Below are 53,794 nucleotides of genomic sequence, written 5' to 3'. Positions count from 1 at the left end.
AAGTTTGGTTTTACACTGCTTTTAACAATATTCCAGCAATATCACGGCAGGGGACACCAGATATGGGCTTCACACATTATACCCATCTGGGAAATCGAACCCGGGACTTTGGCGTGACGAGCAAACGCTTCAACCACTAGGCTACCCCACCATCCCTGTATACAGTTTACTCTGTACGTTTCTCCGGATACGGGTTTGAGCAGAAATCAGGTACGCATGTGCATACGCATCAAAGTATATATGAATATAAAATGCACACTAAATTTTCAAAGGCTTTGTCACACCCTGCTGACCAGAGTGTAACATATCTAGGTTCATATAACAACGACCTGTAGGAGAGGTACGGTAGCCCAGTTGTAAATTCATTGGTTCTTCATGCTGAAGATCCGGTTTCGATTCCTGAATAGTACAGGTTAAGACAAAAACGTTTCATGTACAAACTATATACAAATTTTGATGCAAATTATCATGGATAAGTTCATAGTGTGTGCACTTGTTCAGATCACTTCTTTTGATCTGTCGCATTCATTGGACATGTATCTGTAGCATGTCCTTGAAGATGGCACTTACAGCATACCTGTTCGTCTTCACTGTGAGCATGGGTACATCTATCTCGATTATGGCACCATTTACCCATTTTACACATGCGGGTCTTGTATGTACGCACATTGTACTCGCGCATATGTTCAACACATCTAATCCGCTTTATAAAGAATAATTGTTGATCTTCTGTGTGATTATATGTACAGTTTTTACCTTTGACACACCGATATTGATATTGACAAAGGTCAGAGGTCCGCTGGTGTCTTTTGGACTTTTTGGACTTAACTAGCTTAAATGGTTCTTCTCTACTGCTCCTGCAGTGGCGCATCGCGTTGTGTGGCCTCGCTAGATCATATATGAGGTACCAGCATGATTACTGTCCTCATCATGATCAGTATGTCCAGAGATATGGGCAATGTTAAGAGGGAATGTCGGATATTGTGTCAAAAATATCATGCTATGTTAATTAGAACACCTGAGAACTATAGAACTGTCTCATAACCACTTACTAAGGAAACCTAAGTTTCGACCTGACCGAAACGGTCAGCAAGGCGGTCTAGCGATTCCTGGAGGTGAAGACGCATTATTTCGCCAAGAGCTTATACGAGACACGCAGACCTCAGAGAAAGGAGGGGGGATGTACTGTAGGATGGCGAACTAAACAAAATGTGTTTTCAAACACAGGGAAAACCCAAATGGTAAACTAACTACTAAACCAATATTGAAGATGTAGATGCCAAAATATAGCGCTGAAGATACGCTATCCAACAGTACCACTAACAATTTACAACCGATATGTACAATTATTGATGTGGCAAATATGACCATAAATACACGAGAAATATCTACAAGTACTAGATAATCGCGCTCCTGTGCGAAAATCAAAGTTACTGAAAACATTTTCTATACATGAGAATAAGGTACCAAACATATATGAGATAACATATATCAAATCAATACGTTAAAAAAGTATGCGATTATACAGAAAGAAAATAAAATTTACGAGTCACCAATTCTCTAACAAAGAACGAACAAACACCGGAGTATGACGACCGCCAGACTTAGCCGAACGGTGACGATCCCGGGCAGTTAGGGGAGAAGGAAGCGGTACGGCCACGAGAACGTGATGAGACTTGTTTTACGACCCGGTGACAGATAACCCTGTGGGGAATCGAACCCGCGTCGTCAGCGTGACGTGCGAACGCATTAACCACAATTGAGTGAATGATCGAGTAAGTTTGGTTTTACACCGCTTTTAGCAATATAGCATTATCACGGCAGGGGACACCAGATAAAGGCTTCACACATTATACCCATCTGGGAAATCGAACCCGGGACTTTGGCGTGACGAGCAAACGCTTAAACCACTAGGCTACCCGACCATCCCTGTATACAGTTTACTCTGTACGTTTCTCCGGATACGGGTTTGAGCAGAAATCAGTTATGCATGTGCATACGCATCAAAGTATATATGAATATAAAATGCACACTAAATTTTCAAAGGCTTTGTCACACCCTGCTGACAAGAGTGTAACATATCTAGGTTCATATAACAACGACCTGTAGGAGAGGTACGGTAGCCCAGTTGTAAATTCATTGGTTCTTCATGCTGAAGATCCGGTTTCGATTCCTGAGTAGTACAGGTTGAGACAAATACATTTCATGTACAAACTATATACAAATTTTGATGCAAATTATCTTGGATAAGTTCACAGTGTATGCACTTGTTCAGATCACTTCTTTTGATCTGTCGCATTCTTTGGACATGTATCTAGAAGATGGCACTCACAGCATACCTGTTCGTCTTCACTGTGAGCATAGGTACATCTCTCTCGAGATTGGCACGATTTACCCCTTTTACATATGCGGGTCTTGTATGTACGCACATCGTACGCGGGCTTATCATCAACACATCTATTCCGCTCTTCAAAGAATAATTTTTGATCTTCTGTGTGATTATGTGTACAGTTTTTACCCTTGACACACCGATATTGATATTCACAAGGGTCAGTGTACAACTGGCTTCCTTTGGACTCTGTTGACATTTTGTACGTAACTGTCTGAAATGGTTCATCAGGTTCATTGCCACTGTTTCCTGGAAGGGTAATGTCCAGTGGCGCATCGTGTTGTGTGGCCTCGCTAGGTGATATTCGGCCAGAGGTACCAGCATGATTACTGTCTTCGTCATGGTCAGTATGTCCAGAGCCTTGGGCAAAGTTAGAGTCAATGTCGGATATTTGGTCAGTGGCAGCGGAGGGGGTTGTCACGTCATCGGCATCTTGAACACCCGAAAGTGGGTCAAACCTGTTATGTGTTTCAATAGAACTAGGAGTTGTGTACTGATTATCGCTTTTGTCGTATTGAAAGTATGTCAGAACGTCTTTGCATAATTTAGGTACGCACTGCTTTTCTAATTCTGTCTTAAAGCGATTTAAAGGAATTTCCTTATCTTTATATTCCCCTTGTCCGCGACAGAACACAATCAGTAGGTTCACAGCTGCCTCTGACTTTAATCGCGTATATTGCCAAGGCCATTTGAAACTATCAAGAATTTTCTTGATGCGATCCATGAAATCTATAATTTCCTCGCCTTGAAGCTTGCATTGTTGTAGCACTACCCCATGGCTCAACATCTCATCTTTCCTTTCTGGGTAGATAGTAAACTTGTCATTGATATATGTAAATTTTTCTAAATCTTCTCTTGTAAAGAACTGAACTTTCCCTAATTCTTTTTTATTCAGACTCTTAAGGCCTTCACACATACTATTTTCCATTGCCCAAACTTACACATTCCATTGTTTTGCGATTGCTTTCTCAATGCACGGATACATGTCTATGTCACCGCTAACTATAACAACGGTAGACCTACGTCCCCATTTTTTGGGGCCACAAACTAATTCTCAACACTCAATATACTGACACTGTATACCCGCACTCCATATACTGACACTGTATACCCACACTCCATATACTGACACTGTATACCCACCCTCCATATACTGATGCTGTATACCCACACTCCATATACTGACACAGTATACTCATCCTCCATATACTGACACTGTATACCCACCCTCCATATACTGATACTGTATACCCGCACTCCATATACTGACACTGTATACCCACACTCCATATACTGACACTGTATACCCACACTCCATATACTGACGCTGTATACCCACTCTCCATATACTGACACCATATAGCCACCCTCCATATACTGACGCTGTATACCCACCCTCCATATACTGACACCGTACACCCGCCCTCCATATACTGACACTGTATACCCGCACTCCATATACTGACACTGTATACCCACACTCCATATACCTACACTGTATACCCACCCTCCATATACTGATGCTGTATACCCACCCTCCATATACTGACACTGTATACCCACCCTCCATATACTGACGCTGTATACCCGCACTCCATATACTGACGCTGTATACCCACTCTCCATATACTGACGCTGTATACCCACCCTCCATATACCTACACTGTATACCCACACTCCATATACTGACGCTGTATACCCACACTCCATATACTGACGCTGTATACCCACCCTCCATATACCTACACTGTATACCCACCCTCCATATACTGACACTGTATACCCACCCTCCATATACTGACGCTGTATACCCGCACTCCATATACTGACGCTGTATACCCACTCTCCATATACTGACACTGTATACCCACCCTCCATATACCTACACTGTATACCCACCCTCCATATACTGACACTGTATACCCACACTCCATATACTGACGCTGTATACCCACCCTCCATATACCTACACTGTATACCCACACTCCATATACTGACACTGTATACCCACACTCCATATACTGACGCTGTATACCCACCCTCCATATACCTACACTGTATACCCGCACTCCATATACTGACACTGTATACCCACACTCCATATACCTACACTGTATACCCACACTCCATATACCTACACTGTATACCCACGCTCCATATACTGACGCTGTATACCCACCCTCCATATACCTACACTGTATACCCACGCTCCATATACTGACACTGTATACCCACGCTCCATATACCTACACTGTATACCCACGCTCCATATACTGACACTGTATACCCACCCTCCATATACCTACACTGTATACCCACGCTCCATATACTGACACTGTATACCCACCCTCCATATACCTACACTGTATACCCACACTCCATATACCTACACTGTATACCCACGCTCCATATACTGACACTGTATACTCACACTCCATATACTGACACTGTATACCCACACTCCATATACTGACACTGTATACCCGCACTCCATATACTGACACTGTATACCCACACTCCATATACCTACACTGTATACCCACCCTCCATATACTGACACTGTATACCCACACTCCATATACTGACACTGTATACCCACACTCCATATACTGACACTGTATACCCACACTCCATATACTGACACTGTATACCCACCCTCCATATACTGACACTGTATACCCACACTCCATATACTGACACTGTATACCCGCACTCCATATACTGACACTGTATACCCGCACTCCATATACTGACACTGTATACCCACACTCCATATACCTACACTGTATACCCACCCTCCATATACTGACACTGTATACCCACACTCCATATACCTACACTGTATACCCACCCTCCATATACTGACGCTGTATATCCACCTCCATATACTGATGCTGTATACCCACACTCAATATACTGACACTGTATACCCACCCTCCATATACTGACACTGTATACCCACCCTCCATATACTGACACTGTATACCCACCCTCCATATACCTACACTGTATACCCACACTCCATATACTGACACTGTATACCCACACTCCATATACCTACACTGTATACCCACACTCCATATACTGACACTGTATACCCACCCTCCATATACCTACACTGTATACCCACCCTCCATATACTGATGCTGTATACCCACACTCCATATACTGACGCTGTATACCCACCCTCCATATACTGACGCTGTATACCCACACTTCATTTACTGACACTGTATACCCACCCTCCATATACTGATGCTGTATACCCACACTCCATATACTGACGCTGTATACCCACACTCCATATACTGACACTGTATACCCACCCTCCATATACTGATGCTGTATACCCACACTCCATATACTGACACCATATAGCCACCCTCCATATACTGACACTGTATACCCGCACTCCATATACTGACACCATATAGCCACCCTCCATATACTGATGCTGTATACCCACACTCCATATACTGACACTGTATACCCACACTCCATATACTGACACCATATAGCCACCCTCCATATACTGATGCTGTATACCCACACTCCATATACTGACACTGTATACCCACCCTCCATATACTGATGCTGTATACCCACCCTCCATATACCTACACTGTATACCCGCGCTCCATATACTGACACTGTATACCCACACTCCATATACTGACACTGTATACCCACCCTCCATATACTTACACTGTATACCCGCGCTCCATATACTGACACTGTATACCCACACTCCATATACTGACACTGTATACCCACCCTCCATATACCTACACTGTATACCCACACTCCATATACTGACACTGTATACCCACCCTCCATATACTGACACTGTATACCCACACTCCATATACTGACACTGTATACCCGCACTCCATATACTGACGCTGTATACCCGCACTCCATATACTGACGCTGTATACCCGCACTCCATATACTGACACTGTATACCCACCCTCCATATACCTACACTGTATACCCACCCTCCATATACTGACACTGTATACCCACACTCCATATACTGACGCTGTATACCCGCCCTCCATATACTGACACTGTATACCCGCACTCCATATACTGACGCTGTATACCCGCACTCCATATACTGACGCTGTATACCCACACTCCATATACTGACACCATATAGCCACCCTCCATATACTGACGCTGTATACCCACCCTCTATATACTGACACTGTATACCCACACTCCATATACTGACACTGTATACCCACCCTCCATATACTGACACTGTATACACACCCTCCATATACTGACACTGTATACCCACACTCCATATACTGACACTTTATACCCACACTCCATATACCTACACTGTATACCCACACTCCATATACTGACACTGTATACTCATCCTCCATATAATGACACTGTATACCCACACTCCATATACTGACACTGTATACCCACCCTCCATATACTGACGCTGTATACCCACACTCCATATACTGACACTGTATACCCACCCTCCATATACTGACGCTGTATACCCCCTCATATACTGACGTTGTATACCCGCCCTCCCTGTACTGACGCTGTATACTCACACTCCCAATATTGACGCTGTATGCCCCAACCGATACTACCCCCCCCCCCCCCCCCCCCCTCTCTCTCTCTCTCTCTCTCTCACACACACACACACACACACACACACACACACACACACACACACACCATTCAGTGTGCTATATCATAAGACTGGGCGCACACTGTATGTGAACACACCTGACGCAGATTGGTTTGTCACGGTTAGCCGTTCATTCAACACTGCAGAACGGAGACGGGGGATCACAATGTGTACGAGTTATTTATAGATGATAGATACGTACACCCGGCGTTCACATTCTTCTTCCTCTCTTCCCATATAAGGACGTCACAGGACTATTCCTAGAAATGATGTAGCTTATCCTTATGTACCTTAGGAATCATTATGTATCTTCATGATTTGGCGTATTGATAAATGGTCCCCTTCAATAAAATATATCGTCAGTCCAGCCGTAGAGGTTTAAGATTCATTCTAACACCTGACAGACAAGAATTATAGTTGAACACTCATCAACTTAATTCAGGCTTTCACTTCCGCAATATTACTCCTACGGTACTGCCCTGCCCGTTCCACAAAGCGATCTTAGGGCTAAGTTGATTGTAACTCACTAAGTATGCGATCTTAAATTTTTGTTACGATCAGCCGACCGTTCCACCCGTATCCTCCCATGTAAACGGTTAACGGCATACTTACAAGATCGGGAAATTCCAGGTAATCAAGAAGAAGAGTTGTGAGAGTCTGTTTCCTTGTTCATCTGCTGCATGTAATATACTGACACCATGTACCAATGAGTCTGAATGAGCTACTGACATAACGCACAGTCAGTTTAGACTGCTACCGGTAAAATACTTCATGCATCCAATGAGCTTTCTGATAAATGACGTGACCTGAAAAACCTAGAATGATGCAGTGTTGCAGTTGTATTCTTATCACATGTTCCATACACACTAAAATGTATGACGTTTACTGTTTGTTAAAGGACAATAAACTGTTACAAAATTGTGAAATGCTTATATTGTATTTTATTTGTATTATATTATTTACGGCAAGTACCGAGTCCTTCCTGGTCACGCGTTATCGATCAGACCCTGTGTGGAGTTCGAAACCGAAAGTAACTTCCTTGATGACGTCACAACGGATCCCGAGTTGAGTTGCGTCTGCCACTGTGCAGTCTGAAATCGGGGATGGGACAATAAGGTTAAGGTAGGTAATTTGAATATATCATTGTTATTATTTTATTATTCATAAACAAACTTGCGTAGGCTACCTTTATTGTGCGGTCAGTTAAAGTAACATGTTCAAGCCTAGTTCCACCGATCACGAACACTGCAAAGATATCTAACATTAAATCAGCGATCAAGGACAGTGAGTGTATACGTGACAATATTTTTAACATGTATGTAGTCATCATCGCTTTCAATTTAGACAGATAACATTCTTAGAACGGAGATAGTTAGGCAGAATTCATGCCATTTCCAAGTAATCCATGCATGCTTTCCTGGTACCCACTGCGAGGACACACACTGTGACAGCCCCTCAGTTGAACAGGCAGTAGAATTAGCAGGCATTCAGGAACGTCGCATATTCATCGATACAATTGAAGGCATGTCATTCATTCTAACATGGATATCTTTTGTGCATATCGTAATGCATACTGAGTATTGACATAAGCTTTGAAATGGATTTGTTATTTCACTCGTCGCAGTATAGTGAGGTAGACTTCTCGATATAACGCAAGCTTTGGTCGACAACCGTCTGGCATTTTGAGAAGGTGGGATATAATGATTCCTCGAAAATATACCCAATTACACTGTGGTAACAATGATGTGATGGCTTCACGGTGTGTTTTTTTAAGTGAAAAGTGCCTTTTGTGACGACTATTCACATAATTGATTGGCCTGGCCGATAACTGCACATGCACCTTTATATTCCGGTATAACACTAAAATGTTGATCGCTCGTGCCACATATAATGTTAATAACCATTGTGATGCCCGTATTTATTTGTATGTGTGTTTATCAAAAACCTGGACACTTGAGTTGATGTAACCCAAGTTTCCTTCGGGATATTAAAATGTCATCTTATCTAATTCCCTGTCTGCGGAGAAGTGCAAAGGTTACATCAAATTGATAGCTTGCAATTGTATGTCGCCATTTTGGTTAATTGAAGAATAACAACACCACGTGGTTGCAGAAACGAAACATACAAATCATGGGCGTGAAATGTTGAAGCTAATTTATTGAAGCATTAAGATTTACTTCAAACTGATCCTTATGTATGTAGCCGGGGTGGTGTTTATGATCCGGCTTGGGCCGTTGAAGAACACAGACACAGGCAGATGATGATAATGTGTTTATTACAATGGGGGTGGCTACTGTTGAACTAATTGAAGAAAAGAAAATGTCCTTCCTCTTCAACAGCAGCACATGAAGTCATATATTTTCAAGTTTACAGGTATTATTTATCTTAAATATATAAGTACAAAAGCCATTTTATAACTATGATAAAACTAACTTTAATGTTAAATTACTGTTATAAGTTCACTATAGGACACTTGAAAAAAATAATTATTTTATAAACAAGTTTTTTTATATTAATATTCCATTTACTAATTTAATATTACTCTAAATGATATTATATATATTATTCAATTTAATTCAGCACCCTAATATAGATGTTAATTTCTGACAGAAGCAAATGAAAACAGATTGAAAAGTGGCCCTTCAATACCTGAGGAAAAGAAAATATCCTTCCTCCTCAACAGCAGCACATGATGTTAGGAAGAAGTCAGGTATATAAGGAAGCTACCTGTAGAGGACCAGGGTGGCCAATTAAAAATTGCATTAAGCATCAAAGGAATTGCTTCTGTAAGATATAAATAGACTGAGGGAAACCCTACAGGTGTGAAAAAATGTCGAAAGATGGTGAGTGAGTGAGTGAGTTTGGTTTAACGCCACTTTTAACAGTATTCCAGTTATATGGCGGCGTGTCAGCTGAATGTGGGAGGAAAGCCCGAAGTGATGCAGGTCTCAGACGTTTACCACTTCGGTGAAACCCACGAGCACGGGTATGGTGCTGACAAACCTAGAAACATAATCGGGGCGAACCGGGATTCGAACCCACAATCATAGGTTTCTGGCGTGCCCAAGGGACGCAACTCTGCACCATGAATCGCGGTGCCTTAGACGACTGGGCCACCCGTGCCCCCGTCTAAAGATGGACAGAAGGTTGAAGGGGAAGATCTGGTGAGAGATTCCCAGGGACTGAAAATAAGGGTGTTGAGTTGTTTAAAGAGTTATTTACTGATTTTCAACTGTAGACCAGACAAACATTGAACCTATGGATGATTATGATGATGGTGTATTAATAATGATGTAACTAGGAAGAATATGATAAATGTACCCTGATACATGTAGGTAATTGCTGCTTCTGACTGTTTCTGGTAATTAACTGTCCTTATAAACCCTTTATCATATAATCCAATATATGTACATGTAGGTCAGTTTCATGGCCCAGTCACACATGCACCAAATATGGACTGATTCGAATGACATACTTCTGACATCTACTGAGTACTATGCATGAATTTCTGTGATTCATCAAGGTCACCCGTGAAGATCCGAGGTAGAACTGTTCTTCATCAATCCATACTTGTCGTAAGAGGCGACTAACGGGATCGGGTGGTCAGGTTCGCTGACTTGGTTGCAGTCGTGAGCGACTCAAGGACTTGCAACTCTCTGTCATCGCGGTATGATTATCAAGTGGTATGATACGTGTGGTTCACATCACATCCTGTTTTGGATTGTGCATAATCATTATGCATACGACCTTGGTTGGGTCAAGGGACTTCGTCAAAACAAATGGGTTCTTTTCTTCCCGATTCCGAATGGGTTCAGGGTTATTCCACTTCAAAAACATTCCAGATACTATCATTAAAAAGTTAGCGACCGTCGTGTATACATGCGAGTACCCATGACATACTGCAACGAGTCTTGCCTTCGATCACGCGATGAATGCCCTGCTTAGATGTTCCCGAGTAAACAGTCGACAGGGGGAAGAAGATAACACGATTGACCCCATACCGCGATAATATAGAGCACTCGATAACATTGAGTCATTCCATATATTATTTCTTTATATGCATCTCCCTTTATTTATATGCATCTCCCTTTACTGTAGGCTGTTTATAATCATCTTGTTGCATTCTCCACGTATATTTTTGTGCCAGACCGATCTGCCATTTCATACAATTTAATTTACACTACAGCTCCCATACGAAAATTAAGCTAATAAAAAATACTGTTTTTGGCATACCAGCCTTGTCTTATTTGTGGTAAATATCATTATGCAGATTCATATATACCTTTCTCTTCTGCTATCCAGAAGCTCCGTGTAGTATATTCAAGCTATATTTACTCCCTTAGATTTTTATTCCTTGCTCTGCGTCAATGTTATGTTCTTTTTGTCTTATCTCAGCTTATTTAATAGACGTACACGTATGATTCGGCTTCCTCGTTGCGTCGCGGCATTCCCGGGTTGCCAAAAGAGGGCTTTTAGCCGTGAAGATCCGGGTCAGAATAGGTCTTCAGCAACCCTTGCTTGCCGTAACAGGCGACTAGGCTGGTTCTAAGAGGCGACTAACGATGGTTGGTTTGTTGTTAAACGCCGCACTCAAACAATCCAGTGATTGATATCATGAGCATCGATCCACGCAATTGGGATCAATGACATGCATCAACCAAGTCAGCAAGCCTGACCACAAGATCCCGTTAGTCGCTTCTTACGACAATAGTCGCCTTTTATGACCAGCATGGGTTGCTGAAGACCTATTCTACCCCGGATCTTCACGGGTCAGACGACAAACGGGATCGGGTGGTCATGCTCGCTGGCTTGGTTGTTACATGTCATCGTATACCACTTGCGTGGATCGATTTTCACGAATTCAATCACTAGGTTGACTGGTGCAGACTCGACGTTTTACAGACCGACGTCATATAGCTGGAATATTGCTGAGTGCGGCGTTAAACAACAAACAAAAACAAACCAAAAACATCCACATCCAACACCTCACACACACCCACACACACACACTCTCTCTTACACTTACAACACTGCTTATTACTAACCGAAAAAGTTGGAAGAATGATATTGGGTGATAAATAAAATCTCACCCTCGTGTCTTTTGATAGATATATGAACACTCGTTGATATATTTGATATCGAAAGCCACTCGGATGAGATTCTCTATCTGTTAAGAAGTGTTTCTCCTTTTTGTATTACAAGCATAGCAAAGTTTAGCGACCTATTTTGCGAGTATCTTTTCTTGTGTCTGGACATGTGCAATGTTCATATTTCTCTTCCATTCTGTCTTGCTTGAAAGTTCTGTACGTTCTGATCATGAGCTTATTGCCATGTGTTCAATTCCTATCGTTCCATAATTCTTGAACCCACAACATATTTCTTTTTTATGAGAAATATTTCTTGAATATGATGCGTCCATAAAATCCACATTCCAATCGTGTTTGGATGCAAGGGAGATAACTTTGGAAATCCAAGATACTTGGCTTCGTTTAGACCCTTCGAAAACAGTGTCAAGTTGACTTCTATTCTGTTTAGATAATTTGGAGTAAAATCTAAATATATCAATCCTTTGTTTTGTCAAGCAACCCTTCCAACCCATTTCACCTCTCACATCGCAATTTGAAGTCGATTTGGATACTGCTAGGAAGAATATACAGGCTCTTTTTTGTATGGCATTGATGAAACTATATTCCCTCAGATCTCAGATAGCTGATTCATTGAGCAGAATACGTTGGTTGTACAGGTGCTTCATTAAGTCTTCTGAAAGTTTCATAAGTCACTCGACCCATGAAGATCCAGGGTTGAGTAATAGGTCTTCAGCAACCCATGCTTGCTATAAACAGCGACTATGTTTGTCGTAAGAGGCGACTAACGGGATCGGGTGGTTAGGCTCGCTGACTTGGTTGATGCATGTCATCGTATCCCAATTGCTTGGTTAGATGCGCATGTTTTTCAATCACTGGATTGTCTGGTCCAGACGCGATTATTTACAAACCGCCGTCGTATAGCTGGAATATTGCTGAGTGCGGCGGTAAACAACAAACAAACAAACAAATCATAAGTCACTCTCCCTGCCTCAATATACTTTGCCTGAACTTTTGACAAGGCTCTAATGGCTGCTTTCGCAATTTCTTTACGGGAAAACAGTCGGTCCAAGTTTTCATTTAACCAACAACCAAGGTTTTTATACTTATCGTCGAAGTCTATTTCCTGTGCTCCACAGTTAAATTTTGTAGTGGTACGAGATGAGGTTTTATTCCTAAATGCACAATCTTTTTCACATTTACCATGCTTGCCGTAAAAGGCCACTATGCATGTTGTGAGAGGCGGCTAACGGGATCGGGTGCTCAGGCTCGCCGACTTGGTTGATGCATGTCATCCTACCCCAACTGCGTGGATCGATGCTCGTGATGTCAATTGCTGGACATCTGGTCCAAATTATTTGCAGACCTCCGTCATATAGCTGGAATATTGCTGAGCGCGGCATCTGTGTCTTACATGTAATTGAAAACATTGTCATTGTTTTAAATGTGCTTCACAACAATTCATTACAAAATCGTGACCTGTAATGTGACAATGTAATATGACCTGTCATGATATCCATCAATGTAATGTTTTTATGAATATATTATCCCTGTTGTGATCTGAATACAAAATGAAAAACAAGACTTGTTTTGTTAAATACGGTAACCTGTTAGAATCACAAAGCATGTTTTGACAGAATAGCCACATTCCACAATCATGCCACATCGATTTTGGCTATCTATTTTCGAAATGAGGCTTAGGCGGCCTGTAACCGTTTTACTTAGTTACCATACGGAAATTCAAGGCTTATTGAATGTTGCCACTCACGGGTACGTCTCAACGTGCCCTTGGAAGTCTTTTTAATCAATAGTTAGTTATTTAACCTCGTTATCATATGTCACAAGGGGCGGAAACATAGGTCTTCTCGGTGCGTGTAATAGTAGTATTATTTGATTCTACATTATCGCGGCACGTAAACTCTCGTAATCCTCACCCTATGTCGGCTATTGACTTATGCAAACCAAAGCACGATATTTCATCGCTTGATAATGTCACGGTGACTCCTAAGTCATATTCCCGAGGCAGGGGAGTTAACTGACTATAAAAGTCCAGTTTCCACCCTTGCCGAACTAGGCTGGAATTCCGCAGTTATTATTTTTTCCCGACTAACGTGTCTATGCATAGTTCAAAATTGCGTTACGAAAGCGACATCCGTTTCGTAAACTTCCGTGCCGATTTATGTTGATTGCAGGATTTGCAAAACACGTGGACCGTCAACTTGGCGTCGACAGATATTTCCCAAATCTTTTCATGTTTTTAATCAAGTTGTTCAAGTAATTTGATGCACTTCGTAAGGTCAGACCGAATTTAATACAATATAGACCTTGATTATCGATCAGATCGTTCTGACTGGGCGCTGCCATTTTGTTTGAAGCCAATGTAAGTAATATGAAAAGTGGAATCTGATCAAGAGGAGTTGCATAGAAGGGACACAACTATTACTAGCCACAGGTGGCGCCACGATCCAGCCATGAAATTCCAGTGTAGTTCGGCAAGGGTGGAAACTAGACTTTTACAGTCAGTTAACTCCTTTTCCTCGGGAGGACATCTTCTCAAGGCAAGGGCGTTAACTTACTATAAAAGTCAAGTGGATGTCCCTCCTATTGACCAATCAGATTCCATCACTCTTATCACTTGCGTATATTTCAAACACATTGGCGGCGCCCACTCAAAACAATCTGATCGCTACTGAAGATCTATATTGTGATAAAACGGGTCTTACCCCACGAAGTGCATCAAATTACTTGATTTAAAACATGAAAAGATCTGCAATATCTGTCGACGCATAGTTGGCGGCAACTTCAGCTTGCCGTAAAAGGCGACTATGCTTGTCCCTAATTTTCCCATTAGGCCAGTACTAGTTCTTGCAGGACTTTGAGGTATCGCATTACCTGTTTTATTGCAGATATCATGGGTGCCACAGCCACTTCTCTGTTCAAGGTGGCTTAGAGTTCAATCAATTCGCCGTCAAGAAAATTCTGCAAAAAGCTGTGAAGGTATATATGACTATTAATCGCCTGTATATATGTTTCTATCTGGGTTGATTAACCTCCACGACCCGTTCGATCCGGGTCAGAATAGGTCTTCAGCAACCCTTACATGCCATAACAGGCGACTGTGCTTGTCGTAAGAGGATCGTGTGGTCAGACTCACCGACTTGGTTGATGCATGTCATCGTATCCCAATTGTGTAGATGGATGCTTATGATGTAAATCACTTGATTGTCTGTCACAGACTCGATTATTTGCAGAGCGCCGTCACATAGCGCATTGCGGCGTTAGACAACAATCAAACAAACAAACGTTCATCTCCACGTCTGTGCATATTGCATGTTTTGCCTTTGTTTCCCCTTAGTGTCTGGAATATGTACATTTATATGTTGTATCTGTCTTTCGTTTAATTATGAGGGGACACGGGTGGCCCAGACGTTCAAGACGCCGCAATTCGCTGTGCAGAGTTGCGTCCCTTGCGCACACAAGAAACATATGATTGTGGGTTCGAACCCCGGTCCGCCCCGATTATGTTTCTATGTTTGTCAGCACCATACCCGTGCTCGTGGGTTTCACCGAAGTGGTAAACGTCTAAGACCTGCATCGCTTTCCTCCCACATTAAGCTGACACGCCGTGATATAACTAGAATACTGTTCAAAGTGGTGCTAAACCCAACTCACTAACTCACTTTTGATTATTATGAGTTATTTGGTGCTGTCGCATGCATTATTCCTTTCTTTCTTTGACTTGCCTTTGCATGTGTTTGTGATAAGTGCCACTAATTGGGCAGGATACGACGCCTTTTCGCAAACGCTTGGCGTCGTCACTGTTTGATAGTGATGTTCATAGACCTCCAGTGACGTCATCCTATCGTTCTCCGGTCGTGTTAACTCCCATAAACAGGGATGTTATAACATCCTAGGGATTGTATTGATACAACTTCCTAACATATGAATGTTTCTCACTAGAAATTTATTTTGCATTTGAACACTATGTAATGAAATGTCAAATCACATGACAAATGTTTTCTTTATATTCTTCCGCGTATCGAACATGCAACCTTCCTATCTCTAGCCCAGTGAATGGACCAGGAGGCTGCAGACGCGCTGATAAATAATCACAATTTTTTTAAGAATATCTCCCATCAAGTTCACTAACGCCAGAGACAGATATTTTACGCCTGTTGCCTGAGATTCATGGAAAGTATGTTTGAAACAAAAATGTTTATATTGTTGTTTTAAGTTTCTTTTTTCGGTTAGATAAAACACTCCTCAGGATTTTATGAGATTTAAAACCCGAATGCAAGGGATAAAATCGAGGGGCGACTGACGTGTTTTATCCTATACATTAATGCATGCTGATGAGTCTGAACGGTACAACCCACTCTGCTATTGGTAGAGGTTGCTGTTGAAAATGGAATGGAATTTGTCTCTTTATTTATGAATGTACTTATATTATCGCTCAATGCACTTTTTGCATAGGCCTTTGTCTACCTACTATTTCATAATCAGGCAGAGAGCGGTGACCTGGGAGTTTGTATACATACAAGATATATTTTCAGCTTCATCTGCAAAACCAGATATATGTTTTTCATTTAGACTTTGAGCTGCAACACTTTGCAACAAAATATTTTTTGTGGCAGCCAATGTTATTTTTTTAACAGTCTGAAGCATAGTAATAGCTTTCACACATTTTCTTTGACAGTATATTTTTTCGATAACATCCAAGGCAACCAGGCATCCCCCTTCACCCCTAGAATATCAAATGGTCGGTCTCTTACAGTGCTATTTCACTACTTGAGACACTCGGAGACTTGAATCTACTGGTGTGTGGTGAGTTATTGCCTTCATGCAAAAAGAGACCTGTGAAGATTCGGGGTAGAATAGGTCTTCAGCAACCCATGCTTGCCGTAAAAGGCCACTATGCTTGTCATGAGAGGCGACTAGCGGGATCGGGTGGTCAGGCTTGCTGACTTTGTTGAAGCATGTCATCGATCCAAATGCTCAAGATATCCCAGGATTGTCTGGTCCAAAGTTGATTATTTACAGACAGCCGTGATATAGCTGGAATATTGCTAAGTGTGGCGTAAAACAACAAACCACCAAACCAAATCATGCCAAAAGCATATTGCACTGAAAACCCGCAGAAAGCAAAATAATGTCTGTGTGCCTCTTCAGCTTGTCTCTATTTTCAGCTGCAGCATGGCTGAAGGTAATTTCCCTGTCCGTATTGTGAGACTTCCTGGAACAGGTCTTGAGCAGACCAATGGTGACAGGCGAAACAGTTTATCCGATCTGCCAGCCCATGCTTATGAATCACCTGACCAAAGAGGACGAGGACGAGGACGAGGTAGAGGATGGAGAGGACGAAACAGGGGCCGCGGTAGAGGTCAGTCAGAAGGACACAATAATGACCAGAGTACTGACAATGGGCGTGGTAGGTACCAAGGCGGATCTCGTGGAAGAAATAATAGAGGTGGAAAAGGAGGGGACAGTGGTATGAGACGTTGGCAAAGCAGTGAGGTGATAGGTACTGCTAGATCGCCCGAGGATGGATCCCAAGGAGCCCCAGGGCGTGGACCCAGGAAGGAATATGTTGAGAGACCAATGGGCTACAGGAAACTGAGTGACCTGGCGTCTAGAGACAGTTGTGAAGATGTGACACTGGAATTGACCAGTGCAAATAATGGTTTTGAAATGTTGCTAAAGTTCGATAGAATAAAACCTGACTGGATGGATCTGTTGCTACAGATTTTGGAAAAGGCATGTAAATCTACACATAGAGAAAGTGTTCTGCTGGTTTTAACAAAACTTTGTTCGTCAACATTTATTGAAAAGCATGTAATGAATTTTCTAACAGGTGAGCTACAGCCTCCATATTCAGTTAACATGGTTGACAAGGTCAAACGATTACTATGTATCTTTGACACAATCTGTCATAGGCTTCCCTCATCAGCAGAAAAATGTGTAGGGAGCTTAGTGGTCATGAAGCCAGTGTTTGATGCACACCAGCTAACAGCTATCCATACAGACCTCGAACAGAATAGAATGGAACTGTTGGAAATGTGCCAGAGAGCTGCTCTAGTTGAAAAGGAAGAAGAAAGGGTGAAACAGTCGCAGGGCAGAAAAAGAAGGCCAATGACTAATGCCGATGATGATACTCCTCCAGATGATTTCAGAAAGTTGCAGATGTATCCCGACCCAGAGGATCTGCAACTTAATCAGGATGTTTTCCTTCGAAAGAACAAGGACCAGGGAAGCTATCCAGACCTCAACACCTACTTGGATGTACAGTTTCGGCTGCTGAGAGAAGACTACATCCAACCTCTGAGAAGGGGTATACAAGACTACAGAAATGCTTTGAAGAAAGGAGAAACACCTAAGAAATTGACAGATTTGCGGCTGTATTATGATGTCCATGTCATTGGATCAGTCTGTAATGAAGACGTTGAAACCAGACTGAAGTTTGATACCTCCAGTACCAGCAAGATCAGATGGCAGTCATCGAAGAGATTGATCTATGGGTCGTTGGTTTGTTTGTCTCAAGATGATTTTGAAACGATCATATTTGCTACTGTGACAAACAGAAATGTCAAGGATCTGGAAAAAGGTATCATCCAAGTTAGATTTGAAAGTGGCCATGATGTCATCCTAAATGCCAAGGCAAATGATTCCTTCATCATGGCAGAAACAACTGCCTATTTTGAGGCATATAAGCATGTACTTTGCCGATTGCAACAGATCACAGACAACATGCCTTTCCAGAAGTATATTGTTGAATGCAAGACAACAGTTGGTCCTCCAAAATATTTTTTGGACGGTGGAGGCATCACTAGCTACACATTGGCAGTACTTGGTGACCAGTCACCAGCTTTACTGTCAGTGCCTGTTCTGAACGTTTTAGGATGGCCGCATCTGTCTTCTTTTAACTTAGACAATACACAGCTGCTAGCAGTGAAGACAGCACTGACTAAAGAGGTAGCTATCATTCAAGGCCCTCCTGGAACTGGAAAAACATATGTTGGGCTAAAAATTGCCGAGGTGCTTTTCGCAAACAGAACCGCTTGGTCAAAGGATCCAACAAACAATGCAGTGTTGGTAGTTTGTTACACAAACCATGCTCTTGACCAATTCCTGGAAGGGATTGCTCGTTTTCTTCAAGACGATATTGTTCGAGTTGGAGGGAGAAGTAGCAGTGAGGAATTAAAGAAATTCAACTTGAAAGAACTCAGAATGGAAAAACGTAAGGAGAAGAGTGTCAGAAGAAGTGTCATAAATAACTCTTATCAATGTAGGAAGTTTATGACAGCTTTAAGACGGGATATAGAGGAGGTTAGCGGAAGGATTGAGGTGAGTTCAATTGGGATTCTCCATGAGAAGGTTCTGATGCGATTTATGGATGGCCACCATTACCAATCACTTACGGAAAGATATGCAAGAGACTCCAACATAGCTACTGTTCAAATCTGGCTAGGATTGGAGGATTTGACATGTAAGAGCGAAGGTGATCAGGCCAAAATCGCTTTGCTAGAACACTGGGTTCACCTTATATTAAAGGTCTGTTCTCGTTACATCCAAGAGGAGAAAAACAAACCCATGGATGTTGAGAAGGTCATGTCTTTTGGACTTGTTCATCGAGTTGACCTGTATCACGCCTGGATAGAACAGTTCAGGTCCCATATTAGGAAGAAAATACATGAATTGGAAGAAGGATGCGACGAGGAGGATGATGATGACAAGGAGGAGGAGGAGGATAAATTTGAAAGCCCGGAACTACATGGACTCCGACTGCAACTTGAGTCATCACAGAAGTATGTTCTCATGGATGCACCTCTTCGTCCATTTGTCCCAAATGACATCTTCAGAGCTATCACAACTGGGAAGTATTCTCGTTTTGAAGAAGGGTGCGCAATTCAGGCTTGGCTTGGGGCCTCCCGTTACCTACTGGAAGAGGGTCTTCCCTCAGCAATACAACAACTAGAACTTGAAACTGAAGATGATGAATATGATGATGAGGGGCTCAATGCAGATGAAGAGGCAGATATCATTACAGCTCAGAGACTGGTGGATGATCAAGACAACATATTTCAGACAAAATCGGGAAATTCAGCGTTTCGTATTAAGAAGGCTATGGAATCCGTTGCCTTGAGTATGGAGAGTTTGGAGAAGAAAGACGGGAAAAAGAAGGAAGGGAAGGATGGAGAGTGGGAGCTTCAGCCTCAGCAGAAGAAGAAACTCAAAAAGCAGCTGGAAAGTATATTGAAAAGTAAAGAGTGCATGGAAGAGAAACAGGTTGTTTGTATAGATGATGTTTGGGCTGTGCCCATTCAGCAACGAGCCTCTCTGTACAGATACTGGCTGCTGAAGTACCAGAACTATCTAAAGGAATCCATCCAAGGGAAAGAAGAGGAATATCGAAAAACAGCAAGTCGTTTGAAAGAGGTTCTCCAAGAAGAGGACAGAGATATTCTAGCTGAAGCAAAAGTGATTGGTATGACAACAACTGGAGCTGCCAAACATGCAGCTCTGTTGCAAGCTGTTGCTCCGAGAATCATCATTGTTGAAGAGGCTGCTGAGGTCCTTGAGTCTCATATCATCACAACACTCAATCCTAGATGTCAGCATCTCATCCTTATTGGCGATCATCAACAGCTCCGACCAAATCCAACGGTCTATGAACTAGCAAAGACTTACAATTTAGACATATCTCTTTTTGAGAGACTGATAAAGAATGACATGCACCACGTCACTCTCGGGCACCAGCATAGGATGAGACCTGACATTTCTGTCCTCATCAAACACATTTATCCTGAGCTTCAAGATCATCAGTCTGTTACCACATTTCCGGATGTCCTCGGGGTTGAAAAGAATGTCTTCTTTGTTCACCATGAACATGACGAAGAGCATCAAAGTGAAACCATGAGTAAAACCAACGAGCATGAAGCGTCATTCATTGTTGCTCTTACTCGATATTTTCTTCTTCAAGGTTACAAACCGTCTGAGATCACGATCCTTGCTACTTACACAGGTCAAATCCTACTCATCAAAAAACACATGTCTAAAATGACAGACATGTTTAAAGGTGTTCGGCTTACCTCTGTTGACAATTATCAAGGTGAAGAGTGTAAAATCGTCTTACTTTCCTTTGTCCGAAGTAATGAAGTAGGGTCGATAGGATTCCTTGGTATTGAGAACCGGGTATGTGTGGCTTTGTCAAGGGCAAAAGAAGGACTCTATGCTGTTGGAAATTTTCATCTTCTCTCCCAAAAGAGTTCTCTGTGGAAAAAGATTACTGAGACATTGAAAGAAAAGAAATTCCTTGGTCTCTCCCTTCGGTTGAAATGCCAAAATCACCCGGAAGTGACAATAGATGCTTCCGAAGCTAGTGACTTTGAAAAAGCTCCAGAAGGAGGGTGTACAAGACCATGTGATATCAGACTGCCATGTGGCCATGTCTGTGAACGAATTTGTCACAACGTAGACCGGGAGCACAATGGTTTCAGATGCAGGAAACCCTGTACCAGAGGATTTCCAGAGTGCAGCCATGATTGTCCAAAGAAATGTTTTGAGAAATGTGACAATTGTCGTATTCCTGTACCAAAGACCATTCCAATGTGTCGTCATGTGGACATGGTTCCCTGTTCCAGAGATCCATATTCCTGGGCCTGCACCAAGACATGTAACACCAAACTGCCATGTAGTCACCAATGCAAGGGAAAGTGTTGCAACTGCCGGAAAGGAGGACACAGAGAACTCTGTACAGAGATGGTAGAGAAAGTCTGGCCATGTGAACACATCCTCCAGACAAAGTGTCATGAAGCCAACCTTGCAACAATATGTGACCGTCCATGTCAGACTACACTTGACTGTGGACACAAGTGTAAGGGAACATGTGGAGCGTGCTTCTTTGGGCGTATTCACAAGGCATGCAAAGAAAAGTGTAAAAAGAAGCTCCCATGTTCCCATAAATGTCAGCAACCCTGTGGAGCTGCCTGTACTCCCTGCAGTGACGTTTGCACCACCGCCTGCTCTCATAGTGTATGCAGCAAGCCCTGCGGTCAAGCCTGTCTCCCATGTACGGAAGTTTGTCCTGGTGGATGCAAACATTCTCCTTGCACTAAGCTTTGTTTTGATGAATGTACCAATACGCCATGCGAGTTGCCATGTGACAAGGTGTTACCATGCAGACATAAGTGTATTGGGCTTTGTGGAGAAAGGTGCCTGTGCAGTGAATGTTATAAGGGGACACTTCCAACTACCTCTACCACATCAGAGGAGTCAGAAACGTTCATCAGATTTAAATCTTGTGATCATGTGTTCACCAAGACGTACATGGACATATGGATGAAAGCTGCATCGGCAAAGTATGCCACTTTGCCAGTCTGCCCCAAATGTCAGAAGACAATAAAGGAAAGTGCCAGATATGCCAATATCATCAAGAAAAGCTTCTCAGAAATACAAGATATGAAGAGAGAACTTGAGGCCGCATCTTCAACTAAGAGCAAACTCACCACGCTTAAAGCATCTATCTCAAGATCCCCTCTTCCAATGGATGTAATCAGGAAGCTTCAGGACTTTCTCATGAACCCACACAGTACCATCAATACCATCAATGCTGTTGAGAATCAGTTCTCAATGTCCGTTGATCTCTATGAGATTCAGCAGCTGCTCACCAGCTCCCACCTGAAAGCCAAAGATGCTGACGTCCTTCTGAACCATGTCCTACAGAAGAAAGACTTCATGAGCCCTCAGATGATCAAAGAGTACAGGGCTGAGATCAGGAGACTCTTGACCAAGATAACACAATCTGGTCCAAAGGCTCCTACTAAACATAACCCTGCTGCGGAGGGTACACCTGTTTAGTCTCTGCTATGGAAAATGCAAGTGATTCATTATGTAATTTCAGTGAAGTAATTAGCCAAGTAACAGGTGTTAAAACTGCCAGTTTAGATATTTTGTATTAGTGGACAATGGTATTTCAAGATACTTTAATTATGTTCCATACGCCGATCGGTCAGAAAACCGACGTCTAGTGGTTTGTAGAATGCAGTCCATTCTACTGTCAGCTGGTGTCATCAAATATATACTGCATACCTGTTCGCCGTGTGTTGTAAAGAGAATGCATACTTGATGAAAGATTTACTTGTGTGTTTATCTCTGATAATGTTTTTCTTTGTGCTCATTGTATTTTATTTATGGCGGTAATCTTGTTTATCTATTCACCTCCAAATAAGTATGTGAACACCTTGTATGTATGTATATAGATATGTTTTAGTTTCAGACATTTCAACAGAGTAGAAAGGAAAGTAGCAAATCACACAAATGCGTCCTCAGATACCACGGCTTTTATGCAATGACCACATCTTGGACTGATGATGTGATTTAGTGAATGGAAAGCGGTCATTCCCGTCGTGCAAAACTCCAAATTCATGGAAGAACTAGAAGGAACAGCTGGTGCACGGATGCTACACCACTTTGGTCTGTGCATCACGTCGAACAACTAACCTTGTGCGGAGCTCATCTGATGTGGAATAAACAAAAGTGGTCGCAAGTACTCACCGACAAGTCCCGATTCTGCCTACAGTTTAGTTATGGTACTGAGACGCCTTAGTACATTTTACCACCGTGCGTGAGAGGGGATGGTTTGGCATTGGATCTCTAATGACCCCAAGAGGCTATAGTTGCCATCACACGACTTCCCTTCCCATGCCCAAGGCTACATCGCTGCAGGAAGTGCATACTGCAAAGTGGTCGTTATTGACACTATCCGACCATGTGTCACGTACCTTATGGACCCAATTGCGTCGATCGGTGCTCATAATGTCAGTCACTGGATTGTCTTGTCGAGACTCGTTTTTTTTTACCGACCGCCGTCATATAGCTGGAATACTGAGTGCGGCGTTAAACAACAAACAAACAAACATTACCTGCTTCCATTACCAGGTTTTCCCATACTATTTTGAATATATGATAGTGTTTGTGGACAGTTTGGTTCAGTTGTGTGAATGGTCATCACAGGCCACAACCGTGCTGACTCTGGTACAATATGTTATAGCAATCAGCTATACCTTTTGATGATACCGTAAAAGGCGACTGTGCTTGTTGTAAGAGGCGACTAACGGGATCGGGTGGTCAGGCTCCCTGACTTGGTTGATGCATATCATCGATCCCAATTGGGTGTATCGATGCTCATGATATCAATCACTGGATTGTCTGGTCCAGACTCGATTATTTACAGACCGCCGTCATATCTGGAATATTGCTGAGTGCCGGGTTAAACAACAAACCAATCAATCAATCAATCAATCAATGATACACATTACATGAAACCACAAATAAGCATGACAAACACATGGACATCTATGAACCAAATTAATTTGGATTTACAGACATGAGAAAGGGCAGTATCCATCCCCATGAAGAGAATTAGGGTCAAACATTTAAAATTATAACTACTCATTTTCTAGACTTGGAGAAATGACACTCCCCAATTTGGATGATTGATAAAAATATCATTGTGACGTTTTCGTCAATTAACTAAATTATGGTTTTTACTTGATAGTTTGATAGTATCCTAGCTGTGGTTGTAGATGTATGTTTGATTTAGTTTGTTGTTCATTTTAAATCATTTATACTTGTTTATAAATAACAAATACTTGTTTGTTCGTGTTTAGGAACCATCTAGTTGTTCTGATTATGCAGTTAGCATTTCATGTTCAGTTCAAAATCGTATTATAACAACGTCAATTCAAATTCATATGATTTCAAAATCAATTGTTTAGCATTAAGACTGTTGTTTTTCATTATTTGAATGTCAATAGTATTATGTATTATACTGTGAAGGTAGTATTTACATAGTTTGCAACCAAGTGTGTATGAAAACCTCTGCTTTATGAGTGGCATTTTAAAAAACATTGTATATTTTTTCTTGTGCTTGTTTAATGCTATTTGGTGCATTATTTCAGCGTTCGAAATACCTGCCTGCCCGACCGTCCGAGACGGGTTGATTTCAACTCGGGCTGCCAGATTTTCAAATCCCCCTGCCCGACGGTCAGGTCATATTTCATATGTGAAAATATTCTAAATATTCCCCGATGATAAGCATTAATTCACATGTAAAGATGAATGATAAAATGTAACCAAAAAGAAACCCCGTTATCGAACCTAAATTTTAGGCCCTATTTAGGAATAAGGATATTTACATGATGTAGTCCAGGATATTAAATACAAATCTGACCTAAAAAGTGTTTGCTATTTCTTTTCTTGCATTACTTCATGTTCAATGAATTCGATTTAAAGTTTTAATTAAATTATCCGAAGAAACATATGATTTTAGTGGGCAGGCAGGTTTTGGTCAGGGCTGGCAGGTATTTCAGCTAGCGAGTCCTGTGGTCTGGCTGAAATTTTTGGGAGTTTCATACCCTGATTATTTACATATAATTATAGGAACATAACTGTACCTTACTATACCCGGAAACAAGAGAGTTAAGAGAATACCTGTATCTGTGCAGTATGGACATGACGTACTCTGTGACCCGTGAAGATCTGGGGGAGGATAGGTCTTCAGCAACCCATGCTAGTCGTAAAAGGCGATTATGCTTGTCGTCAGAGGCGACTGACGGGATCGGGTGGTCAGGCTCGCTGACTTGGTTGAAGCATGTCATCGTATCCCAACTGCGTGGACCAATGCTCATGGTATCCATCAGTGGATTGTCTGGTCCAGACTCGATTATTTACAGACCGCCGTCGTATAGCTGAAATATTGCTGAGTGCGGTGTTAAACACCAAACAAACAAACAAACAAATAACGTACTCTGTAGATGGCGAACAACTGCGGACAAGGCATTTGTGGTAAACTGTAGACATGACGTACTCTGTAGATATGATGTCCATGGTACAATGTGAACATGGTATATGGTACACATGACGTACACGATACACTGTAGACTTGACGTACTGTCGATATGGCGTACATGGTACATTGTTGACATGACGTACATGATATAAATGTAGACTTGATGTACTATCGACATGACGTATTTGGTACACTGTAAATATGGCCTGCACTGTAATTCCTTATAAGACATTCCCTGTAGACGTGATGAACACAAGACATGACGTGCATGGTACACTGTAAATGGCCTGCACTGTAATTCTATATGGGACATTCCCTGTAGACGTGATGATCACAAGACATGACGTGCATGGTACACTGTAAATATGGCCTGCACTGTAATTCTATATGGGACATTCCCTGTAGACGTGATGATCACAAGACATGACGTGCATGGTACACTGTAAATATGGCCTGCACTGTAATTCTATATGGGACATTCCCTGTAGACGTGATGATCACAAGACATGACGTACATGGTACACAGAAGATATGAGTCACTGTTGACATGACGTATTCGGGTCAATTAAAATCAAAGTAACCTCTGTCTTGCCAAAGTTAAGTTTACAATATCAAAACTACCAAACAACTACTCTTCTTTGCTGAATATATTGAGGATATTTCATGTGTCGAGTGAAATATAATGTTTCTCTCACCGAGTGACGTGGGGAAAGGAGATATTTCACTCGACACATGAAATATCCTATTTATTATATACTTTTGGTGTAGTCGTCTGCAGGAATTTTAACTGCTTTTTTTTAAAATGCAGATCAATCTCATTAAAATCATTAAAATAGAAAGCCACATCAAATAAACTTTCAAATCAGCCAATCAGCATAGCTTATACATTAACGGTACGCGCGAGGGAAGCATTCGGAATAACCTCCTCGTTTCTGTATCCCGACAACGATCAGAAAAAGGACGGTTCCGAATGGAAATGATAAAAGTCGCGCTGTATATGTTGCTGATTGTGCTCGTTTCTGAGCGCTAAAGCGTCTACTCCCAAAAAGGTTTACAATCGAGGGAACATTCGGTTCGTGTAATATACATCGACACCAGTCGATAAAAGTTTAGACCTCCGAGGCTGACCGAGCGTTGATGCATCTGATATCAAAAGTCACAAGGGAGAAATTCTATTTGTTACCCAAAATCATACTTTGAACTTTTTTGAGTTTGTAAACACCAATAATCAGTGCCTTGATTTCACACTGTATAGCTAACCAGCTGTTGAGATGTTATTTGATCTGCAAAACATTGTGATGATTTGTTTATTGTAGGCGATATCTCATGTGAAAGCCAGTTTCGGCTATCATGCTATAGAATTAATAAAAAGATTCTGTGTCGCATGGTCTCCTCATCTGGAACCATTACAAACTAAATGTCTCCACGACTTTGATGGGTCATTCTCACAAAGACTCCAAACTCAGCTCTCCGGTTATTATTTTATCTATCCAAAATGTTCCCCATCGCCTGATTTTATATGAATATATTGCCGCCCCTTCCAAAGATTCCTTTGGCACGCCAGAAACCTATGATTGTGGGTTCGAATCCCGATTCGCCCCGATTATGATTCTAGGTTTGTCAGAATCATACCCGTGCTCGTGGGTTTCACATAAGTGGTAAACGTTAGAGACCTGCATCACTTCGGGCTTTCCTCCCACGTTAAGCTGATACGCCGCGATATTACTGGAATACTGTTAAAAGGGGCGTTAAACCCAACTCAATCACTCACTCACCCACTGTTATCAGCTATCAATTACAATCACGAATCGTCTGTCATGCAATGATCTAACAATATGATTTGCATTTCTATTCCATCTTCGCTCGGAGCGCATCCTTGGAATGTAAACAGAGATTGTAGTTGTGTAACACGTGGATGCTGTTATGGGTTTCAAAAACAAACAAAAATGCATTGGATTGTTTCTAACTATGATGGCGCAGAGTCTGCTGTAAGTAACAAACAAACGAGATATGAAAGAATATCGTAACAAAGAAATGTCACAATAACATCCTGTGTGTCAATGAATATTGTGTCCCTCCACTGAACAAGAACCGTAAAAAAAAAAGATACCACAGGTAATATCCTGGTCGTAACATCCGTATAATGTGTGTTTGTTTGTTGTTTGTTGATTTTCAGGTTTTCTGTGGTTAGTTGTTTGATGGAACCTATCGCAGAAGTGATATTTATACATAGCTTTTTTGTGATCCAACAGTGATTTGTATTATTCCTAACTGATAGTAAATCGGAATTGTTACAATGTTATACTGTATGACATGTGTGTATCTAAATTCCCACGAACCGACTGTAAACCAGTCGGAGAGTGTATAATTAATGAGCATTCTATATTAGTCTTTTCTGGAAATCTGATATCCACTGGGTATCTTCCCAAAACGTAGACCTGCCAAAACGCAGACCCGTTAAAACAACACTTGTTATGGCTGGTTGCATCAGTAATTAGTACCCTGTACCCTTCATTAAGTAAACTGGAATCACCCAGGTGTGACCAGCATGGCCCAATTAATTAGTGAGCTAATTTATCTGCTTTTTGGGAGGTCTGCATTTTGGAGGTCTACGTTATGGGAGGGAACCATCCACTGTGTTATTTTGGTTGTTGATTGGATACGGATTGGAAATAAAACTTTATATCTCAAAGTGGCTCGTCTGTTTATATGATATATTTACAAGCTGATATATTTTATTGGCCGTGTCAGAGGGTGAGTGATAGGGTTTTACCCTCAATTTCGCAGCCAGGGAAACCATAATGGACTTCACTTAGTGCGACCATGACTGGGAATTGAACCAGGATTTTCAGCGTGGCGAGCAACCCATCCCTATCGGAGACCTGGTTGTCCGCACTACGTTTTTTCCTCCTTTTAAACATGTCAAAATTATTATAGCAAGAGAGTAAGTTGGGTTTTCAAATTTCGGAGGCTCAAAAGACTGCAGGGCCAAGTCTCGATAAATGCAATGTTTATTCATAATACAGGATATTTAACATACCCTAACACACTCGCATGATAACCGTTATATTTTATAACCACCCAAGGCCACCAATATAACGGTAATGACACACTACTCCAACGAATACTAACAGGAAAAATGCGGATTTCTGGATCAAGTTTGTTTCTTTATTGTTTGACGCCGCACTGAGCAATAATCCAGCTATACAACGGCGGTCTGTAAATATTCGAGTCTGGGCCAGACAATCCTGTGAGCGACATCATGAGCATCGATCTACGCAATTGGGATGCGATGACATGCATCAACCAAGTCAGCGAGCCTGACCACCCGATCCCGTCAGTTGCATCTTACGACAAGCATAGTCAGTCGCCTTTAACAGCAAGCATGGATTGCTGAAGACCTATTCTACCCCGGATCTTCACGGGTCTCTGGATTAAGAAACAAAACAGAGGGTATATGTGTTTATTGCATTGAGTCGCAACTTGGAACTATAAACTCGCTTACAATGAATACACAACGAACAACACTCTCTCTTGAACGGAGAATATTGTAACACTGACACGTAATCGTTATACTTTTCTTTAAAGCATTAGATAAACATTAATTAGCTGAACCACAGCATTCGATCTGCATAAATCTTAAAGACATAATGTCAAGGATATATAGAGTAGATACTCTCGGAAGCAAGTAATTATCACAAATAACATGGGCCAACTTGCACAAAGCGATCTCAGCGCTATGATGATTGTAACTCTCATACTTTAACATAGGCTTACAATAGTCGTAGCGCTAAGATAGCTCTGTGCAAGTGATCCCAGTTGTTAAAATAAGCAGTTACAGACACTATGCGCGTATACATATAAGGTTGCATTACCAAGTGCAATGAGTGCCTGAGTTGGTAACAGTATTCCATCATATGACGGTGCTGTATTAACAGCATATTTACAGTATCTTTGAACGGCCCTGGTGTACAGTGAAGTCTTAAAATATATGGAATTCTATTCGCTACTACTCTGTACTGCATTGTCGCAGAATGACTTTTCAAGAATCAGATTTTTTATTTATTATCATGATAAAGCATCTTAAATTCTAACGCTCTCACAGAAATATACAGACTAAGGGTTTTCCTCTCTAATGTTCTCATATCACGAAAACATAAATACACAATCCACAAACGAATAAATATGTGGGAATACAAATGGTTCCCTAGGCCATAATCCTTCTAATACTGAAAGAAAGAATTTTGAAAAATACTAAGACATGTATTGTAAATCATTCTCATTAAAATCAATAAAATAGAAAGCCACATCAAATAAACTTTCAAATCAGCCAATCAGCATAGCTTATACATTAACTGTACGCACGAGGGAAGCATTCGGAAAAACCTCCTCGTTTCTGTATCCCGACAACGATCAGGAAAAGGACGGTTCCGAATGAATGATGAAAGTCGCGCTGTAAATGTTGCTGATTATGCTCGTTTCTGAGCGCCAAAGCGTCTACTCCCAAAAAGGTTTACAATCGAGGGAACATTCGGTTCGTGTAATATACATCGACACCGGTCGATAAAAGTTTAGACCTCCGAGGTTTACCGAGCGTTGATGCATCTGATATCAAAAGTCACAAGGGAGAAATTCTATTTGTTACCCAAAATCATACTTTGAACTTTTTTTAAGTTTGTAAACACCAATAACCAATGCCTTGATTGTTAACTGTATAGCTAACCAGCTGTTGAGATGTTATTTGATCTGGAAAACGTTGTGATGCATTTTTTATTGTAGGCGATATCTCACGTGAAAGCCAGTTTCGGCTACCATGATATAATATAGAAATAATAAAAAGATTCTGTGTCGCATGATCTCCTCATCTGGAACCATTAAAAACTAAATCTCTCAACGACTTTGATGGGTCATTCTCACAAAGACTCCAAACTTAGCTCTCCGGTTAATATTTTTCTATCCAAAATGTTACCCATCGCATGATTTTATATGAATATATTGCCCCCCCCCCCCCCCCCCCCCCCCCCCCCCCTTCAAAAGATCCCTTGGCACAAGATCCCTTGGCACGCCAGAAACCTATGATTGTTGGTTCGAATCCCGGTCCGCCCCGATTATGTTTCTAGGTTTGTCAGCACCATACCCGTGCTCGTGGGTTTCACATAAGTGGTAAATGTCTGAGACCTGCGTCACTTCGGGCTTTCCTCCCACATTAAGCTCACACGCCGTGATATAACTGGAATACTGTTAAACCCAACTCACTCACTCACTCACTCATTGTTATCAGCTATCAATTACAATCTGTCATGCAATGATCTAACAATATGATTTGCATTTCTATTCCATCTTCGCTCGGAGCGCATCCTTGGAATGTAAACAGAGATTGTAGTTATGTAACACGTGGATGCTGTTATGGGTTTCAAAAACAAACAAAAATGCATTGGATTGTTTCTAACTATGATGGCGCAGAGTCTGCTGTAAGTAACAAACAAGATATTAAAGAATATCATAACAAATAAATGTCACAGTAACATCCTGTATGTCAATGAATATCGTGTCCCTCCACTGAACAAGAACCGTAACAAAAAAGATACCACAGGTAACATCCTGTATGTAACATTCGTATAATGTGTGTTTGTTTGTCGTTTCACGCCACACTCGGCGATAGTTCCGCTATATGACGGCGATCTGTAATTAGTCAAGTCTGGACCAGACAATTGAGTGATTGACATCATGAGCATCGATCCACGCAATTGGGATACGATGACAAGCATCACCCTGACCACCCGATCCCGTTTGTCGCCTTTTACGACAAGCATGAGTTGCTGAAGACCAATCCTAACCCGGATCTTCACGGGTCATATACTATAGTAAGTACAAATGCAAGATAAAATACCATTAAAATCAATGATGGTAACACCTGCTGTCAAACATCAAAGAAACCAGGTACCCTTTCACGAAACTATTCTCACAGATAACTAACCTTTTGTAGTGTGGTAAATCACATACAACATACAATACTATGTATTTGACATATTTTGAGTCCAAAGGCCATGTTTTTTGTCATTGTCACAGTGTCCGACTCTGGACAACCTTTGTCTGATGAACGTTTAATTCCAAAGACTAATTACCACATAGTGAGTGAGTGAGTGAGTGAGTTAGTTTTGGTTTTACGCCGCTTTTAGCAATATTCCAGCAATATCACGGCGGGGGGACACCAGAAATGGGCTTCACACATTGTACCCATGTCGGGATTCGAACCCGGGTGTTCGGCGTGACGAGCGAACGCTTTAACCACTAGGCTACCCGACCGCCCCTTATTATCATGTAGCTATGACTATGATAGTGTTATAACCCTATGCTGGCATGGCGAGCTGCAAAGTCGTGGCCTAACTGACCACGACGACATGAACGACAATACGTTTAACTGTAGTAGGGCCCAATTTACACCCTAACGCAGTTACGACAATTTGTCAAGAATCATAATTGCAATTATTTTTAATATATCCATCCACATTTTTAATCCTCATCACCATTGTATTGTACATTTACTGTCAGCCATCCTGAACGAGCTGGGTAACTATGTCACTTTTCATTAAATACTGTTGTTTGTATTTATGATGTAAGCCTTGGCAGGTGACCTTGGCTATATAAGCCTTGGTCCAGAGACGTAGAGAGCACACACAGCTCCCTTAGTTCGCCCCCTACCCACTCTTGGTATTCATTCCAAATCTCAAAATCTCAAAATTACTATAAAAGCAACCCCTAAAGCCCCCCTCCTGGGTTGCACACCACTTCCTTTTCCCCCTTTTGGAAACAGGAGCGGTCGGGTAGCCTAGTGGTTAAAGCGTTCGCTCGTCACGCCGAAGGCCCGGGTTCGATTCCCGACATGGGTGCAATGTGTGAAGCCCATTTCTGGTGTCCCCCGTCGTGATATTGCTGGAATATTGCTAAAAGCGGCGTAAAACCATACTCACTCACTCCCTTTCGGAAACACATTAAATGGCCCGGCGGGCCCGTGTGCGACATACGCTTGAAGTCGGAAAGCGCACGTAAAATCTCCAATATAATTATTATTATCTCCAAGTAAGTTTGGTTGTTTGTTGTTTAACGCCGCACTCAGCAATATTCCAGCTATATGACGGCGGTCTGTAAAATAATCGAGTCTGGACCAGACAATCCAGTGATTGACATCATGAGCATCGATCCACGCAATTGGGATCGATGACATGTATTAACCAAGTCAGCGAGCCTGACCACCCGATGCCGTTAGACGCCTTTTACGACAAACATAGTCGCCTTTTACGGCAAGTATGGGTTGCTGAAGACCTATTCTACCCCGGATCTTCACGGGTCATATAACTAGGTAAGTAAGTAAGACGAAGAGAGGAAAGTCTGAACCCTTCGCCTACCAAAGGTTAGGCGAGGTGGTTCAGGGCATCAACACCCTTTGTAAATACCTACCCGTATAAACCAAACTTGTATAAAACCTGTACTATCGACTTGTCGCCCCCTACTGAGAAGACACCCCGATACTCTGACCCCCGACGTGATGTTAATGTTAATTTTTTGTTATTGATTTTTAATGTAGTCATTTCTTATCATGTTCCATAATATTTTCCCCGCTACGTATGACGTCACGTGTACTAGCGAAGTGTTAGGTTACTTTGATGTCCTTGGATGTCGGATTTAAATAGGACGAGTTGATGTCATTGTTTAAAACACTGAACATCATTGTAGCTCATTGACACGATGAAATCATAAAACTATATATAAATACAACACAAATTCTTCCATAATGGCACATTTGGATAAGTATGCAAGAAATTATTTTGATGTTAGATGAATATCTGGTTTTATCATGCTTGAATACGGCAATATCTCTTCGCACCGCCTGACAATACATATCAAGGCGACGCTAAACATAGCACTGAGCAAACGTCTTGCAAACTATCATAAACAAATTAAAAAATAATAATATATACAATAACATGTTATTAAATGCGATATGTTATTCAGTCTTTGACTGTTTTTAGGCACCGTTCGTGATCTAATTGTTTTAAATGTTCCCACTTTGGCCATTTGGACTCGAACAGAGATCTAATTGTTGAGATACTGTGGAGGTCCTGTGGTTCAAGCTGATAACGATTGCCCAACGTGTTATGAAACTGTCCTGAATTCATATCATTTGATGAGGCGTTTTCCAACCAGCTTTACTTGGGGAAAAGTGTTATTTCATATTGAACTTGTATCATTCCTTGCTGCCACTTGATAGAGTATTAGAGCGCCATGCGTCTAGGAAAGCAAACAGTCGGTTTTAGTCCATATAAAGGAGATAACTGCACTGAGCCCCAGGAGAAGACCACTGTACGAGGACACACATGATGAGGATATCCGACATCTTAAGGCGTCAAATCTGTTAAAGAAACCAAAATTTGTGATAGCATGTGGATAATATCAGCACCACAATCTGTGTATCTCCCCCTCTCGTATCGTTATCTAAATGTACTATATCGATATGATCGTCACCGTCTTCGAAGACGGGGAGACACATTTAGGCGCTTCTATTACTTTTGACTTTCACATATTATTTTACATTACAAGTACTGCATGTAAATAGCATTTTTGTTTGTTTGTTGTTTAACGCAGAATTCGGGTATATTTAAGTTATATGATGACTGTGTGTAAATAATCGAGTCTTGACCAGACAATCCAGTGATTAACATAAACATTGACCCTCGCAATGTGAGTGAGCGAGTTAGGTTTAACGCCGCTTTTAACATTGGTCCGGTTATATCGCGGCGTGTCAGCTTAATGTGGGAGGAAAGCCACGGGTCTCAGACATTTACCACTTCGGTGAAACCCACGAGCACGGGTATGGTGCTGACAAACCTAGAAACATAATTGGGGCGAACCGGGATTCGAACCCACAATCATAGGTTTCTGGCGTGCGCAAGGGACGCAACTCTGCACAGCGAATTGCAATGTGGATACGATGACACCAATCAACTACGTCACGGAGCCTGATCCCCCGGTCCAGAGAGACGCCTCTTACGACATTCATAGATTGCTTGGACCTACATTCTTACCGGGGTTTTCTCAATTTGCCAACGGTTAATTACTCATATGAAATTAATATTCCTCATTTTTTACTGTTTTTCAAAATTCAGAATGGCTTCTCAGAATCACCCAATGTGGCCTCAAATGCGTCAGAGATGCAGTACCAAGTATTTGATAAAATACTACGGCAATTCCAGATTCGTAGTATGAAAAGAACTGATAAAACACACTAACGTTTCTGATATCAAATAGTTCACTTACTGCCAAGTTTCCAAACATATAGTGTTTTCCCGTGTTTCAGGCGACTATGCTTGTCGAAGAGGCGACTAACGGGATCGGGTGGTCAGGCTCGCTGACTTGCTTGATGACTGTCATCGATCCCAATTGCGTGGATCGATGCCCATGTTGTCAATCCCTGGATTGTCTGGTCCAGACTCGATTATGTACAGACCGTCGTCATATAGCTGGAATATTGCTGAGTACGGCGTTAAGCAACAAACCAAACCAAACCAACCAAACCGCGTTTCAGAGGCTGGATATAAACTCGACCCACTGAATTGACTTACCTGCTGAAAAGGCCTCGGATTTTCTTTTCCCACTCCAGCTCGAGAAGCGATCCCTCTATCCAGAACTTGCCATCCATGTGACCGTACTCAAAGCCCTCCCTGCACGTGCAGCGATAGGAGCCACGCAGGAACTTGAAGCCAGCCAGGGGGCCGCACTGGGTGGAAACAACAGCACGGAGCATTCAGACAGGTTGTCAGTACCCAGACAAACCACGCCCACCTTAACAGTTAACTGACAGTCAACACGGGTCATTTATCAAAAGTAGTAGTGGTCATAACATTGGTGGTAGTAGTAGTATCGGTAGTATCAGTAGTTGTAGTAGTAGTAGTAGTAGTAGTAGTAGTACAAGAAGTATTAGCAACAGCAGCAGTAGTTGCAGTAGTAGTAGTCGTAGTCGTATCAGTAGTAGTCAAGGTAGTTGCACAAGTAGTTGTAGTAATAATAGCATCAGTGGTAGAAGTTGTAGTAGTAGTAGTTTGAGTAGTAATAGTCATAGTTGTAGTCGTAATAGCAGTAGTAGTAGTAGCAATAGTCATTGTTGTAGTCGTAATAGTAGTAGTAGCAGCAGCAGTAGTAGTGTTAATCGTAGTAGTAGTTGTAGTAGTAGTAGTAGTAGTAGTAGTAGTAGCAGCAGTAGTAGTTTGAGTAGTGATAGTCATAATTGTAGTCCTAATAGTAGTAGTAACAGTAGTCATAGTTGTAGTCGTAGTAATAGTAGCGGTAGTAGTAGTAATAGTCGTAGTAGTAGTAGTAGTAGTAGTAGCATCAGCAGTAGTAGTGTTGATCGTAGTAGTAGCAGTAGTAGTAGCAGCAGTAGTAGTAGTCGTGATAGTAGTAAAACAGTAGTAGTAATTGTTGTTGTAGTAGTAGTAGTAATAGAATTAAGAGTGGTAGTAGTAGTAGAAGTAGTAGTAGTAGTAGATGTAGTAGTAGTAGTAGTTTAAGTAGTAGCAGTAGTCATAGTCGTAGTACTAGTAGCGGTAGTAGTAGTAGTAGTAGTAGTCGTAGTAGTAGTAGTAGTAGTAGTAGCAGCAGAAGAAGTGTTGATCGTAGTAGTAGTTGTAGCAGTAGTAGCAGCAGTAGTAGTAGTAATAGTAGTAGTAGTCGTTATAGTAGTAAAACAGTAGTAGTAGTTGTTGTTGTAGTAGTAGTAATAGAATTAACAGTGGTAGTAGTAGTAGTTTAAGTAGTAGTAGTAGTAGTAGTCGTAATAGTAGTAGTAGTAGTAGCAACAGTAGTAGTAGTAGTGGTAGTAGTAGTAGTAGTAGTAGTAGTAGTAGTAGTAGTAGTAGTAGTAGTAGTAGTACAGAAGTTGGATCACATGTCATCCAAGATGCGCCTCTTCCCAACTGTTGTGCCAGGAAGAGTAACTTGCCCTTACCTTGGTAGACAGCTGGTCGCACTTGGCTGTATTCTTAAAGGCGTTCGCGACATAGAAGTTTTGAGGGCACTGGTTGATCTCCAGGAGGCTAAGGGGGACATCCACGGTTACAACACCCCTGGAATTAAGAACGAGTATACACTTGTACTGGTACATGCAGAAGACATGACAAGACCGCTGTGTCCCTTGTCAATATGAATTATTTATCATTAAAAAGGTTTTGCTTGGGCTACGGAGATTTCGCAGCACAACTTGATTATACGTACAACAAATACCGATTGAATTGGGTGTTAACTCCACGTTGTATTCCAGTTATAGTACGGCGTGTCAGCTTAATGTGGGAGGAAAGCCCGAAGTGATGCAGGTCTCACACGTTTACCACTCTGGTGAAACCCACGAGCACGGGTATGGTGCTGACAAACCTAGAAACATTGTTGGGGCAGTGGCCTTCACTGTCCACAATCATGTTCAAAGCAGCCATTAGTGTTGCCAATGGTGTAAGCACGGATCACTTGATATCCAAATTCTAAACAAGTGTTGCTTCTGTGCTTTTCACTGCACTTTTGCTATCTATTACCGGCTACTCACGATTAAGCAAACACAGTCTCGACGGACCTAGCACAAGGTGACACTGTATGCCTTTTTTTACGTCAACAGTTGATGTACTAAACTCAAGACGTGCACTAATAAATACACTTATAAATTAAACTGAAATCTATACATTCTAGACAGAGGGTCACGGGTGACCCAGGTATTTAATTCGCCATCCAGAGTTTTCTGCTTTTTGTGGGCCAGATCGTTGTTTGAAATCCCAGATTCGACACTAAATTGCAATTGAAAGTATTAAACGCTAAACCTGCATCACTTCGGACTTTCCTCCCACATGAAGCTCACACTCCGTGATAAACCTGAAATGCTTCTCAAAGCGGCGTTAAACCAGTCTCGATCTCCCAAACGGCACGAAAAAAATCCTGACGTTTGGAATAATGTTGGTATTAATGTAAATACACACATTTCCAAGTTTTCCAAATTGTTTGGTTATATTACATGTGTGCCTAGATTGGGAATGGTTGGAAATGTAGCAGAAATGTACTCATTCACATCACTGTCCATACTCAATCTAATTAAAATCACATCTAAGTTCTCGCTGCCGCTAAACAAAGATCTGAGGACATCCTATTACGGGAGCCTGAACACCCACTCGATCCCGTTAGTCGCCTCTTACGACAAGCAGAATCGCCTTTTACGGCACGCATGGGTTGCTGAAGACCTATTCTACCCCGGATCTTCACGTTTCATCAAAGTCCAATCTCATTAAAATCCGATCTTAGTTCTCGCTATCGCTAAACAAAGATCTGAAGACATCCCATTACAGGTCACGTCAGTACGACCTTTCATCCGACCAATCAAAGCGTCGCTTACCAGATCATGAAAGTGGCAGTCGGATTGTGTTTTCTAATCATGCAACCTCGAAAACGTTAACACGGGGTATTCCGAACGACAGTTACGGCCCGTACGACTGATTCCGTCAAAATTATCGTCTATCTCTCGCTTCCATGGGAGAAACATTGAACGAAAGAGGCGTTGCACAGTACGTGGGAAGCACTGCCATACAATCTCAACCATATATTAGACATTCCGGAATGTTCGTTTGTTCAATTTTCAAATTCTTAATCGAGAACTGTGTCCAGATATTTTTCAAGCGTAGTCTGAAATGGAAGTCGCCAGGTCGCAGGGTGCCGTAAAGCTCGAGAAAGCTGCTTTCTAATTGGCTGATGTCGACTTTTTGTTAGTCATTTCAGTGGTCGGTCAAAGTTCGCGTAAGGTCGTTCTGACGTGACCAGTAATAGGATGTCCTCAGATCTTTGATTAGCGGCAGCTAGAACTTAGATATGATTTTAATTAGATTGACCAAAGTGGACCTGCATCACTTTGGGCTTTCTTACCACATTAAGCTGACGCGCCGCGATGTAACTGTAATACCGTTAAAAGCGGCGTTAAACCCAACGCACTCACTCACCCCAATGTAAATGCAAGTAAACACGAACATGAAGTTGGATTGAGTGACTGGGATTATGTATTGAGATTAGATATAGTTTCAGCAACAGCTACAAAACCAGATATCTTTTTATTAAAACTGTGAGCCTGGATTTCTTTCAAAGGACACCTTGCAACAATGTAATTGTTATGGCAGGCAATTTGCTTTTTCAACAGCCCGAAGCATTATTCTTTTCTTCAAGAATCTTTGGGGACAATTTACTTTTTTCAATATAATCCCCGGCCTCTCTCCCCACCAAGTAAATCACATGGTCGATCCCTAAATAACTGAAAGTATTTTTTTCATTTCGCCTCCCTATTTATTTCTTTATGTTCATTGTACTTGCATGGACATAACGCGTATATTTTCTACTTAGACGTTACATCTATCACAATTCTTCTCAAATACCCGATGTGGAGGAAAAGGCAATTTTCGGTCAGATGACTCAGTGGTATGTAATTCTTGCAAAAGCATTTTCTCTGGTTAGTTTGTGAAATTTGAGGTGACAGTTATCTCATATGAATCATACACTATAAGTATTCCAAAAAATATTCTATATTTACATGTTAAATGTATATATTATTTGTATTATTTATTAGATATCTACATCATTACACTACTTTATTGCCAGCTGAATCAGCCCAATTCGATATTCGCGCACAAATATGTTATGGGTGAGGACATAATTGTGAGTTGACCGGTATCGTTTTTGAGAGGAGAACTTTCAAAGGCATTTTCTCTGGCTTGTTGGTGAAATTTGAAACAAAATGAGTGTGATATCATCTGAATCATACACTAGATGTATTCTATATTTTCATATTTAATATATATAATTTTCCATTATATATCTACATGATTACAAAACACCATGGCCAGGTGAATCAGCCCAATTCGTTATGGGTAGGGAAATACGTGGGAGTTTGCAGGTTTAGCCGGTTTGAAGTTTAAATATGCCTACTGAGTTGAGCTGAAGTCACACTGCGTGAATCCAGCGCATGACTTAAAGAACTATACAGATGTTTTAATGATCATTTTTGCAAAAAAAATTGTATAACGACTTGTTGTCGCCACCGATCTGAAATTGTAAATTTATTCACGTAATTTCCTTATGAATATAAAAAATGGGATTCATGGCTTGCTCTAACTTGAGTCTGTATGAGTCTGACAGGGCTCTTTGAAATACAATACAATAAACCTCTCCTGCCTTTATTTTGCCGATGCACATAACTTCAGCACATGACCTACCTACCTACCTACCCAGACCACCTACCTACCTACCTACCTACCTACCCAGACCACCTATCTACCTACCTACCTACCCAGACCACCTACCTACCTGCCCAGACCACCTACCTACCTACCTACCTACCCAGACCACCAACCTACTTACCTACCTACCTACCTACCTACCTACCCAGACCACCTACCTACCTACCTACCCGGACCACCTACCTACCTACCCACCCACCCACCCACCCACCTACAAGTACCTACCTATCTAACTATATATATATATATATATATATATATATATATATATATATATATATATATATACGTTAATGTTAAGGTTAAACAGATTGATGTAAGGCAAATTCGAAGCATGTTAAAAGAACATGATCAATAATATTTGTTTTGAAATCATATGGATCTACGATACCATGTTTATGTATTATCTTATTGTAGGGGCTGTCGGGTAGCCTAGTGGTTAAAGCGTTCGCTCGTCACGCCGAAGACCCGCGTTCGATTCCCGACATGGGTACCATGTGTGAAGCCCATTTCTGGTGTCCCCCGCCGTGATATTGCTGGAATATTGCTAAAAGCGGCGTAAAACCAAACTCACTCACTCACTCACTTATTGTAACATAAGGTAGTATTCTTTTCATATCGAAACCAGTATGTTTCTGTTGCTATTATAGTATCAGTTGGTTTGTTGTTTAACGCCGCACTCAGCAATATTCCAGCTACATGACGTTCAAGATTATTTCACTTATATAGCGAAGTCCCATGTGTGTGTGTGTGAGAGAGAGAGAGAGAGAGAGAGAGAGAGAGAGAGAGAGTGAGTGAGTGTGAGTGTGTGTGTGTGTGTGTGCGTGGCTGCTTGTACTAGTCTTGTGCAAGCCCACTAAAAATATCAAGCCACATTTTAACATGGATACCCTCGCAGACAGTATACTGACTCCGAACCGACCAGTCCTTTCTTATTCCCTAAAAGTCGAGCGCCAGGCAGGCTGACAACAAATACCATCTTTTAACGTCTTTTGGTATGACGCGGCCAGCGGATCGAACCACCGCTCGTTCTACGGGCAGAATCGCAACTACACCACCGAGGCGGTTTCCTGTCATAAAGTAACATCAACACTCACTTGAACAAAAGTTTCCTCCTTAGCTGGTCGAACCCAAAGAACGGCACCACATAGGTCATAACCCACTCGTCCACCCTGCCATCACATTTGAATGTAGGCCTGCCCCATGTGCCGTCAGTATAGGCTGGGGCCTTGTATCTCAGAGGAAAGTACTCGTGTCTGACTGTACTGGTCCCCGCGGGATCGGATCTCACAAGGGATCGCATCTTGTAGGTCTTCAGCCCCTCGGTGTTCGTCCCCCACCTCCCCTTCTGCTCCCGGTACCAGTCTTCATCGACGTAGTGCTTCGGCAGACCTGCTGTGTCCACGGAATAGAAACTCCCTTCTTTCTTAAAAGCCAGGGGTCCGAAGAACTCTCTCACTGAATCGTCCTGATTCACAAACTGATTCCGGTCAAAGAACACCCCACTGGAACGGATTTTGAAATTGGACATAACATTGGCGATGACTTCTCCGAAGAGGTGTTCAACATGTAGCCGTCCGCCACCTCGCAGATTGCCAAAGTTTTCATTAGGATCATTATTTTGGAGGTAATTGCTGATGAAGTGAGCAAGTCGCAATGCAGTCCTTGCCTCCATCTCAAACTGCTTGTTCACCCCGTACCCAACATCACCCGCCATTTGTAGCAAGGAGGGTTCCTTTGTGTGACAATTTTCAGCAGTTACGCTTTCCTTGTGTCGAAAGACGCTCATCATCCTATCAAAAGCTTTAGGGTTAAATGATGTAGACCTCTTTCTTCTCGTTTTTGTGACGTTATACTTGTCACGCCAGTATTCCCTTAACTCCCGCATCGTGTGTTTACTTATATACTTCCGGTGGCCATTTTGAAGTCCTTTTCGGATTTTCATGACGTGTTTTGGTGTCAGCTTTTTTATAGTGAGGTGCTCGGGTTGAGGGTAGATGTTCGGGATGTTGTAGTAGCCGTAGTCTATGTTGCTGTTGTCGTTACTGGCGGCCTCCTCTTGCTCAGATTTCACCAATATTTCCTCCTCGTAAGATTCATTAATTGATCGTAGACGGCGTGATCTGAAAAAATATAGAATGTGTATAGATATGTGATACACGAAGGTTTGTATTAGGAGATGAAAATACTGTGTTTTCAATGTAGAGCTAGGTTACCTGTAGATGTAACCGCGCAGCGTCAGGTTTCAAATGTTATATCTACAGCTTACATTCGACAACCCACTCAAAGACTCAACCCATGCCGCTTCACTCAGTATATTTGCTGGCACCAAAGAGTTCGCGTTTTATTTAGTCCGGGTAGATTGGAGATAAACATACTGTGTTTTCAATGTAGAGCTAGGTTACCTGTAGATCTAACCGCCATAAATTTAACATTTGAAACCTCACACTGTGCGTTCGATTCCACATTGAATTGCTGACAAAATGTGTTCTTGCTTGTTAGTTTTAAACGACCAGATACAATCGTTGATAAAATGGTTGGTACCTGGGAGAATTCACAGTGAACGGAATCGTTCCCATTTTGTCTTGGGCATGGGGGCCTCGTCTACTAAAGTGCTTTGTAGAGTTGTGTCCCTTAGGCATGCCAGAAAACGATGCTCGTGGGTTTCATCAAAATAGTAACGCCATCAACGCCTTGAAATAACTACGATACTGTTCATAGCGGCGCTAAACCCTACTCACTCACTCACTCCCTTTATCCTATTGGCCATATATGTCCAAAAAGCACTGGTTATTTACTTGAAGCGTGACGTCAGACTGCTGGTGCCAAGGTCCACGCCTCCACTGGTCAGAGTGTTGGATCCCCCCTCGATGGTCACGCCCTCTAGCGTGTCAACAACTGGTAGTACCTGTCGGACTACAAACAAAATAACTCATAAGGGACCGATCATTTAATATTGAAGGGTGGGGAGTGTAAATTGTCACAGAAAATGCTGAAAAAATATAATTATGGTTCAGACTGTGTGAATAAAGAGAAATTGTCTGCCACAATAACATTGATGCTATGTGTCTTATATAAAGCTTTAATTTAAAAAAGATCTGGTTTTGCAGCTGAGGCTGAAAATATATCTAATCTTCATACAAAATTCCAGTTTTTGGGGTGTGTTTTTTACAGCATTTTTAACAATTAATATTCCCATCTCTACCTCCACCGTGACCCCAATATCAAATGGTGGGTCGCTACGTGAATTATTCCTGTGGTTCCACAAGCACGAGGGTTCTCTAAACAGAATGGAAATAAATAATTCAACTGAAGAATGGCGGGATAGCCTTGTGGTTAAAACGTTGACTCGGGACGCCCAAGTGAGTATGGAGCAATATGACGTCGGTGAACATCAAAAATGGGCATCACACATTGTACCCATGTAGACGAGCGAACGGTATGACGAGCGAACGTTTCAACCTCCAGGCTACCCCGAGCGCTCCCGGGACGCCCATGACCTAGATTCGATATCCCGTATGGGTGCAATGTTAGAGCTCATTTCGGTTGTCCCCTACTTGATGTTACTTGGATATTGCTAAGACTCATTTGATATACTAGCCACATTAAGAAACTGTGCACGGATAAAATATAGATATAAGGGCACACCGTCCATATATGAACTATAGGTTTGAACACAGCAATTATTGGAGACATTCAAACGCTCATGCACGTGCCATGCGATATGACGTCATTGATGGGGGCCTATGGACGTGCAATGTGTTACTGCACATGCATCCTGTGCAGCTGTACACAGCATGTGCAACTCAAAATTCGCTGTCACTTTGGAAAGCATGATCTGTGGTCATTCAAAAATTCAAAACTTCTAAAGGCGCAGACACAAGCATATCACAAGCAAATCATGCCAAGATTGACAGCTGCACAGCGTCAAGAAGCCATTGGAATGATCCGAGCGGGAATGAGGCAACAACAGGTGGCAACACATTTCCAATGCCATCGTAACACGATATCGGCATTGGTGAGGCGTTATCAGAACACAAATGACGTTGCCGACCACCTACGTTCAGGACTTCCCCGAGTAACGACGCCAAGACAGGACACATGGATTCGAGTTACACATCTCCGACACAGGTTCCAAACGGCAGTAACGACGTCCCAGACAATTCATGGACTGCGCCGTATCCATCCCAACACTGTCAGGAATCGTTTACGTCAGTACGGGATTCGACCACGACGCCCTGCCATACGTCCCACCCTGACACACCGTCATCGAGTCAACCGTCTAAGATGGTGTCGAAATCATGTTCGCCAACCTCGAATATGGTTGAGAAATGTTGTCTTTACAGATGAATCGAGGTTCAACATTTCCCACAGTGACGGGCGCCAACGTGTCTACCGGCGTTTGGGAGAACGTTATGCACGCAACTGTATTGTGGAGAGGAATCGTTTTGGAGGTGGCTCTGTGATGATTTTGGGTGGGGTAACAGCACGGCATCGAACCCCTTTGGTGGTTGTTCAGGGCAATCTCACCGGTGTTGGCTACAAAGATCAGATTCTGAGGCCTGTGGTCATTCCTTTCTTGCAACGTCATGGCCCGGGATTGACATTTCAACAGGACAACGCTCGTCCTCACACGGCTAGGGTCGCAATGGATTTCCTTCACCATAACAATGTCATGTTACCGCCATGGCCTGCAGTTTCTCCAGATATCTCCCCAATAGAGCATGTGTGGGTTGAAATGGAGCGCCGTCTGCGTCTTCTTCCACATCCTCCAGGTAACGTCCGTAACTTGGCACAGGATTTGAGGAGGATATGGCTGGCCATTCCCCAGGCCTTCCATGCCCATTTGGTAGACTCCATGCGTCGCCGATGCACTGCTGTGATTCACGCACAGGGTGGTCATACACGTTATTGACTTTGTGACTTTGTCGTATGACCCCCTACTCCATTTTGATCTTCTGACGTCATCGTAACAGATGTTGTTCAGGTCCCGTTGACATTTTCTTATGGTCCGATCATTCAGCTGCTACAGCGTCTGCATCATTTTGTTCTTGCTGTGTTGTATTTCAATCCAGAATATATTTTCTCCGTGCACAGTTTCTTTATGTGGCTAGTATATTGAAACGTCTCATGGAAGCTCGAAGTCGATTACCACTTTGGGGATTCGGTGTCAGAGTTGGTTCACAATGTCCAGGGCTTGTCGTAAGAGCCGACAAGCTGATGCCCGAATAATGAATGAGTGAGTGAGCATGGTTAACGCCGCTTTTGACATTATTCCAGTTATATCACGGCGTGTCAGCTTAACGTGGGAGGAAAGCTCGAGGTGGTGCAGGTCCTAGACGTTTACCACTTCGGTGAAACCCACGAGCACAGGTATGGTGCTGACAAACCGAACAGAATTATTGTGTGCCATTCCAATTGGTAACCACCTATGGTTGACTGGACCAGATGCGATCATTCACATGTCGTCGAATTTTGTAGACTACATGCTTTGTTTGACTGGGCCAGACAATCCAGTGTGTGACATTATGAGCATCGATCTACGAAATTGGGATACGATGACATGCATCAACCAAGTCAGCGAGTCTGACCGCCCGATCCCGTTAGTCGCCTCTAATGACAGGCATTGTCGCTTTTACGGCAAGCATGGGTTGCTGAAGTCCTGTTCTAACCCGAATCTTGACGTTTAGTATTAGTGTTAGTGTTAGTGTTAGCGTGTGTTAGTGTTAGTGTTAGTGTTAGCGTGTGTTAGTGTTAGTGTTAGCGTGTGTTAGTGTCAGTGTTAGCGTGTGTTAGTGTTAGTGTTAGCGTGTGTTAGTGTTAGTGTTAGTGTTAGCGTGTGTTAGTGTTAGTGATAGTGTTAGTGTTAGTGGTTGTATTCTGCCTCGAAACCTTAAAGGGAATATATAACTCTTATTAGCACACGTGTGGCCCAGTCGTCTTAGAGGCCGCAAGTGGCTTGTAGAGTTACCTTGCCAGGAAGCTATGGTCGTAGGTTCGAATCCTGTTCCCACTGATTGTGTTCCTGTGTTTGTTATCACGATACCCGTGCTCGTGGGTCTCACCAATAAAGAAAACGTTAAGGACCCGGACCCACGTACCAGCATGGGCTGCTGAAGACCTATTCTAACCGGATCTTCACGGGTCCAAACAAGATGCATTCACTTACAGTCAGTTGAGGTGCACTGGAAGCCAGTTTTATATTCTTCCTCTGTGGCCTGTTCGATGTGGACGCCCTGGAAAGGGGGGTCTATCCACTTCGGGTAGCTGTAGCCGGGTCGACACACGCAGACATAACCCCCGCGCTTGAACTTGAAACCCGGCTTATGCTTGCACTGTGGATAGTAAAATGATTGAAACAATAATTACATTTAATTACAAACAACAATGTTCATAAAAGATAGAATGCAAGTAGTGGCGGGATAGCTTAATGTGGGAAACCCACGAGCACGGGTATGTGCTAACAAACCTAGGAACATAATCGGGGGCGAACCGGGATTCGAACCCACAATCATAGATTTCTGGTTTCTGGGACGCAACTCTGCACAGCGAATCGCGGCGCCTTAGACGACTGGGCCACCCGTGCCCCCCAGAAAGGTTCAGATGATATATACATAGGAATCTAACTTGATGAATCCGGGGCTAAGAAGATCCCCGTGATTACCTCCTCGTTTGTTTGTTTGTTTGTTTGTTTGTTTGTTTGTTTGTTTGTTTTACGCAGTAGTCAGTATTTGGCCAGCTATCGCGCCAGTCTGTTGATAACTCATTCTGGGCCAGACAAACCAGTGGCTCATGTCACGAGCAACACCCGGGTACGATGACACGCAATCAACCAAGTCACAGAGACCGACTACCCGATCTCATTCAGTCGCCTCTTACGACAACCGATGATGCTGGGGGCCAATTCTAACCCATCTTCCCGAGGCAAGGGAGTTAACTGACTATAACAGTCCAGTTTTCATCCTTGCCGAACTAGATTGGATTTTCTGGGCTCGATCGTAGCGCCACCAGTTGTTATTACGAGTTATGTCCCTTCTACGGCTATGCTTGTCGTAAAAGGCGACTTACGGGGTCGGGTGGTCAGGCTCACTGACTTGGTTGATGCATGTCATCGATTCCAATTGCCTGGATCGATGTTCATGATGTAAATCACTGGATTGTCTGGTCCAGACTCGATTATTTAATGACCGCCGCCATATAGCTGGAATATTGCTGAGTGCAAAACCCTTCTATGCCTCTCCTATTGACCAATCAGATTCTATCTCCTGTATCACTTGCATTTGCTTCAAACAAAATGGCGGCGCCCAGTCAAGACGATCTGATCAATAATCAAGATCTATGTTGTGATAAAACGGGTCTTACATCGCTAAGTGCATCAAATCACGTGAGCACCTTGATTAAAAACATGAAATGATTTGGAAAATATCTGCTGACGCCGAGTTGGCGGTGCAACTCCTTTGCAAATCCTGCAATCGACCAAAATCTGCACGACACTTTACAAAGCGGATTTCGATTTCGTGACGCGATTTTGATGGGACTATGCATAGACTCGTTAGTACAGCCAAAATAACTCAATAATACCAGACTAGCTCGGCAACTGGACTTTTAAAGTCAGTTAACTCCCTTGCCTCGGGAAGTTGATTCTAACCCCGGGTCACAAAGTTGCCTAACCTCAGAACTAATGATGGTATTGGGTTAGCCTGCCAGAATCTGTTTGTGGCCTCGTACGTTAGCTGAGAGTGAGTAAGTGAGTCTGGGAGTGGAGGATGTGACGTCGCAATGATGAAAAAGCCTGCGAGCCAATCTGGTATACGACCCGCGACCAGCAAGTCCAAGCTCCTCACAGCGATAGCCCGTTCGTGGCGCTCTCCATACTATCGTATCCACCAGTCAAAGCTCCCTACTGTGATAGGTGGCTACAATCATGCTTGGAGTTGAACTCGCAACCACACAAAACAGTCGTGACGCCGAATTAACCCAGCTAAATCATTTTCTTTGCGTGTCAATATAAATTTCTATTTCATTTCAACTGTATGTAATCAGTAAAGTATCTCGAACCAATCTGATCAAACAAACAAAAAGTTAAATTCATCTGGGAAGTCTGGTAAACGTTTATAAAGAAAATCACTATGAGGGCATTCCCAAAAACGTAAACAAAGGTATAAAAGTGACTACAGTTTAGGGGGCGGTCGGGTAGCCTTGTGGTTAAAGCGTTCGCTCGTCACGCCGAAGACTCGGGTTCGATTCCCGACATGGGTAAAATGTGTGAAGCCCATTTCTGGTGTCCCCTGCCGTTATATTGATAGAATATTGCTAAAAGCGGCGTAAAACCCCACTCACTCACTCACTACTACATTTGGGGCTAGATGGCAAATTTCAAGATCCTTGCAATGGCCGCTCCCACACTGTCGGCAGCGATGTTAACGGGAGTGTAACGAAGGGAGGTAATTCTGCTGATTGACCTGCGGCGGATGTGACCTCTGGGCCGCCCTTGCCCCCTTAAATATGATGGATGGTCACTTACACCTGTAGTCTTGGTCTTGCAGCGCGACACTCCGGACAGGAAGCTTGGACCAGGATTGCCTATACTGACCGGACACGCGTTGAAATCTATCTGGTTGAAGTCGATGTCCATTGTTATCACGCCAACAAACCTGAAACGAAACCACACTGTTACGTGAAGCGGACTATACTTCATTATTCCCGAGGCAAGAGAGTTAACTGACTTTAAAAGTCCAGTTTCCACCCTTGTCGAACTAGGCTGGAATTACTGGGTTCGATCGTAGCGCCACCAGTGGCTATTACCAGTTATGTCCCCTCTAAGCCTCTCCTATGGACCAATCAGATTCCACCTCTCGTATCACTTGCGTTTGCTTCACACAAAATGGTTGCGCGCAGTCAGGACGATCTGATCGATATTCAAGATCTATATTGTGATAAAACGGGTCTTACATCGCGAAATGCATCAAATCACGTGAGCACCTTGATTAAAAACCTGAAAAGATTTGGAAAATATCTGCTGACAACGAGTTGGCGGTGCACATGCTTTGCAAATCCTGCAATCGACCAAAATCTGCACGACAGTTTACGAACCGAATTTCGATTTCGGTGCGCGATTTTGATTGGACTATGCATAGACTCGTTAGTCCAGCCAAAATGTAACTCCATTATACCAGCCAAGTTCGGCAAGGGTGGAAACTGGACTTTCATAGTCAGTTAACTCTCTTGCCTCGGTAAGATATACTTCCGTGACTATACTTCAGTGCAATGACTGCTGAACCTGGCCTGCTCTGGCACTGTCTGCCTTTAGGCTTGAGAAGATGATAAGATGATGTTCGATTGGTTGGTTTGTTGGTTGGTTGTTTGTTTGTTGTTTAACGCCGCACTCGGCAATATTCCAGCTACATGGCGGCTGTCTGTAAATAATCGAGTCTGGACAGACAATCCAGTGATTGACATCATGAGCATCGATACACGCAATTTGGATACGATGACATGCATCAACCAAGTCAGTGAGCCTGACCACCCGATCCCGACAGTCACCTCTTATGACAAGCACAGTCGCCATTTACAGAAAGTATAGGTTGCTGAAGACCTATTCTACCCCGGATCTTCACGGGTCAGGTGATGAATGAATACACAAGGTGGATGTTTCATATAATAATTAATCATTATAGAATATGGTGATATTTAGCAGTAACAACCAGCTGGAATCTGTAACTCTACACTCCATACTAATTATTGTCAAATGAGCAATCGTGCATGAAAATCGGTTAATATTTGGCAAAGTGCATGTGAATTTGTTTTATATAGTACGGTAGGGATTCTTTCATTGGCTACATATATAGGTAAATACAAGCAGTGTCAACTTATACAATCAAATAACAATGACAAAATAATTGTGAATTTGAGTTTTTCGTTATATTACTAGGGCGTCTGTGAGATCTGTTCTGTGCCTTGCCATTTCAAGCCTACTTGTCTGCGCGTAAATATGAGTGGACAATCGCACATATCGATTGTCTAATCAGTGAACGTTTCATAAAACCAACTTCCGTGTTCCGAAATCGCGGCCCTTGTTATGAACACATTGGCCACAGCCATAGCCTGTCGAATTTGAGTTGATATTCCAAAAATTAAGCTTAAACAAATGTGGTTCAAAGTGTTCAGTCAACTCGCCTAAGTACTTTTATATATTTTATATATTTGAGTGCAAACTTCACTTCTTTTTTCAACTCAAACGACTGAACGCTTTAAATTGCAGCCACTGAGATGCAGTGCCATTTTTAAACGATAATAAAACAAGAAAAATCACTGCTATATGCTCCATGTTCCGACCGTTAAGGGGCGGTCGGGTAGCCTAGTGGTTAAAGCGTTCGCTCGTCACGCCGAAGACCATGGTTCAATTCCCGACATGGATACAATGTGTGAAGCCCATTTCTGGGGTCCCCCGTCGTGATATTGCTGGAATATTGCTAAAAGTGGCGTAAAACCATACTCACTCACTCACTCCGATCGTTAATGGAAATAGATCACATATGAACAGATTGATTTTGACTTAGACTTTGACCAAAATGCATTTTAAATGTTTCCAAATATTGACATTTTGAATCGAAAATCCATAAGTTATGACATGATTGATCCATCAGACCAGCTTACCTCTGCCGCCGGAGATGTGTCCAGTTGGAGTATCTAGGCATATAGTCCACCACGGGGGAGGTTGCGCTCAGAACCCACTTGTTGGCTCGTCCGCAGTCATAGTAGGGCTTGGTCCACACGACGGGCAGCATCCGCTCATCCTTCTCGTTCTGGCTTGGGGATGAGGGGCCAAAAAAGCTGCTAGCCAGGAACTCCTTGTGAGTGAAACTGCCTGTCCCATTGGAATACCTGATAAGAGGAGTGGTTATAGTGAGTGAAGCTGTCTGTCCTATTGGAGTACCATGATTAGGGGGGGGGGGGGGGGGGGGGGGTTATAGTGAGTGAAGCCTCCTGTCCTATTGGAGTACCTGATAAGGGGGAGTGGTTATAGTGAGTGAAGCTTCCTGTCCTATTGGAGTACCTGATTAAGAGGAGTGGTTATAGTGAGTAAAGCTTCCTGTCCTATTGGAGTACCTGATTAGGGGGAGTGGTTATAGAGAGTAAAGCTTCCTGTCCTATTGGAGTACCTGATTAGGAGGAGTGGTTATAGTGAGTGAAGCTGTCTGTCCTATTGGAGTACTTGCTTAAGAGAAGTGGTTATAGTGAGTGAAGTTTCCTTTCCTATTGCATTACCTGATTAGGGGGAGTGGTTATAGAGAGTAAAGCTTCCTGTCCCATTGGAGTACCTGATTAAGAGGAGTGGCTATAGTGAGTAAAGCTGTCTGTCCTATTGGAGTACCATGATTAGGGGGAGTGGTTATAGTGAGTAAAGCTTCCTGTCCTATTGGAGTACCTGATTAGGGGGAGTGGTTATAGTCGGTGAAGGTATCTGTGCCATTAGAGTACCTGTAAATAATCAAGTCTGGACCAGACAATCCAGTGATTGACATCATGATCAACGATACACGCAATTTGGATACGATGACATGCATCAACCAAGTCAGCGAGCCTGACCACCTGATGCTCTTACGACAAGCATTGTCGCCTTTTACGACAAGCGTGGGTTCCTGAAGGCCTATTTTGCCCCGGATGTACACGGATCGAATGAAACTGCCTTATTGGAGTACCTGATTAGAAGGAGCGGTTATTTTGTTGGGTTAACACTGTTTTGTACTGTAACAGTATTCGAGTTATATCATGACGTGTCAGCTTCATGTGGGAGGAAAGCCCGAAGTGTTGCAGGTGTGCAGCAAATTGTGTCGCCTTTGACGACTAAGCACCCCATGCCCCCAGGAGCGGTGTATTTATTCATATCTAAGTTTCAACCGGAATTCATAACAACAAATGAATTTCTGTCATCTGGTCAAAAATACATCAATAATTTGATTTATTATCAAAAATTATCAGGAATTTTAAGACATCAGTCGTCCATTTCGTGAAAACAAAATCTTAACTATTGATATCACTATTATATCTATAACCGAATTTGTTAAATCAATAAAACAATAACACTTATTATTGTCGATATCCCAAAATTATATTTGGTGAAATCAATTATTCATCTTGCACATAAAATTCATTATTGATATCCTAAACTTGGGATTAGAAAGTAAAATGTCGCCTCATACCTGATCCCCACATTGTAGGTGAACTTTGTTAAGGAGTCCATATCTCCAGCAACGTCAGGCAGCCATTTCTGATACCACGGATTCATCTTAAAACCAGAGTCGGTATAATCCGACCCCCGGCCAGCGCCGATGTCCGAAACCATGACAGTCCGTCGGGTCGCTTCTCGGAGATAATTATCCTGATCCCTATAGTCGTCCCATCTCCATGCTTTGGGCGCGAAACGTGGCAAGGTGTTGTTGAAATTGACGGTCGTGTACCAGTTCGGGTAGGAGCAGTTGGTGTCGAAGTAGATGGCGCTGCCGTTGAGACCATATGGGTTGGCGTTGACGTCCGCCGTCACCGACATGTACATATATAACCAGTTTGGCATGATGTGGAAGTTGGTCGTGTCGTTCATCTTCTGTAGGATGTAGCTGAAGAAGAATGCTCTGTTGAGCGCCATGTTGTGGAGGTGGATGAGAGCGGTCCTGTTGACATACCAAGCCTGGGTTAGAAGCTGGTTGTATTTCGGCAGCTGCGACACAGCATCGTCCCGGAAGTACAAGGCGTCTTTTGACTTGGACTTGCAGTTATGGGCCTGCACTGAGATGAACTTGGCATCCAGTTCGTCGTAATGGTCATACGGCATCCATTTGTATTTCCCGCCGTGAACGCAGTCACGTGCTAGGTAAAGGGACGTAACCAGTAGCAGCACACACGCGTGACGCATTGTGGTGTCGCAAATAATATCAAGTTTTTACAGAGGTATGTGTTACAGGAAGCCGGTTGTCATTTTTCTCTGTTGGAATAATGTTCAAGTTTTACTCACATCATGTTTAGGCGTCTGATCGGTACCTACAACAAAAAGTGAGTGAGTGAGTTGAGTTTAACGCCGTTTTTTATAGTATTTCAGTTACACCACGGCGTGTCAGCTTAATGTGGGAGGAAAGCCCGAAGTGATGCAGGTCTCAGACGTTTACCACTTCGGTGAAACCCACGAGCACGGGTATGGTGCTGATAAACCTAGAAACATAATCGGGGCGGACCGGGATTCGAACCCACAGTCATAGGTTTCTGGCGTACCCAAGGGACGCAACTCTGCACAACGAATTGCGGCGCCTCAGACGTCTGGGCCACCCGTGCCCCTACAACAGAAAGTAGGTTGGATACGTTGATAATGGAATTTTAAAAAGCGTAAACAAATAACAAACACTATAAAAATAACACCAAAAGCACAAACAAAACCAAAAAACACAAACAGGCTATATCTTTAAATCCATTGTTTTGTTTGATCCAAGGCAAGTCCGGATCGGAACTACA

General features: G+C 42.5%; 2 protein-coding genes and 1 pseudogene across 2 annotated transcripts; 1 reads left to right on the top strand and 2 right to left on the bottom strand.

Moving 5' to 3' along the window:
• Positions 1-502: 502 nt before the first annotated feature.
• LOC139449210 (uncharacterized) lies at positions 503-4,043 on the bottom strand (annotated as a pseudogene).
• A 4,052-nt stretch (positions 4,044-8,095) lies between these two features.
• Positions 8,096-28,642, top strand: LOC139454072 (NFX1-type zinc finger-containing protein 1-like). The gene is made up of 3 exons (XM_071235570.1): positions 8,096-8,174; positions 15,043-15,133; positions 17,323-28,642. Exon 3 carries the CDS (start codon positions 17,330-17,332, stop codon positions 22,988-22,990), a length of 5,661 nt encoding a protein of 1,886 aa, XP_071091671.1. The 5' UTR covers positions 8,096-8,174; positions 15,043-15,133; positions 17,323-17,329; the 3' UTR covers positions 22,991-28,642.
• A 4,278-nt stretch (positions 28,643-32,920) lies between these two features.
• LOC139454071 (uncharacterized) lies at positions 32,921-53,207 on the bottom strand. The gene is made up of 9 exons (XM_071235569.1): positions 52,495-53,207; positions 50,948-51,175; positions 48,816-48,945; positions 46,461-46,626; positions 43,090-43,207; positions 41,389-42,414; positions 36,985-37,102; positions 35,603-35,757; positions 32,921-34,392 (listed from the first exon to the last, which is right to left on the bottom strand). Exons 1-9 carry the CDS (start codon positions 53,202-53,204, stop codon positions 34,272-34,274), a joined length of 2,772 nt encoding a protein of 923 aa, XP_071091670.1. The 5' UTR covers positions 53,205-53,207; the 3' UTR covers positions 32,921-34,271.
• Positions 53,208-53,794: the final 587 nt, after the last annotated feature.

Source organism: Haliotis cracherodii, unplaced genomic scaffold, assembly GCF_022045235.1.
Source record: "Haliotis cracherodii isolate W230 unplaced genomic scaffold, xgHalCrac1.p SCAF_10, whole genome shotgun sequence".
In the NCBI taxonomy this organism is placed as follows: Eukaryota; Metazoa; Mollusca; class Gastropoda; order Lepetellida; family Haliotidae; genus Haliotis; species Haliotis cracherodii.
The sequence above is the reverse complement of the archived record's forward strand: the minus strand, read 5'-3'. Positions and strand labels throughout refer to the sequence as shown.

What these genes read in the sequence shown, in the direction of transcription:
- LOC139454072 (XM_071235570.1), top strand. Translation starts at nt 17,330, where the DNA reads ATGGCTGAAGGTAATTTCCCTGTCCGTATTGTGAGACTTCCTGGAACA.
- LOC139454071 (XM_071235569.1), bottom strand. Translation starts at nt 53,204, where the DNA reads ATGCGTCACGCGTGTGTGCTGCTACTGGTTACGTCCCTTTACCTAGCA. An exon ending in GCAAGACCAAGACTACAGGT is followed by an intron (nt 46,627 to 48,815) that starts GTAAGTGACCAT and finishes TACTATCCACAG; the next exon opens with TGCAAGCATAAGCCGGGTTT. An exon ending in ATCCGAGGCCTTTTCAGCAG is followed by an intron (nt 34,393 to 35,602) that starts GTAAGTCAATTC and finishes TTTCTTTAACAG; the next exon opens with ATTTGACGCCTTAAGATGTC.